This window comes from Triticum aestivum, chromosome 4D (assembly GCF_018294505.1).
Source record: "Triticum aestivum cultivar Chinese Spring chromosome 4D, IWGSC CS RefSeq v2.1, whole genome shotgun sequence".
In the NCBI taxonomy this organism is placed as follows: Eukaryota; Viridiplantae; Streptophyta; class Magnoliopsida; order Poales; family Poaceae; genus Triticum; species Triticum aestivum.
The window spans coordinates 463,550,348-463,622,436 of record NC_057805.1 but is presented as its reverse complement, the minus strand read 5'-3'; the positions used below and the strand labels follow the sequence as shown (position 1 = coordinate 463,622,436).

Genomic DNA, 72,089 nt, shown 5'->3' with positions numbered 1-72,089 from the left:
AAGAGAATGAAAGTCATTCCCTATGCCTTGGCCATAGGTTCTATAAAGTATGCCATGCTGTGTACCAGATCTATTGTATACCCTACACTGATTTTTGCTAGGGAGTACAATAGTGATCTAGGAGTAGATCACTGGACAACGGTCAAAATTATCCTTAGTGGAATAAGGATATGCTTCTCGATTATGGAGGTGACAAAAAGGTTCGTCGTAAAGGGTTACGTCGATGCAAATTTTGACACTGATCCAGATGACTCTAAGTCTCAATCTGGATACATATTGATAGTGGGAGCAATTAGCTAGAGTAGCTCCGTGCAGAGCATTGTTGACATAGAAATTTGCAAAATACATACGGATCTGAATGTGGCAGACCCGTTGACTAAACTTCTCTCACAAGCAAAACATGATCACACCTTAGTACTCTTTGGGTGTTAATCACATAGCGATGTGAACTAGATTATTGACTCTAGTAAACCCTTTGGGTGTTGGTCACATGACGATGTGAACTGTGGGTGTTAATCACATGGTGATGTGAACTATTGGTATTAAATCATATGGTGATGTGAACTAGATTATTGACTCTAGTGCAAGTGGGAGACTGAAGGAAATATGCCCTAGAGGCAATAATAAAGTTATTATTTATTTCCTTATATCATGATAAATGTTTATTATTCATGCTAGAATTGTATTAACCGGAAACATAATACTTGTGTGAATACATAGACAAACAGAGTGTCACTAGTATGCCTCTACTTGACTAGCTCGTTAATCAAAGATGGTTATGTTTCCTAGCCATTGACATGAGTTGTCATTTGATTAACGGGATCACATCATTAGGAGAATGATGTGATTGACTTGACCCATTCCGTTAGCTTAGCACTCGATCGTTTAGTATGTTGCTATTGCTTTCTTCATGACTTATACATGTTCCTATGACTATGAGATTATGCAACTCCCGTTTACCGGAGGAACACTTTGTGTGCTACCAAACGTCACAACGTAACTGGGTGATTATAAAGGTGCTCTACAGGTGTCTCCGAAGGTACTTGTTGGGTTGGCGTATTTCGAGATTAGGATTTGTCACTCCGATTGTCGGAGAGGTATCTCTGGGCCCTCTCGGTAATGCACATCACTTAAGCCTTGCAAGCATTGCAACTAATGAGTTAGTTGTGGGATGATGTATTACGGAACGAGTAAAGAGACTTGCCGGTAACGAGATTGAACTAGGTATTGAGATACCGACGATCGAATCTCGGGCAAGTAACATACCGATGACAAAGGGAACAACGTATGTTGTTATGCGGTCTGACCGATAAAGATCTTCGTAGAATATGTGGGAGCCAATATGAGCATCCAGGTTCCGCTATTGGTTATTGACCGGAGACGTGTCTTGGTCATGTCTACATAGTTCTCGAACCCGTAGGGTCCGCATGCTTAACGTTTCGATGACAGTTATATTATGAGTTTATATGTTTTGATGTACCGAAGGTTGTTCGGAGTCCCGGATGTGATCACGGACATGACGAGGAGTCTCGAAATGGTCGAGACATGAAGATTGATATATTGGAAGCCTATATTTGGATATCGGAAGTGTTCCGGGTGAAATCGAGATTTTACCGGAGTACCGAGGGGTTACTGGAACCCCCCGGGGGCTTAATGGGCCATAGTGGGCCTTTGTGGAGAAGAGGAGAGGCGGACAGGGCAGGGCCGCGCGCCCCTCCCCCCTAGTCCGAATAGGACAAGGAGAGGGGGGCGGCGGCCCCCTTTCCTTCCTCTCTCCCTCCTCTTTCCCCCTCCACTCCTAATCCAACTAGGAAAAGGGAGGGAGTCCTACTCCCGGTGGGAGTAGGACTCCACCTGGCGCGCCCCTCCTGGCCGGCCACACCTCCCCCCTTGCTCCTTTATATACGGGGGCAGGGGCACCCTAGAGACAACAATTGATCGCTTGATCTTTTAGCCGTGTGCGGTGCCCCCTCCACCATAGTCCACCTCGATAATACTGTAGCGGTGCTTAGGCAAAGCCCTGCATCGGTAGAACATCATCATCGTCACCACGCCATCATGCTGACGAAACTCTCCCTCAACACTCGGCTGGATCGGAGTTCGAGCGACGTCATCGGGCTGAACGTGTGCTGAACTCGGAGGTGCCGTGCGTTCGGTACTTGATCGGTCGGATCGTGAAGACGTACGACTACATCAACCGCGTTGTGCTAACGCTTCCGCTTTCGGTCTACGAGGGTACGTGGACAACACTCTCCCCTCTCGTTGCTATGCATCACCATGATCTTGCGTGTGCATAGGAATTTTTTTGAAATTACTACGTTCCCCAACAAGTTCCGTCAGCACGGTGGCGTGGTGACGGTGTTGGTGATGTGATCCGCGCAGGGCTTCGCCTAAGCACTATGACTCTATGACCGGAGGCGTAAACTGTGGAGGGGGAACCGCACGCGGCTAAGAGAAATCTTGGTGTGCCTTTGGGGTGCCCCCTGCCCCGTATATAAAGGAGGGGGGAGGAGGCCGGCGGCCAGGAGGGGCGCGCCAAGGGGGGAGTCCTACTTGGACTCCTAGTCCAAGTAGGATTCGCCCCTCCCCCTTTCCTTTCTCCACCGGAGGGAATAGGAAGGAGAGGGAGAGGGAAAGGGAAGGGGGGGCGCCGCCCCCTCCTCCTTTTCCTATTCGGACTCCCTAGGAGGGGCGCGCGGCCACCCCCCGCGGGCTTCCCTCTCTCTCCCTTAGGCCCATGTTGGCCCAACACTTCCTCGGGGGGGGGGGGGTTCCGGTAACCTCTCGGTACTCCAGAAAAATATCCGGATCACTCGGAACCATTCCGATGTCCGAATACAACCTTCCAATATATGAATCTTTACCTCTCGACTATTTCGAGACTCCTCGTCATGTCTGTGATCTCATCTGGGACTTCGAACAACCTCCAGTCACCAAAACACATAACTCATAGTACAAATCGTCATCGAACGTTAAGCGTGCGGACCCTACGGGTTCGAGAACTATGTAGACATGACCGAGACACATCTCCGGTCAATAACCAATAGCGGAACCTGGATGCTCATATTGGCTCCTACATATTCTACGAAGATCTTTATCGGTTAAAATGCATAACAACATACGTTGTTCCCTTTGTCATCGGTATGTTACTTGCCCGAGATTCTATCGTCGGTATCATCATACCTAGTTCAATCTCGTTACCGGCAAGTCTCTTTACTCGTTCTGTAATGCATCATCCTGCAACTAACTCATTAGTCACATTGCTTGCAAGGCTTATAGTGATGTGCATTACCGAGAGGGCCCAGAGATACCTCTCCGATACACGGAGTGACAAATCCTAATATTGATCTATGCCAACCCAACAAACACCTTCGGAGACACCTGTAGAGCATCTTTATAATCACCCAGTTACGTTTTGACGTTTGATAGCACACAAGGTGTTCCTCCGGTATTCGGGAGTTGCATAATCTCATAGTCAGAGGAACATTTATAAGTCATGAAGATGGTAATAGCAATAAAACTAAACGATCATAATGCTAAGCTAACGGATGGGTCTTGTCCACATCATTCTCTAATGATGAGATTCCGTTCATCAAATGACAACACATGTCTATGGTCAGGAAACATAACCATTTTTATCAACGAGCTAGTCAAGTAGAGGCATACTAGGGACACTCTGTTTTGTATATGTATTCACACATGTTCTAAGTTTCCGGTTAATACAATTCTAACATGAATAATAAACATTTATCATGAAATAAGGAAATATAAATAAAAACTTTATTATTGGCTCTAGGGCATATTTCCTTCAGGAGATACCTGTAGAGCACCTTTATAGTCATCCAGTTACGTTGCGACGTTTGGTACACACAAGGCACTCCTCCGGTGTCAGTGAGTTGCATGATCTCATGGTCATAGGAACATATACTTGACATGCAAAAAATGATAGCAATAAACTTAACACGATCATATGCTACGTTCATATTTTGGGTCTTGTCCATCACATCATTCTCCTAATGATGTGATCCCATTATCAAATGACAACTCATGTCCATCGCTATAGGTAGAGGCTCACTAGGGACATGTTGTTGTCTATGTATCCACACATGTATTTGAGTTTCCGGTCAATACAATTATAGCATGGATAATAAATGATTATCACGAACAAGGAAATATAATAATAACCACTTTATTATTGCCTCCAGGGCATATTTCCAACAGTTTCCCACTTGCACTAGAGTCAATAATCTAGCATTACATGGTAATGAATCTTACACCCATAGAGTTCTGGTGTTGATCATGCTTTGCCCGTGGAAGAGGTTTAGTCAACGGATCTGCAATATTCAGGTCCGTATGCACTTTGCAAATGTTTATGTCTTCCTCCTTGATGTAATCGCGGATGGAATTGAAGCGTTGCTTTATGTGTCTGGTCCTCTTGTGAAACCTTGGTCCTTGGCTAGAGCAATGGCACCAGTGTTGTCACAGAACAGAGTCATCGGGTCCAGTGCACTGGGCACAACTCCAATATCTGTCATGAACTGCTTCATCCAGACACCTTCCTTTGCTGCCTCCGAGGCAGCTATGTACTCCGCTTCGCATGTAGAATCAGCTACCACGCTTTTCTTGGAACTGCACCAGCTTACCTCTCCCCCATTTAGAATATATATGTATCTGGTTTGAGACTTAGAGTCATCTGGATCAGTGTGGCTTGCATCGACGTAACCCTTTACGACGAGCTCTTGATCACCTCCATAAACGAGAAACATTTCCTTAGTCCTTTTCAGGTACTTAAGGATATTCTTCACCACTGTCCAGTGATCCACTCCTGGATTACTTTGAAACCTTCTGGCCATACTTATGGCAAGGCTGACATCTGGTCTTGTGCACAGCATCGCATACATGATAGAGCCTATGGCAGAGGCATAGGGGATGACACTCATCTTTTCTCTATCCTCTGTAGTCGTTGGGCATGGAGTCTGACTCAACTTCACACCTTGCAAAACAGGCAAGAACCCCTTCTTGGACTGATCCATTTTGAACTTCTTCAAAATCTTATCAAGGTATGTGCTTTGTGAAAGTCCTATCAAGCGTCTTGATCTATCTCTATAGATCTTGATGCCTAATATGAAAGCAGCTTCTCCTAGGTCCTTCATTAAAAAACTCTTGTTCAAATATTCCTTCACGTTTTCCAAAAGTTCTATATTGTTTCCAATCAGCAATATGTCATCCACATATAATACTAGAAACGCTATAGAGCTCCCACTCACTTTCTTGTAAATACAAGCTTCTCCATAAACTTGTATAAACCCAAACGCCTTGATCACCTCATCAAAGCGAATATTTTAACTCTAAGATGCTTGCACCAGCCCATAAATGGATCGCTGGAGCTTGCACACTTTGTCAGCATTCTCTGGATCGGCAAAACCTTCCGGTTGCATCATATACAACTCTTCCTTAAGGAAACCATTAAGGAACGGTGTTTTGACATCCATCTGCCAGATTTCATAATCGAAAAATGCAGCTATTGCCAACATAATTCTAACGGACTTAAGCATCGCTACGGGTGAGAAAGTCTCATCATAGTCAACTCCTTGAACTTGTGAAAACCACCCCTTTGCCACAAGTCGAGATTTATAGATGGTGATATTACCGTCCGCGTCCATCTTCTTCTTGAAGATCCATTTATTCTGAATGGCCTTTCACCCTTCAGGTAATACTTCCAAAGTCCATACTTTGTTTTCATACATGGATCCCATCTCGGATTTCATGGCCTCTAACCATTTGTCAGAATCCGGGCCCACCATCGCTTCTCCATAGCTCGTAGGTTCATCGTTGTTGTTGTCCAATAACATGACCTCCAAGTACCATACCACTCGGGAGCGGTACATATCCTTGTCGACCTACGAGGTTCGATAGTAACTTGATCTGAAGCTTCATGATCATCATCATTTGCTTCCTCTTCAACTGACGTAGGTGCCACAGAAACATCTTTCTGTGCTGTGCTACTTTCTTGTTGAAGTAAAGGTTCAACAACCTCATTAAGTTATATCTTCCTCCCACTCAATTCTTTCGAGAGAAACTCTTTCTCAAGAAAGGACCCATTCTTAGCGACAAACACTTTGCCTTCGGATCTGAGATAGAAGGTATACCCAAACGTCTCTTTTTGGGTATCCTATGAAGACGCATTTGACCGCTTTGGGTTCGAGCTTTTCCGGCTGAAGCCTTTTGACATAAGCATCGCAACCCCAAACCTTAAGAAATGACAACTTAGGTTTTTTGCCAAACCACAGTTCATACGGTGTCGTCTCTACGAACTTAGATGGTGCCCTATTTAAAGTGAATGCAGCTGTCTCTAATACATAACCCCAAAACGAGAGTGGCAGATCGGAAAGAGACATCATAGAACGCACCATATCCAATAAGGTACGATTACGACGTCAATTGTGAAACGATTCCACATTGTCTTAAGTGATTGCCAGACTCATAACTCAGATATTCTCCCCCTCGATCGGATCATAGGAATTTAATCTTCTTGTTACAGTGATTCTCAACTTCACTCTGAAATTGCTTGAAATTTTCAAACGTTTTAGACTTATGCTTCATCAAGTAGACATACCCATATCTACTCAAATCATCGGTGAAAGTGAGAAAGTAACGATATCCACCGTGCGCCGCAACGCTCATCGGACCGCACACATCAGTATGTATGATTTCGAACAAGTTACTTGCCCGTTCCATTGTTCCGGAAAACGGGGTTTTAGTCATCTTGCCCATGAGGCATGGTTCGCATGTGTCAAGTGATTCAAAATCAAGTGACTCCAAAAGTCCATCAGCATGGAGTTTCTTCATGCGATTTACACTAATATGGCCTAAGCGGCAGTGCCACAAGAAAGTGGTACTATCATTATCAACTCTACATCTTTTGGCATCAATGTTATGAACATGTGTATCATCACTGTCGAGATTCAATAAGTATAAACCCCTCACAATGGGTGCATGACCATAAAAGATATTACCCATATAAATAGAACAACCATTATTCTCTGATTTAAATGAGTAACCGTTTTGCATTAAACAAGATCCAGATATAATTTTCATGCTCAACGCAGGCACTAAATAATAATTATTTAGGTTCACCACTAATCCCGATGGTAATCGAAGAGCGAGCGTGCCGACGGCGGTCACATCAACCTTGGAACCATTTCCCACGCGCATCGTCACTTCGTCCTTCGCCAGCCTCCGTCTATTCCGTAGTTCCTGCTTTGAGTTGCAAATGTGAGCAACCGAACCGATATCAAATACCCAGGCACTACAACGAGAGTTGGTAAGGTACACATCAATAACATGTATATCATATATACCTTTGTTGACGTTGGCCCCCTTTTTGTCGGCCAAATACTTGGGGCAGTTCCGCTTCCAGTGGCCAGTTCCCTTGCAATAGAAGCACTCAGTCTCCGGCTTGGGTTCAGCCTTGGGTTTCTTCACGGGAGGAGCAACCGCTTTGCCACCTTTCTTGAAGTTTCCCTTCTTTCCCTTGCCTTTCTTGATGTCTGACTCAGCGACTTTCAACATCGCGAACAGCTCGGAGACTGACTTGTTCATCCCTTGCATGTTATAGTTCAACATAAAGCTCTTGTAGCTAGGTGGTGGCGATTGAAGAACTCTGTCAGTGACAGCCTCTAGCGGGAGCTCAATTCCCAACTCAGCCAGACGATTGTAGTACCCACACATTCTGAGTATGTGCTCACTGACAGACCCGTTCTCCTCCATCTTGCAGGCATAGAACTTATCGGAGGTCTCATACCTCTCGATCTGGGCATTCTTCTCAAAGATAAACTTCAACTCCTGGAACATCTCATATGCTCCATGACGTTCAAAATGCCTTTGAAGTCCCGGATCTAAGCCATACAGCATGGCGCACTGAACTATTGAGTAGTCATCAACACCCGACTGCCAGGCGTTCACAACGTCCACAGCCACTGGAGGGGGTGGCGCACCAAGCGGTGCATCAAGGACATAAGACTTATGGGAAGCCGTGAGGATAATCCTCAGATTACGGGCCCAGTCCACAAAGTTACTTCCATCATCTTTTAGCTTAGCTTTCTCTAGGAACGCATTTAAATTCAGGGGAGCTACTGCGCGAGCCATTGATCTACAATATAAATTTGCAAAGGCAACTTTAGACTATTGTTCATGACAATGAGTTCAATTAATCATATTACCTAAGAACTCCCACTCAAATCAACATCCCTCCGGTTGTCCGAGTGTAACACGATCCAAATTCACCAACCCAAGTCCGATCATCACGTGAGATGAGGTGGTTTCAATGGTGAACATCTCCATGTTGATCATATCTACTATATGACTCGTGTTCGACCTTTCGGTCTCTTGTGTTCCGAGGCCATGTCTGTACATGCTAGGCTCGTCAAGTTTAACCCAAGTGTCCCGCATGTGCAACACTGGCTTGCACCCGTTGTATGTGAACGTAGTCTATCACACCCGATCATCACGTGGTGCTTCGAAATGATGAACTTTCGCAACGGTGCACACTTGGGGAGAACACAATTTTATCTTGGGGTGCACACTTGGGGATCACCTTATAATGCTACCGTCATCCTAAGCAAAATAAGATGCATAAAAGGATTAACATCACATGCAAATCATAAGTGACATGATATGGCCATCAACTCGTGCTTTTGATCTCCATCTCCAAAGCACCGGCATGATCTCCATCATCATCGGCATGACACCATGATCTCCATCATCGTGTTGCCATCGGGGTTGTCACACCAACCATGCTTCTACTACTATTGCTACCGCTTAGCGATAAAGTAAAGCATTACATAGCGCTTAATGATTGACACGCAGGTCATACAATAATTAAAGACAACCCTATGGCTCTTGCCGGTTGCCGTATGCATCGACATGCAAGTTGATATAAACTATTACAAACATGATCATCTCATACATCAAATATATTTCATCATGTCTTTGGCCATATCATATCACAACATACCCTGCAAAAACAAGTTAGACGTCCTCTAATTGTTGTTGCATGTTTTACGTGGCTGCTATGGGTATCTAGCAAGAACGATTCTTACCTACGCAAAACCACAACGGTGATATGCAAGTTGCTATTGGTATCTAGCAAGGACCGCCTTTGTCGAACCCGATTCAACTAAGGTGGGAGAGATAGACACCCTCCAGCCATCTTTATGCAACAAAGTCACATGTCTGTCGATGGAACCGCTCTCATGTACGTGGACATGTAAAGTTGGTCCGGCCGCTTCATCCCACAATACCGCCGAATCAAGAAAAGACTGAGGAAGGAAGCAATCTGAATATCAACGCCCACAAACTCCTTTGTGTTCTACTCGTCATGCCATCTACGCATAGACCTAGCTCATGATGCCACTGTTGGGGAATGTTGCATGGAAAACAAAAAATTTCCTACACTCACCAAGATCCAATCTAGGAGATGACCATCTACGAGAGGAGATATTGGATCTACATACCCTTGTAGATCGCTAAGCGGAAGTGTTAAGAAACACGATTGATGTAGTCGAACGTCTTAGCGATCCAATCACGATCCGTCCCACGAACTCCCAATCTAGTGCCGAACGGACGACACCTCCACGTTCAACACACGTACGGCTTGATGACGCCTTCACCTCCTCGATCCAGTGAGCGATGATGAAGTAGTAGCTCGAGTCCTCCGGCAGCACGACGGCGTGGTGGCGGTGGTGGTGGCGGAATCTCGGCAGAGCTTCGCTAAGCACTACGAAGAGGAAGAGGGATGCGAGGGAGAGGAGAGGCAGCGTCGTGGCATGGAGATGTGCTCAAGGGTGCGACTGCCCTCTCTCTACCTCTCTATATATAGGGAAAGGGAGGAGGGGTGGCTCCCCTAGGGTTTCCCCTAGGGGGCGGCCAGGGCAGATGGGATCTTCCCTAGGGTGACTTGCCCCCCAAGCCGGGAGGTGGGAAGCCCTAGGGGGCGCCCCAACCCTCCTAGTTACGTGAGATAGGGTGAGGGGGGGCGCTCAGCCCCTTAGAGCATCTCCAGCCGTTCGGCCCCCCAGGACGCCAAAAAAGAGCTGCCTAGGGGTGAACCGGCACTTGCTTGGCGCGTGGGGGCGATTGCGTGCCCACTCGATGCCCCCAGGTCGCCGCCAAAATCATGCGAGCTCGGCGATATTTCATACAAAATTTGTACAACCTCGGCGATCTGGCACAAACTCGGCGAAACTTCATTGAAATTTGTACAAAAAACAGATAAAACATGCAAACTACGCCTAGCCCTGCTACGCTGCGGCCACCGTACTCCATCTACATGCCGAGAAGCCTGTAGAAATGGGTGTAGTCGTCGTCGTCGTTATCGCGCACCTCGCCGGAGCCGCCGCCGTCCCTGCTGCACCCCTGGCCAGGGTCGCCGACGCGCGGAGGGGCGTTGGACGGCCCGGCCTCGGCCTCCTCGTCGCTGTCGAGGATGATGATGCCGCCCTCTTCGCGCCCGCGGTGCCGGGCCTGATGCTCCGCGTATGCCTGGTGCTGGCGGCACACCTGCTCGCGGACGTAGTCCTCCTCGCCCACTTGAGGGCGGCCTCGTCGTCAGGGGCCACCATGTCCGCGTGCTCTGGCTTCACGGGGAGCAGCCCTGGCTCGGGCTTCGGCCGGACCAGGCGGAGGGAGCGCGGGGAGGGCGGGCACCCTCGTTGATGACGAGGGCGCCGCTGCGGGTGCGGCGCCGGAGCGGCGTCTCCTCCGGCTCTGGCTTGACGGGGCGGAGCACCGGCGAGCCGGAGGAGAGAGAGCCAGAGCCTGACAACGAGGACGTCCCCGGCTCCATTCGCCGCGGCGTCCAGGAGCTGCCACGGCGGCCAGAGAAGGATGGCCGCGGCAGGTACTCGAGGCGCGGCGTGTTGCCGGTCTCGATGTAGTCGAGGACGGCCTCGAGGGTGCGGCCTAGCACGCCCCACCACTCGCGCCGCCCATCGGTGTTGAGGCGGCCGCAAGGGCTGATGCCATTGGCGGAGGCGATCTGCTCTTCGCGGCGGCGCTCGAAGTACATCATACACAGCGTGTCGCTGTCGGCGGCGTACCTCGGCTCGTTCCGCTACTCCTCCATCAGCGACGAGCGGATGCGGGCGATCTCGGCCCGCCGTGCCCCCCTTCGGGCACTGGTGGCACCGGGACGCCGCCGACGCTTAGCCTCCACGCCCCCGGCACACGCATGTCCAGGGGCACCAGTTACTCGACCTCGTAGAGGAGGCGCGCCTCTGACTCTTGGAGATGGCGGCGGCCGAAGCCGTTCGCCACCGCGCCGTCGCTTGGGAACCTCTCAGCCATTTGCTCATCGGCGGGGAAGGGGGGAGTGTGCTGCTTTGTGTGGCGATGCGAGGTGAAGTGTGGCAGTTGTGGCGTTCACCAGCGGGGGATCGGCTTTTATAGCCGTAGCCGGGTGGCGAGAGCCTGCATGCCGGGTGACGCGTGGCGGGAGCGGGTGGGACGCGCGTCGGTGGCGCCTTCACTGCACTGCCCGTGAGGCATCAATGGAGGCTGACCGGCGCGGCAGCCTTCGCATTGATTCCCGCGGGAACCGAGGCGATGAGGACGACAAAGCGGCGTCTCGCTGACGCGGCGGGCCCATCCCCGTTCACGCCAAAAACACGTTCCCCGGCGCCCCCAGCGCGCCGGGTTCGGCCTGGGTCCGCCGGCGCCAGTTTCGGCCCAAACCGGTGAAAAACGGGCTCCTAGGGGCACGACTGGGCCGATTTTCGGCCGCCGGCAACAAAAAAAGGCCTGGGGGGCTGTTGGGGGTAAGGATGGCAATTTTACCCATGGGTACGGGTACCCGCGGGTACCGTACCCGCATGGGCAGGGTATGGGCATAATTTTATACACATGGTTAGTACCCATACCCTACCCGTTAAGTCATGGGTAGGGCACGGGTATAGCCTTGTACCCATGGATATACCCATAACGTACCCATTTATGCTGATATGTGGACCTTACACATTATGTGTGTCGTGAGCTTGTGAACTTATGTTAAAGTTTTTACCAATTGTCAATTGAATTGAGATGATTGTCATGTAATCATTTATCTGTTATTGAGTTGAGATAAATATTTTTTTGTGAAATGTGATATCGATGGATATAAAATTATGAATAACTTGTGTACTGTTTGATCTACCCGTTGGGTACCCAATGTGTATGGGTGCCCATCGGGTATGGGTAAAGGTTCATACCCGTGGGTACGGGTGGGTAGAATTTTGTACCCATTAAGTACATTGGTATGGGTATGGTATTGCTCTACCCGCCCCATACCCTACCCATTGCCATCCTTAGTTGGGGGCGCGGCTGGAGATGCTCTTAGTGGGCTGGTTTGCCCCCTCCCCTTGGCCCATGCCCCCCAACACTTGCCGCCTCCACCCCCCCCCCCCAAAACCCCTTTCGGTGACGCTGGTCATCACCCGGTACCCCCGGAACAATTCCAGACTCCAATACCCTTCGTCCAATATCAATCTTCACCTCCGGACCATTCTGGAGGTCCTCGTCATGTCCGGGATCTCATCCGGGACTACGAACAACCTTCGGTAACCACCATAATGACTCAACTATACTTATATCGTTACCAAACGTTAAGTGTGTAGACCCTGCGGGTTCGAGAATTATGCAAACATGACCGAGACACCTCTACGATCAATAACCAATAGCAGGACCTAGATGCCCATATTGGTTCCTACATATTCTATGAAGATCTTATCGGTCAAACCTCGATGTCAAGATTCAGCTAATCCCGTATGCAGATCCCTTTATCTATCGGTATGTTACTTGCTCGAGATTCGATCGTCGGTATCTCCATACCTAGTTCAATCTCGTTACCGACAAGTCTCTTTACTCGTTCCGTAATACAAGATCCCGTGACTAACTCATTGGTCACATTGCTTGCAAGCTTATTGTGATGTTGTATTACCGAGTGGGCCCTGAGATACCTCTCCGTCATACGGAGTGACAAATCCCAGTCTTGATGCATGCCAACTCAACAGACACCTTCAGAGATACCCGTAGAGCACCTTTATAGTCACCCAGTTAGGTTGCAACGTTTGGTACACACAAGGCACTCCTCCGGTATCAGTGAGTTGCATGATCTCATGGTCATAGGAACATATACTTGACATGCAGAAAACGATAGCAATAAACTTAACACGATCATATGCTACGTTCATAGTTTGGATATTGCCCATCACATCATTCTCCTAATGATGTGATACCATTATCAAATGACAACTCATGTCCATGGCTAGGAAACCATAGCCATCTTTGATCAACGAGCTAGTCCGGTAGAGGCTCACTGATGAGGACATCCCAACCATGGGCACCACACGACCAATCATCAACGGTCCAATCACAAGAAGTCGCACAATGCAAATACATGATGAGGTGAACGCTAACTTAAGTATATCATTTGACCTTGAAAACATGGTTGTGCCTTCACCTCCTTTGTTATTTGTTGAACTCAGGTGTGATATCGAAGAAGGCCAAACACATTTCAGTCCGTGCAAAACAATGTTTTATGGCGAAGAAACAAAGTTAGGGATTCATCAAGAGTGAGTTGTCTGCTGAAGAAACATTGTTCCGATTCTGAAGAAACAATGTTTTGCACGAGTTTGGATATTCCAACTTGCGAAAGGTTCCCAGAACTCGAGTTTGCTGCTGAAGGAAACATTGTTCGACTCTAGTGAACAATGTTTGGTCGGGAACTGCCAACCACCTCCAACGAGAGTATTCCAGAAGCTACCTCATTAAGTCTTGAAGCCATTAGTCAAACAAAGCTGGTTCACTTTCACACCTAAGCTGGTTCCAGAAGCTAGTTCTCTTTCACACCTATCCAGTGGGTTGTCACGACTATAAATAGGCTAGTTCTTCCCTTCGTTGGGGACTTTTGCCATTTCTATCAAAAACCAAAGACATAGACTCCTCCTGAGATTGGAGAGCTCTTGTTATCCTTATTCTCGTGATTCCTTGAGAAATTGCTCCTAATTCGTGCTCCACGACTAGATTGTTGGGGAACGTAGCAGAAATTCAAAATTTTCTACGCATCACCAAGATCAATCTATGGAGTTTACTAGCAACGAGAGGGAAGGAGTGCATCTACATACCCTTGTAGATCGCGAGCGGAAGCGTTCAAGAGAACGGGGTTGATGGAGTCGTACTCGTCGTGATCCAAATCACCGATGATCCTAGCGCCGAACGGACGGCACCTCCGCGTTCAACACACATACGGAGCAGCGACGTCTCCTCCTTCTTGATCCAGCAAGGGGGGAGGAGAGGTTGATGGAGATCCAGCAGCACGACGGCGTGGTGGTGGAAGTAGCGGGATTCCAACAGGGCTTCGCCGAGCGCTGCGGGAGGAGGGAGATGTGTCACGGGAGGGAGAGGGAGGCGCCAGGGCTTAGGTATTGCTGCCCTCCCTCACCCCCACTATATATAGGGCCAAGGGAGAGGGGGGCGCAGCCTTGGCCCTTCCTCCAAGGAAGGGTGCGGCCAGGGAGGAGTCCATCCTCCCCAAGGCACCTCGGAGGTGCCTTCCCCCTTTAGGACTCTCCCTTTATCTTATCTCTTGGCGCATGGGCCTCTTGGGGCTGGTTCCCTTGGCCCATATAGGCCAAGGCGCACACCGCACAGCCCATGTGGCCCCCCCGGGGCATGTGGACCCCTTGGTGGACCCCCGGACCCCTTTCGGCACTCCCGGTACAATACCGATAATGCGCGAAACTTTTCCGGCGACCAAAACAAGACTTCCCACATATAAATCTTTACCTCCGGACCATTCTGGAACTCCTCGTGACGTCCGGGATCTCATCCGGGACTCTGAACAACTTTCGGGTTACCGCATACTAATATCTCTACAACCCTAGCGTCCCCGAACCTTAAGTGTGTAGACCCTACGGGTTCGGGAGACAAGCAGACATGACCGAGACGACTCTCCGGTCAATAACCAACAGCGGGATCTGGATACCCATGTTGGCTCCCACATGCTCCTCGATGATCTCATCGGATGAACCACGATGTCGAGGATTCAATCAATCCCGTATACAATTCCCTTTGTCAATCGGTATGTTACTTGCCCGAGATTCGATCGTCGGTATCCCGATACCTTGTTCAATCTCGTTACCGGCAAGTCTCTTTACTCGTTCCGTAACACATCATCCCGTGATCAACTCCTTGGTCACATTGTGCACATTATGATGATGTCCTACCGAGTGGGCCCAGAGATACCTCTCCGTTTACACGGAGTGACAAATCCCAGTCTCGATTCGTGCCAACCCAACAGACACTTTCGGAGATACCTGTAGTGCACCTTTATAGCCACCCAGTTACGTTGTGACGTTTGGTACACCCAAAGCATTCCTACGGTATCCGGGAGTTGCACAATCTCATGGTCTAAGGAAATGATACTTGACATTAGAAAAGCTCTTAGCAAACGAACTACACGATCTTGTGCTAGGCTTAGGATTGGGTCTTGTCCATCACATCATTCTCCTAATGATGTGATCCCGTTATCAACGACATCCAATGTCCATGGTCAGGAAACCGTAACCATCTATTGATCAACGAGCTAGTCAACTAGAGGCTTACTAGGGACATGGTGTTGTCTATGTATCCACACATGTATCTGAGTTTCCTATCAATACAATTCTAGCATGGATAATAAACGATTATCATGAACAAGGAAATATAATAATAACCAATTTATTATTGCCTCTAGGGCATATTTCCAACAGTCTCCCACTTGCACTAGAGTCAATAATCTAGTTCACATCACCATGTGATTAACACTCACAGGTCACATCACCATGTGACCAACATCCAAAGAGTTTACTAGAGTCAACAATCTAGTTCACATCACTATGTGATTAACACTCAATGAGTTCTGGTTTGATCATGTTATGCTTGTGAGAGAGGTTATTAGTCAACGGGTCTGAACCTTTCAGATCCGTGTGTGCTTTACGAATATCTATGTCATCTTGTGGATGCTACCACGCGCTACTTGGAGCCATTTCAAATAACTGCTCTACTATACGAATCTGGTTTACTACTCAGAGTCATCCGGATTAGTGTCAAAGTTCGCATCGACGTAACCCTTTACGACGAACTCCTTTTCACCTCCATAATCGAGAAAATTCCTTAGTCCACTAGATACTAAGGATAAGTTTGACCGTTGTCATGCGATCCATTCCCGGATCACTATTGTACCCCTTGACCAACTCATGGCAAGGCACACTTCATGTGCGGTACACAGCATAGCATATGTAGAGCCTACGTCTAAAGCATAGGGGACGACCTTCGTCCTTTCTCTCTCTTCTGCTGTGGTCAGGTCTTGAGTCTTACTCAATACTCACACCTTGTAACACAGCCAAGAACTCCTTCTTTGCTGATCTATTTTGAACTCTTTCAAAATCATGTCAAGGTGTGCGTTCTTTGAAAGTATCATCAGGCGTCTTGATCTATCTCTATAGATCTTGATGCCCAATATGTAAGCAGCTTTATCCAGGTCTTCCTTTGAAAAACTCCTTTCAAACAACCCTTTATGCTTTCCAGAAATTTTACATCATTTCGGATCAACAATATGTCATTCACATATACTTATCAGAAATGTTGTAGCGCTCCCACTCACTTTATTGTAAATACAAGTTTCTAACAAACTTTGTATAAACCCAAAAACTTTGATCACTCCATCAAAGCGTATATTCTGACTCCGAGATGCTTGCTCTAATCCATGGAAGGATCGCTGGAGCTAGCATACCTTTTAGCATCCTTAGGATCGACAAAACCTTTCTGATTGTATCACATACAACCTTTCCTTACGAAAACTGGTAAGGAAACTTGTTTTGACATCCATCTGCCAGATTTCATAAATGCAGCTAATGCTAACATGATTCCGACGGACTTCAGCATCGCTACGGATGAGAAAAATCTCATCGTAGTCAACTCCTTGAACTTGTGAAAATACTCTTTGCCACAAGTCGAGCTTCATAGACGGTAACCTTACCGTCCACGTCCGTCTTCTTCTTAAAGATCCATTTATCTCAATGGCTTTCCGATCATCGGGCAAGTTCACCAAAGTCCATGCTTTGTTCTGATACATGGATCCTATCTCGGATTTCATGGATTCTAACCATTTGTCGGAATATGGGCCCACCATCGCTTCTCCATAGCTCGTAGGTCAAGTATTGTCTAACAACATGATATCTAAGACAGGATCACGTACCACTCTGAAGTAGTACGCATCCTCGTCGTCCTACGAGGTTTGGTAGTGACTTGATCCGAAGTTTCATGATCACTATCATAAGCTTCCACTTCAATTGGTGTAGGTGCCACAGGAACAACTTCTTGTGCCCTGCTACACACTAGTTGAAGTGACGGTTCAATAACCTCATCAAGTCTCTACCATCCTCCCACTCAATTCTTTCGAGAGAAACTTTCCCTCGAGAAAGGACCTGTTTCTAGAAGCAATTACTTTTGCTTCCAGATCTGAAATAGGAGGTATACCCAACTGTTTTGGGTATTCTATGAAGATGCATTTATCCGCTTTGGGTTCGAGCTTATCAGCCTGAAACTTTTTCACATAAGCATCGCAGCCCCAAACTTTTAAGAAACGACAATTTAGGTTTCTCTAAACGGTGTCGTCTCAACGGAATTGCGTGGTGCCCTATTTAAAGTGAATGTAGTTGTCTCCAATGCCTAACCCATAAACGATAGTGGTAAAGAGACATCATGGTATGCACCATATCCAATAGGGTGCAGTTATGATGTTCGGACACACCATCACATTGTGGTGTTCCAGGCGGTATTAATTGTGAAACAATTTCCACAGTTTCTTAATTGTGTGCCAAACTCGTAACTCAGATACTCATCTCTATGATCATATCACAGACATTTTATCCTCTTGTCACGACGATCTTCAACTTCACTCTGAAATTACTTGAACCTTTCAATAATTTAGACTTGTGTTTCATCAAGTAAATACACTCAGCATCTACTCAAATCATCTGTGAAGTAAGAACATAACGATATCCACTGCATGCCTCAGCACTCATTGGACTGCATACATCAAAATGTATTACTTCCAATAAGTTGCTCTCTTGTTCCATCTTACTGAAAACGAGGCCTTTCAGTCATCTTGCCCATGTGGTATGATTTGCATGTCTCAAGTGATTCAAAAACAAGTGAGTCCAAACGATCCATCTGCATGGAGTTTCTTCATGCATATATACCAATAGACATGGTTCGCATGTCTCAATCTTTTCAAAAACGAGTGAGTCCAAAGATCCATCTACATGGAGCTTCTTCATGCGTTCTATACCAATATGACTCAAATGGCAGTGCCACAAGTATGTGGTACTATCATTACTATCGTATATCTTTTGGCATGAACATGTGTATCACTAAGATCGAGATTCATTTTAGGTGCAAGACCATTGAAGGTATTATTCAAATAAACAGAGTAACCATTATTCTCCTTAAATGAATAACCGTATTGCGATAAACACAATCCAATCATGTTTATGCTCAACACCAAATAATTATTATTTAGGTTTAACACCAATCTCGATGGTAGAGGGAGCATGCGATGCTTGATCACATCAACCTTGGAAACACTTCCAACACATATCGTCATCTCACCTTTAGCTAGCCTCCGTTTATTCCGCAGCTTTTATTTCGAGTTACTAACACTTAGCAACCGAACCGGTATCTAATACCCTGGTGCTGCTAGGAGTACTAGTAAAGTACACATTCATATAATGTATATCCAATATACTTCTGTCGACCTTGCCTGCCTTCTCATCTACCAAGTATCTAGGGCAGTTCTGCTTCAGTGACTGTTCCCCTCATTACAGAAGCACTTAGTCTCGGGTTTGGGTTCAACCTTGGGATTTTTCACTAGAGCAGCAAATGATTTGCTGTTTCATGAAGTATCCCTTTTGCCCTTGCCCTTCTTGAAACTAGTGGTTTTACTAACCATCAACAATTGATGCTCCTATTTGATTTCTACTTTCGCGGTGTCAAACATCGCGAGTTGCTCAAGGATCATCATATCTATCCCTGATATGTTATAGTTCATCACGAAGCTCTAATAGCTTGGTGGCAGTGACTATGGAGAACCATCACTATCTTATCTGGAAGATTAACTCCCACTCGATTCAAGCGATTGTAGTACTCAGACAATCTGAGCACATGCTCAACGATTGAGCTTTTCTCCCTCAGTTTGCAGGCTTAAGAAACCTGTCAGAGGTCTCATACCTCTTGACGTGGGCACTAGTCTGAAATCCAATTTCAGTCTTCGGAACATCTCATATGTTCTGTGACGTTTCAAAACGTCTTTGGTGCCACAATTCTAAACCGTTAGCATTACGCACTGAACTATCACGTAGTCATCAAAACGTGTATGCCAGATGTTTCGCAACATCTACAGACGACGCTGAGGTTCAGCACACCGAGTGGTGCATTAAGGACATAAGCCTTCTGTGCAGCAATGAGGACAATCCTCAGTTTACGGACCCAGTCCGCATAATTGCTACTATCAACTTTCAACTAAATTTTCTCTAGGAACATATCTTAAACAGTAGAACTAAAGCGCGATCTATGACATAATTTGCAAAGACCTTTTGGCTATGTTCATGATAATGAAGTTCATCTGATTATTTAATGAACTCCCACTCAGATAGACATCCCTCTAGTCATCTAAGTGATACATGATCCGAGTCAAACTAGGCCGTGTCCGATCATCACGTGAGACGGACTAGTCATCATCGGTGAACATCTCCATGTTGATCGTATCTACTATACGACTCATGTTCGACCTTTCGATCTCTTGTGTTCCGAGGCCATGTCTGTACATGCTAGGCTCGTCAAGTCAACCTAAGTGTTTCGCATGTGTTCCGAGGCCATGTATGTACATGCCAGGCTCGTCAACACCCGTTGTATTCGAACGTTAGAATCTACCACACCCGATCATCACGTGGTGCTTCGAAACAACGAACCTTCGCAATGGTGCACAGTTAGGGGGAACACGTCTCTTGAAATTTTAGTGAGGGATCATCTTATTTATGCTACCGTCGTTCTAAGCAAATAAGATGTAAACATGACAAACATCACATGCAAATCATAAGGTGACATGATATGGCCAATATCATCTTGCGCCTTTTGATCTCCATCTTCGAGGCGCGGCATGATCACCTTCGTCACCGGCATGACACCATGATCTCCATCATCATGATCTCCATCATCGTGTCTTCATGAAGTTGTCTCGCCAACTATTACTTCTACTACTATGGCTAACGGTTAGCAATAAAGTAAAGTAATTACATGGCGTTTTCATTGACACGCAGGTCATACAATAAATTAAGACAACTCCTATGGCTCCTGCCGGTTGTCATACTCATCGACATGCAAGTCGTGATTCCTATTACAAGAACATGATCAATCTCATACATCACATATATCATTCATCACATCCTTTTGGCCATATCACATCACATAGCATACCCTGCAAAAACAAGTTAGACGTCCTCTAATTGTTGTTGCATGTTTTACGTGGCTGCTATGGGATTCTAGCAAGAACGTTTCTTACCTACGCAAAAGCCACAACGTGATATGCCAATTTCTATTTACCCTTCATAAGGACCCTTTTCATCGAATCCGATCCGACTAAAGTGGGAGAGACAGACACCCGCTAGCCACCTTATGCAACTAGTGCATGTCAGTCGGTGGAACCTGTCTCACGTAAGAGTACGTGTAAGGTCGGTCCGGGCCGCTTCATCCCACGATGCCGCCGAATCAAGATAAGACTAGTAACGGCAAGTAAATTGACAAAATCGACGCCCACAACTACTTTGTGTTCTACTCGTGCATAGAAACTACGCATAGACCTAGCTCATGATGCCACTGTTGGGGAACGTAGCAGAAATTCAAAATTTTCTACGCATCACCAAGATCAATCTATGGAGTTTACTAGCAACGAGAGGGAAGGAGTGCATCTACATACCCTTGTAGATCACGAGCGGAAGCGTTCAAGAGAACGGGGTTGATGGAGTCGTACTCGTCGTGATCCAAATCACCGATGATCCTAGCGCCGAACGGACGGCACCTCCGCGTTCAACACACGTACGGAGCAGCGACGTCTCCTCCTTCTTGATCCAGCAAGGGGGGAGGAGAGGTTGATGGAGATCCAGCAGCACGACGGCGTGGTGGTGGAAGTAGCAGGATTCCAACAGGGCTTCGCCGAGCGCTGCGGGAGGAGGGAGATGTGTCACAGGAGGGAGAGGGAGGCGCCAGGGCTTAGGTATTGCTGCCCTCCCTCCCCCCACTATATATAGGGCCAAGGGAGAGGGGGGCGCAGCCTTGGCCCTTCCTCCAAGGAAGGGTGCGGCCAGGGAGGAGTCCATCCTCCCCAAGGCACCTCGGAGGTGCCTTCCCCCTTTAGGACTCTCCCTTTATCTTATCTCTTGGCGCATGGGCCTCTTGGGGCTGGTTCCCTTGTCCCATATAGGCCAAGGCTGACACCCCACAGCCCATGTGGCCCCCCCGGGGCATGTGGACCCCTTGGTGGACCCCCGGACCCCTTTCGGCACTCCCGGTACAATACCGATAATGCGCGAAACTTTTCCGGCGACCAAAACAAGACTTCCCACATATAAATCTTTACCTCCGGACCATTCCGGAACTCCTCGTGACGTCCGGGATCTCATCCGGGACTCCGAACAACTTTCGGGTTACCGCATACTAATATCTCTACAACCCTAGCGTCACCGAACCTTAAGTGTGTAGACCCTACGGGTTCGGGAGACAAGCAGACATGACCGAGACGACTCTCCGGTCAATAACCAACAGCGGGATCTGGATACCCATGTTGGCTCCCACATGCTCCTCGATGATCTCATCGGATGAACCACGATGTTGAGGATTCAATCAATCCCGTATACAATTCCCTTTGTCAATCGGTATGTTACTTGCCCGAGATTCGATCGTCGGTATCCCGATACCTTGTTCAATCTCGTTACCGGCAAGTCTCTTTACTCGTTCCGTAACACATCATCCCGTGATCAACTCCTTGGTCACATTGTGCACATTATGATGATGTCCTACCGAGTGGGCCTAGAGATACCTCCCCGTTTACACGGAGTGACAAATCCCAGTCTCGATTCGTGCCAACCCAACAGACACTTTCGGAGATACCTGTAGTGCACCTTTATAGCCACCCAGTTACGTTGTGACGTTTGGTACACCCAAAGCATTCCTACGGTATCCGGGAGTTGCACAATCTCATGGTCTAAGGAAATGATACTTGACATTAGAAAAGCTCTTAGCAAACGAACTACACGATCTTGTGCTAGGCTTAGGATTGGGTCTTGTCCATCACATCATTCTCCTAATGATGTGATCCCGTTATCAACGACATCCAATGTCCATGGTCAGGAAACCGTAACCATCTATTGATCAACGAGCTAGTCAACTAGAGGCTTACTAGGGACATGGTGTTGTCTATGTATCCACACATGTATCTGAGTTTCCTATCAATACAATTCTAGCATGGATAATAAACGATTATCATGAACAAGGAAATATAATAATAACCAATTTATTATTGCCTCTAGGGCATATTTCCAACATAGATCGTGTTGTGTGGGTTAGAGTTCGTGGTTTTCCTTGCGGATTGCACCTATCCCGTGCTCCACGACTTGAGCGTGGTTGTGTGGGGTAGTATTGCAGGTTTTGGATCGGCGAATGTTCTGATTGCAAGCCTTGGTGAGCATCCTCCTCGTCGGGTCATAATCTCTTATTTTCCATTTCCCGGCTGCTTGCAGCTAGTTATCCCCATCCATTTATCGATCCTACGCCGTGAAGATCGGACCTCCCCTTGTACTCCCTCTTCTCCGAAGACGGGCTCGCATCATCTGGTATTCAGAGCAAGGTTTACACGGTAGGATCTGTATCTTTGTTGCTAGATCTATCCTTTTTAGTTTGGTTTTCCCCATCCTAATGTCCAAAGCCAAAAAGCCACAAAAAAATCCAAGCCTTTGTTGCTGAGATCTAGTTGTTTGCTTTCCTCTTTGTGTTTGCACCAATTTCTATCCAAAGTTGCTGCTGTTTTTCATCGAGTCTTGTTGTTGGATCTATTGTGTTGCAAAAGAGAGAGAGAAAAAGCGAGTAAAAAAAAGAGAGAGAGGAAAAAAGAGTGAAAAAAAGAGCAAAAAAAGAGAGAAGAGAAAATGTGAGCAAGTGCGCAATCATATTCAGTTTGGTGAGAAATTTCAGAAGTTGAAGTGGCAAGTGTTGCAGCTCAAACGTGGTGCAAGGATCTACAAATTTTTCTTGTTCTTTTGGTTTGCATCAATTGGATCTCAGCACTAGCCCTCCCTTTTTACCCCACCCAGATCCACCTAGAAACCGTTAGCTTCCTTCCTTTCATTCGCCCGTCCACTCCTGATTTGCTACTTCCGCACAGCTGTCAAGGAATCATTAGAATTTGGGTAAGCAAGAAGGTGAGCTGAGTGTTTTCCACATATATTTTTCTTTCGTCCACTTGTTTGCAAGAGTTAACATGACAGGATCCAACTCGAGTGTACATGGACATCAACATGTGGAAGATGATCTCCCAAAAACTCGCGCAGCACTTGGTGATATGATTGAGGAGAGTATAGTTGTAGCTATGCGAAGGATGTTCGGTGGTCGTCTTCCTATCGCGGGTAAAAGGGATCAACATCAACACAGCCCCACTGCCTCGATGGCCGCCGACAACCGGCAACGTCAAGAACACAACGATCACCATGTTGGTCATGGAAGAGCGGCAGGAGCTGCTGCCCACGGCGCCCCTGCTGTTGGTGCTGAACGGAGCCGTGGTGACGTTGCTGCCCCCCGTGAGGGTGGGCTGCATGGAGGAGAAGCTCGCGGGCGAGGCCATGACCCCCGCGGGTTTGCTGCTGATCACCGGCGACGAGCGGCACATGATGGTGATGGCATCTTCCTTGAAGATCTCTCCGAGCATGGTGACGAAGATGAAGGCATGGGAGACTATGAACCCTACTCCCCGCCTCGCCGTGGTGCTATTTTTGGTTGCAATGGTCATCATTATGACCGTCGTGATTAGGATGACCGTGACAACCAAGCGGGAGTGAAGCTACATGTGCCATCATTCACGGGAAAAGAGGATTCGGATGCATATATTGAGTGGGAAGAGAAGTGTGATAAAATCTTTCGCATCCATGGTTTTTCAGAAGCCAAGAGAGTTGATCTTGCTGTTATGGAGTTCTCTGGTTATGCTCTTACATGGTGGAATCAGTTGCAAGACGATCGGTTGTTGTCAGGCAATAATCATATCCGCAGCTGGAATTTGATGAAGGAAGTCATGAGGCGCCGTTTTGTTCCATCATACTATGAGAGGCAATTGTACAAGCGGTTCCAGGGGCTCACTCAAGGTTCCCGCACTGTTGAGGAGTACTATAAAGAGATGGAGGTGCTGCTAATTCGGACAAGAACCCGTGAAAGTGATGAGGCGAAGATGGCAAGATTTTTACATGGGCTGAATGATGAAATATCAGATTTTGTGGAGATGTTTCCTTATGATACATTACAAGATGTGGTACATCAAGCTATAAGAGTTGAGAAGAAGAATATGCGTAATGGTCGTACTCGTGCTTTCCAAGGCCGCACCACCACGCGCTCATGGCAGCGAACACAACAGCCATATGGTTCTCAGTTTGAGGGTGCACCACCTAGGCACCCACATGCCTCGACGGCTTCCTCACCTGCTATTCGCAATCAAGATAAGAGGCCATCAGCTACAGCAGGAGTATCCTCTGCTCCACCTCCAGAAAAGAGTTCTACACGCAGCAGCGACATTCAATGCCACAAGTGCAAAGGAAGAGGTCATATTTCTTCGGAATGTCCAAGCAAACGAACTATGATCATCAATGAACGAGGTGAATGGGAGTCTGAAAGTGACCCTGAAGGTGGCAATGATGAAGTGGAAGAGGAGCAAGGTTGGGAAGTAGGAGGAACTATTTTATCTCATGAGGAACTTGATGGAGAAGCTTTGGTTGTATGTCGTTCACTTAACGCCCAGGTTGTGGAGGAGGAAAAGGGGCAGCGGCATAATCTTTTCCACACCCGTTGCCTTGTCAACTCAAAGATATGTCGAGTGATTGTTGATAGTGGCAGCTGCAACAATATTGCAAGCACGGAGATGGTCGAGAAGCTTCAATTGCAAACAAAACGTCACCCACACCCATACCGCATGCAATGGTTGAATGATTGTGGCGCAATTAAGGTGATTAGCAGCGTGCAAATACCAATTTCAGTTGGGACATATCAAGATGATGTTGAGTGTGATGTGGTGCCAATGCACGCTTGTCACTTGCTTCTTGGACGACCGTGGTTGCATGACCGTGATGTGCAAATCAGCGGGCGTGCGAATCGCTTATGTTTTGTCCATAAAGGAGAAAAGTTCACTTGGCTGCCCATGACACCCGAGGAAGTCTATCTTGATGAGATGAAAAGAAAAGGAAAGAAAAAGGGAGAGAGTGATCATACACAACGAGTGAGCCACCAACATAGTGAGGGAGTGTTTCCACAGCCAAAAGCTCCACAGCCAAATATGACCAAACCCCGGGAAAAACAAGGATTAGTTATAATGGCTAGGAAAAGGGATATGCGGGAATTGAGAGAACCTAATACTCCATTCTTTGTACTCATGTACAAGGAAACTTTATTGGCTGCTAACGATTTACCCTCAACCCTTCCTAGTGTTGTTTTTGATCTTTTGCAGGAGTATAAGGATGTGTTTCCCAAGGAGGTACCACCTGGTTTGCCACCGAAGCGGGGCATTGAGCACCAAATCGACTTGGTTCCGGGTGCCCCACTACCAAACCGACCACCGTACCGAGCAAACCCAGAGGAGACGAAGGAAATTCAGAGGCAAGTAGAAGATCTTCTTAACAGAGGGTATGTAAGGGAAAGTCTTTCTCCTTGTGTTGTTCCTATACTTTTAGTTCCAAAGAAAGATGGTACCATGCGCATGTGCACTGATTGTAGATCTATTAACAATATAACTGTGAGATATCGGCACCCTATTCCTAGGCTCGATGACATGCTTGATGAACTTTGTGGCTCCACCATATTTTCCAAAATTGATTTGCGAAGTGGTTACCACCAAATAAGAATGAAAGAGGGTGACGAATGGAAAACTGCATTTAAGACAAAATTTGGCTTGTATGAATGGTTGGTTATGCCTTTTGGATTAACGAATGCACCTAGTACTTTCATGAGATTGATGAATCATGTGCTTAGATCCTTCATTGGCAAATTTGTAGTGGTTTACTTTGATGACATATTGATTTATAGCAAAACTTTGGAGGATCATGTTGGACATATAAAATGTGTGCTTGCTGTCCTACGGGAGGAAAAGTTGTATGCTAACGTGGAAAAGTGCACATTTTGCACAAACAAGGTTGTGTTTCTTGGCTTTGTTGTTTCAGCAAAAGGTGTGGAGGTCGATGAAGAGAAGATCAAGGCTATTCGTGAGTGGATGGCTCCACAAACTGTGAGCCAAGTACGTAGCTTCCTCGGACTTGCAGGTTTCTACCGCCGGTTCGTGAAGGATTTCAGCACCATTGCTGCACCCATGAATGAGTTACTGAAGAAAGACACTCCATTCCAATGGGGTGATGCCCAAGACAAGTCCTTCCAAGAACTGAAGATGAGATTGACATCAGCCCCATTGCTTTCACTTCCTGACTTTGGTAAGACATTTGAGATTGAATGTGATGCAAGTGGTGTTGGCATTGGTGGAGTTCTAATGCAAGAAGGTAAACCCATTGCCTACTTTAGTGAGAAGCTTAATGGTCCAACTCTTAATTATTCCGTCTATGATAAAGAATTATATGCACTTGTTCGATCTTTGGAAACATGGCAGCATTACTTATGGCCAAAAGAGTTTGTAATACATTCTGACCATGAATCTTTAAAACATCTAAAGGGCCAACTCAACCTGAACCGTAGACATGCAAAATGGAGTGAGTTCATAGAGTCTTTTCCTTATATTGTCAAGTACAAGAAAGGGAAGGATAACGTTGTTGCCGACGCATTATCTAGGCGTCACATTTTACTTTCCCAACTTGATGTTAAAATCCTTGGTTTAGAAAGCATCAAAGAATTGTATGCTCACGACTCATACTTTTCTGAACCATTTTCAAAGTGCAACAAGGGAAAGGGATGGGAGAAGTTTCACTTGCATGATGGATTTCTATTTCGAGCTAACAAATTGTGCATCCCAGATTGTTCTGTTCGTTTGTTGCTCTTGCAGGAGGCTCACGCTGGTGGTCTCATGGGACATTTTGGAGCCAAGAAAACTGAAAGTGTGCTCGTTGATCACTTCTTTTGGCCGCGAATGAGACGTGACGTGGAGCGCTACGTGATGAGATGCGAGATTTGTCACAAAGCTAAGTCCCGCTTGAACCCTCATGGTTTATATACTCCTCTATCTATTTCGAATACTCCGTGGGAAGACATTTCTATGGATTTTGTTCTTGGTTTACCACGGACTAAGAGGGGGAGTGACTCGGTGTTTGTGGTAGTTGATCGTTTTAGCAAAATGGCACATTTTATCCCATGTCATAAGAGCGATGATGCTTCACACATTGCTGATCTGTTTTTCAGGGAAGTTGTGCGGCTACATGGAGTGCCACGCACGATTGTGTCAGACCGTGACACCAAATTTCTGAGCTACTTTTGGAAGACCTTGTGGGGAAAACTTGGCACCAAGCTCCTATTTTCCACGACATGCCACCCACAAACTGATGGACAGACTGAAGTTGTCAACCGGACGTTGTCCATGATGCTGCGAGCAGTCCTCAAGAAGAATTTGAAGATGTGGGAAGAGTGTCTACCTCATGTGGAGTTCGCGTATAACAGGGCGGTACATTCGACCACTAAATTTTGCCCATTTGAACTTGTTTATGGCTTCAAACCTATTGCTCCCATCGATCTTTTGCCTTTGCCACTGCAGGAACGAACCAGCCTTGATGCAAGTAAGCGTGCTGATTTCGTCAAGAAACTTCATGCCCAGGCAAAGGAGAACATTGAGAAAATGACTGGACAATATACGAAGCGGGTAAACAAGACCAGGAAGAAGCTGGTGTTCGAGCAAGGCGATTTGGTATGGGTACACCTTCGGAATGACCGTTTTCCTGAGCAACGCAAGTGCAAGTTGCAGCCACGCGGTGATGGACCATTTACGGTGCTCGAAAGGATCAACGACAATGCTTACAAGATCGATCTTCCAGAAGAATACGGTGTTAGCCCAACCTTCAATGTCTCCGATCTTTCCCCATACTTTGGGCCTTTAGAGTCGAGGACGACTCCTTCTCAAGAGGGGGAGGATAATGAGGACATCCCAACCATGGGCACCACACCACCAATCATCAACGGTCCAATCACAAGAAGTCGCGCAATGCAAATACATGATCAGGTGAACGCTAACTTAAGTATATCATTTGACCTTGAAAACATGGTTGTGCCTTCACCTCCTTTGTTGTTGGTTGAACTCAGGTACGATATCGAAGAAGGCCAAACACATTTCAGTCCGTGCAAAACAATGTTTTATGGCGAAGAAACAAAGTTAGGGATTCATCAAGAGTGAGTTGTCTGCTGAAGAAACATTGTTCCGATTCTGAAGAAACAATGTTTTGCATGAGTTTGGATATTCCAACTTGCGAAAGGTTCCCAGAACTCGAGTTTGCTGCTGAAGGAAACATTGTTCGACTCTAGTGAACAATGTTTGGTCGGGAACTGCCAACCACCTCCAACGAGAGTATTCCAGAAGCTACCTCATTAAGTCTTGAAGCCATTAGTCAAACAAAGCTGGTTCACTTTCACACCTAAGCTGGTTCCAGAAGCTATTTCTCTTTCACACCTATCCAGGGGAGTTGTCCCGACTATAAATAGGCTAGTTCTTCCCTTCATTGGGGACTTTTGCCATTTCTATCAAAAACCAAAGACATAGACTCCTCTTGATATTGGAGAGCTCTTGTTATCCTTATTCTCGTGATTCCTTGAGAAATTGCTCCTAATTCATGCTCCACGACTAGATCATGTTGTGTGGGTTAGAGTTCGTGGTTTTCCTTGCGGATTGCACCTATCCCGTGCTCCACGACTTGAGCGTGGTTGTGTGGGGTAGTATTGCGGGTTGTGGATCCGGAATGTTCGGATTGCAAGCCCCGATGAGCATCCTCCTCGTCGGGTCATAATCTCTTATTTTTTGATTTTTCGGCTGCTTGCAGCTAGTTATCCTCATCCATTTATCGATCCTATGCCGTGAAGATCGGACCTCCCCTTGTACTCCCTCTTCTCCGAAGACGGGGTCGCATCACTCACTAGGGACATGTTGTTGTCTATGTATCCACACATGTATTTGAGTTTTCGGTCAATACAATTATAGCATGGATAATAAACGATTATCATGAACAAGGAAATATAATAATAATCACTTTATTATTGCCTCTAGGGCATATTTCCAACACCTTTTTCCTGGAAGCATTAGTGGCGTGGGCATTAACAAAGTTCGTCGCTATAGCACGAACCCCCATAGACGTCAGGTCAACATCTTGAGACTTTTCTTCATAGACCAATTTACGTCTCTCCCATCATAAATACCAAGCTGTGATGGCAATCGCTTCATGAGCATTGTGAGTCCTGGGATAAAAAGACCCTGATCTGACAAAAGAAGCAGAAATTCAAGTACTGCCTCTCCCGCATGATCAATAGCACAAGCTCTATTAATCACCTCATACAATCCCAGCTTATTCCAAAACTCCCTTGCTTTCTGGCATAGGAACAACACATGCTTTGTGTCTTCTGGCCCGTTTGAACACTATGGGCAAAAGGGCGTAACTTTCATGTGTCTGTTAGCAAGCGTAATACGACACGGTAGAGTTTCATGCAATGTACGCCACACAAAGATTTTTTACTTTTGTCGGACATGATAATTTCTATATTCTTCCCCAAATGGGTTTAACATTAATTCGTCCCATCCCATTAGTATATTGCAGTTTCATCCCGTGTTGAAAATTCCATGCACCAAATAAGCTGATCGAATAGTGAACAACCCATTTTTCGTATGGCTCCACACAGTAAAATCTGACATGTTATGCATAGAAAGGGGTATCGCGAGAACTCGTTGCGGATCAATTGGCCACATTGTTTGACTCACCAGGTCTTCATCCCACAAATTCCTTATAGGGTCAATAAGATGAGTAGGGCATTTTGGAGACCGAGCTCCATGGAGCCCTTTATTTGAAAAAAATCAAAATTCATAAATTTCAGTTTCAAAAAATTCTGGAAAAAATACACATGTATGCAAGGATGTAAAGTGCACGTGTGAAAATTTTCAGGATGAAATACCTTGAATTGTGTGCTGCACAAAAAAATAAAATCATGGACTTTAAAGATGAACAATACATGTGCTAAAAAGCCCTAGATTTTTCTTTTTTGTGAGCTCACATTTAATTGTATTTTGACATGAAGATTTGCACACATATACATTATGTATCTAGGTATAGGTGTATTTATTTTTAGATTTTTTTGAAACTGAAAAGTTTGAATTTTGAAGTTTCTAAATAAAGACCTCCATGGAGTTCGGTCTCCGTTTGGCATTTCCGCAATAAGATCGGAAACCTTTGGCAAGAGGTTCTCTCCCCTCCGGATAATGATTTTCCTATCTGCACAGTTCAAGTAATTATACTATATCCTCTGTTTGTAAATGTAACACGTTTTGGCAGTTCAGTTATATTTAGGAACAGAGGTACTCCCAGTTTAATAAAGATACGATAATTAATTTGGATTGGAGGGAGCAGTACATAATTTGACAAAAAAACACAGTTTTGCTAAAGTACATCTAGATGTGCAATAAGTATTGCACATCTAAGAGCATCTCTAGCAGACCCCTTAAATCGCGGAACTGAAAACATGATTTACGGTTCGCGAAAAACGCGTTTTAAGGGTCGGTTTGAGACCGCGTGCATCTAAAGCGCCCTTTACTAAAATCAATGTAGTTGTATGCAAACCTAGAGCAATAGCATGATGAACCAAGAAATTCCCAGGTCCGCGGCCGAACAGACCCCTTAAACTTAAACTGTAAAACCGAACATTCGCATATTTTTCCCTCGTCTTCTTCTTTCCTCTTGCTCGTGTCCACGATCTGCTAGCTTACTCCTACGAAACCAGCGGACAACGCACGAAGCGGCCAAATACGAAGCCACCGACGTCCAGCTAGCTCAAAGCGACCAAATACGAAGCCGCCGGCGACCAAATACAGCGGGCAAAGCCGATCGTGCCGAATCAATCGATTGATTCAGCTAGAGCTAGCTCCTTCGTCCGCCGATTCGAGCTCATAGCTAGCTAGCTCCTTCGTTGGGCGGACGGTCGCCGGGCGGCCGGCGCCCGGGGATGGGTAGACGGGAGTGATTTATGGAGGTTCCGATGGTAGTTAGATTCTCGCCAACGGGCTTTCGCGTATACAGGGCCTCCTCGGGTTGCCTCCAAAATCCTTATTTTCAAGGGTTTGACGGTGATGTTTTTCGCGCCCCTTAAATTTTTTACGGGTCCGACGCGTTTGCAGGGTCTGATCGGGCAGCATTTTTTGTGCGGACCCGTATTTTGACGGTTATTTTACGTGTGGGGGCATTATACGGGTATGCTAGAGATGCTCTAAGTGATGTATCATTGATCATACCTGAATCGTGTGGGTATTTTCTTTTCCCTTTTTCTTTTCTTTTTGTGCTTTATTAAGTCACTTAGATGTGCAATAATTATGACATATCTAAATGTGACCTAGGCAACCCAAAAAATTAATATATTTTTTTGAAACTCCCAAAAAATTAATTTACAACAGCGCTTTTGTGACCACTACGAACGGATATACCACGTCCAGTGAATACTCCGGGAAACAGCACCCACCGGCGGCAGGGGTCCTCCGTTCTTCCTCCGGGAAACAGCACCCACCGCGTTTTCCACGGCGAAAGAAGCCTTCGAGGACCCCATGGATCGCCGTCCAGAAAATCAAAATCCATCCAGGATGGCAGATTACCGATCTCCTCTCCTCCGAGCAGTCCACGTCGCCATCCCTCTCCACTTCACCACGGCCACTCTTCCGTAACTCCATTTCCCATCCACCACCTACTCGTCGTCGACTCGGCCCGTTCCTCCATGGCCACCACCGCCTCCTCCTCCTCCCCTCTCCTCCTCCACGGCTCAAAACCCTAGGCGAGGCGGCTGGGCACCCGAGGCTCTCATCCGGGCGAGACCTCCGGACGGCCGCCATGGCCACCGCTCCCGCCTCTCCACTCCTCCACGTGCGCGCTCAAATTCCCAGCGCCAATCCCCTTCTCTTCGCGCGGCGCCTCCGCCTGCCGCGCAGCCGCCGCTCGGCTGCCGCCTCCCAGCAACGCCTCCGCCTCATCCCGCGCGAGCTATCAGCGGGCTCGCCCCGTGCCGCGGCCGACCCCTCCGCCTCGACCGCCGTCGACGTCCCCCCCGCGGCGGAGGAGGGCGCCAGCGCGACCGTGCTGCTCGACGTCAGCGGCATGATGTGCGGCGGCTGCGCGGCGCGGGTGCGGTCGATCCTCGCCGCGGACGCGCGGGTGGAGAACGCGGCGGTCAACCTCCTCGCCGAGTCGGCCGCGGTGCGGCTGCGGTCCCCGGCGCCGGGCGCTGGGGAGGAGCTGGCGGAGAGGCTGACGGTGTGCGGGTTCCCGTCCGCGGCGCGGCGAGGGGGCGCGGCCGCGGGGGCCGCGGAGAGCGCGCTCAAGTGGAGGGAGATGGCCGCCCGGAAGTCGGAGCTCCTCACCCGAAGCCGAGGCCGCGTCGCCTTCGCGTGGACGCTCGTGGCGCTCTGCTGCGGCTCGCACGCGTCCCATCTCCTCCACTCACTCGGCATCCACATCGGCCATGGTGAGTTTAAATTTAAACCACGGGAGCATGATCTCAAGTTGTGAACGGGAAAAAACCAAGTTCAGTTGGCTGCTTATTTTATTGAGACTAGATTGGCCACTGATGCTCACCCTATCGAATTCTTATTATATGACCGGTTTGTGCACTACGCAGGAACATTTTTGGATGTGTTGCATAACTCGTATGTGAAATGTGGCATTGCTGTGGTGGCGCTGTTTGGGCCTGGAAGAGGTATACTTGGCTCCAATATCATCTTCGAAATCTTATGCATTAATTAGTGTACTTGTTGTTTATTAGCTATGTTTCCACAAGGACAGTGATTGGTACGTGCATTACAACATATAAAATCAGTTCAAAGGAATGATAGAAAACTCAGTATTCACCAGGTAGGTGTATCGACACAAGATGTTTCGAACTTTGGCTCTACATTTAGTCATCATTAGTATATTGGTTTTTGATTCATGAGCTTTTGCTTGATATGGCGGTCTCTTAAGAGACATTTGTTAAATGCCACCTGCGAAACAGAGACATAATGACAGAGTCAGAGGGATTGTGCATTCTTTATTCTAGAGTTAAGAAAACTGCATTTTAAAAACAAATTGCAAGTTCGAACTGAAACCGTTTTCCAGCATGGTCTTGCACTGTGTTTTTCAGGTATTTTATTAATTCTTTCTCACTCTGTGGTAAATGTAACTCTTGCTCAGATATACTTTTTGATGGTCTAAGAGCGTTCAAGCAAGGCTCCCCCAACATGAATTCTCTTGTAGGATTCGGGTCTGCAGCTGCATTTGCTATAAGTGCAGTAAGTCAACTTATAGGGGATTTTTTTTTCAGACACAAGAATACTAATAGTCTAATAGAGATTTTCTTGTATGAAGGTTTCCTTGCTGAACCCTGAATTGGCATGGAATTCAACCTTCTTCGATGAACCGGTGAGCAATCTTTCATGCATGAAAATAGCAAAGAAAAATACTTCCTCCGTTCCTAAATATATGTCTTTGTAGAGATTCTACTATGAACCACATACGGATGTATATAGATGCATTTTAAGTGTAGATTCATTCATTTTGCTCCGTATGTAGTTCATTTAGTGAAACCCTCTACAAAGACTTATATTTAGAAACGGAGGGAGTATATTAATAAACTTGGAACTCCTATGTATTTGCTGCCACTGCTCTTGTGCCCTGGCACTGTATTATTGTCAATTAATAAAATTGCTCTGCTTTTAAGTCTTTTAACAAAATCAGTGTCAATGTCCAACATTTATTTGTTGGGCATATTTATTAACAAGCCAGCCACTGTATAATCGAATCATTCAACTCACAAATCCTATTTCTGTCTTCCATATTACTTCATTTGATTTGGCAGTTGATCAAACAACAGTTGAACTGTTTTAAGAAAGTTTCGTTGAAGAAATTCATCTTGTAGCATGCAGGTCATGCTTCTTGGATTTGTACTTCTGGGACGATCTCTTGAGGAAAGTGCTAGGCTTAAGGCATCTAGCGATATGAATGAGCTAATTGTAAGTACATATCTGTATAAACACATGCAACATTTCCTTTTTGCATTACTAGAAGCTAAAATAAGAAGGCTGATACTTTTATTAGTAAATCTGTATAAACTATTGAAAACATATTGATGGTTACTGAAGTAACGTACACCTGTCTATAATTTCTTGACCAATATAACTAATAAATTTACAACTCATTATGTCTCATATTATATGGCAGTCGCTCTTATCTCCTCAGTCGAGGCTAGTCGTTACATCCTCAAGTGAGGACCTCCCTTCAGATGGCATTTTGAATTCGGATGCAATAACAGTTGAAGTTCCTGTTGATGATGTCCGTGTTGGAGACTCAGTATTGGTTCTTCCAGGAGAAACTATCCCTGTAGATGTAAGGAGCCATGGTTTATTTTTTGTATTTTCTAGTATCTTACAATTACAGTGCAGTGATGCACCATTTGTGTGATTAAACATAAATGAAGTCTAAATTGGATGAACCCCTGTATGGCCATTAATTCCTTGTGGTAAGGCATCTTACAGAGTGATATAAATGTGCTAAAAGACATTTGGAGGTGGCTCCTTTTCCCTTTTCTGTATTAATTCTTCAGACTTCTAAGAGACATATTTTGATCGGTATTGATTTGCTAACTAAAATGATGTTTCATGTATTGCTTACTCACATACTTTGATATCCTTACTCTCTGTGAATTTCTATGCTGTCTCTAATGAATGGTTTTGAGCGAAATTGTCAATTAAAATATTTATTAGTATATATTCTAGGACGAGTCAAAATGTTTGAAGTTTTTTTTTGCGAGGGAACTAATGGTCGTTAATATGGACATGATTGTCATCATTCTGTTGCACTTTCTGTACATCAGCTTGTGCTTGCATAGAATTCTGATAGATCTACTGCTCCATTGGCACCAATTCATACAGGGAAATGTCACTGGAGGATCAAGTTTTGTGGATGAATCAATGCTTACTGGAGAATCCTTGCCGGTAGCGAAAGAAAAAGGATGCCCTGTATTTTCTGGAACTGTTAACTGGGTATGTACATGCACATAATAATTTCTGCCAGAAAGTGTGGTTTTTTTGCCCCGTTTTTTATCTTCACTCCCACTACATTGTGTTAATCAATTTTGATTTTATTACAACATTGATGATCTATGTATCGTGTATATTTCCCTCATAGTCAATGCAGAGGTTAATTGGGAATCGTAACTAACATTTCAATAAGCTCTTCACTCACAAATATACAAAGGTGAACATGGTTCCATACGCACCCGCGTGAAGAGTAAATTCGAAAAAGTTAGGAAAATTTTAAAAATTCTAAAATTTTGGGGTATCAAACTTGGTCGACCATTCTGCTCACGTGTGAAGTTTCGTGAAGTCTCTCTCTCTCTCTCATGAAGTGCATATGCTCCTTTCAAACTAACCTAAATTAATTTACCAATTCATTCTTTTGGTTTTTCTACAGGATGGACCTTTAAGGATCAAAGCCACAACCACTGGACCGTCGTCAACAATTGCTAAGATAATCCGCATGGTTGGTATACACTGCATAACTATTTTATTATTTTATACTAAAAGGGAATATGTTTGTAATTATATTCATACTGCCCTTGAACAGGTTGAAGATGCACAAGCACATGAAGCTCCTGTTCAAAGGCTTGCGGATGCGATTGCAGGGCCATTTGTGTATACTGTTATGACGTTGTCTGCTGCAACCTTTTCTTTCTGGTATGCTCCGTTGCTCCTTCTCTTTTCTTTCTCAGGGAAAAGCATACAAAAAACTGCTGCAGCTATATAAATATTGTTTTAAACTTTTTCTTTGTATATCCCAAGGTACTTATTGGGCACACACCTATTTCCGGAGGTCCTTTTAAATGATATTTCTGGTCCTGATGGGGACTCGTTGCTTTTGAGCTTGAAGCTTGCTGTGGATGTACTAGTAAGTAACCGTGCTATTGTTTTCCTAAAGCTCACCCTTCCAAATCATGGACCAATTTTACATGGCCAGACTACAGTAACTCACTGATTATTCTTCATATCTATTGTGGCTCATTGCACATGCAAAACATCCTGAAATCTCGACGTTGTTGTCCTGTTTGGAGGTGGTTGACCATTGAGCAGCTGTTTCACGTAGCTTACACTTAAGAACTGCCTCTTTTAATGCTTGTTTGCGATAATTTTCATAATTTCATCCTGCAGGTTGTTTCCTGTCCGTGTGCACTTGGATTAGCTACGCCTACAGCTATCTTAATAGGAACTTCCATGGGTAACTTGTCCAACTTTTTTTCTCAATGTTTGATGACACAATGAATCATACAATTTACACTGCATGAATGCAATTTAAGGTTCTTTTGCATTGATGCCATTGACTAAACATTCCTCAATTCAGTACTTATTTGTAGCAACTCTTATCGTACTTTATGTCTTTTATGAGTTTACAACGCCTTGTGATTTTTTCTTTAATCTGAAAGCAGGCGCTAAAAGAGGGCTACTTATTAGAGGAGGTGATGTTTTGGAGCGTTTGGCTGGGATAGATGCAATTGTTCTGGATAAGGTATATGACATCATTTATCATCTTTCTTCGAGCAGAATTTCTGTATCTGTATTATAAGTAGTGTCTATATTGTGATTCTTAGACAGGGACACTTACGAAAGGAAAACCAGTTGTTACTTCTATTGCTTCTTTAGCATATGATGGGATGGAGATTCTTCGTCTTGCTGCTGCAGTGGAGAAAACAGCATTGCATCCTATTGCGAATGCTATAACGAAGGAGGCTGAACTGTGCAAACTGGATATTCCAACGACAAGTGGGCAGCTTACACAGCCTGGTTTTGGCTGTTTGGCTGAAGTAGATGGGCGTTTGGTTGCAGTGGGTAATTTGGACTGGGTCCACAATCGTTTTGAAACCAAGGCATCGCCGACTGAACTGAGTGATCTTGGAAAGCGCCTAGAGTTTGTGCCTTCTAGTGAAGCATCATCTTCGAATCAGTCAAAATCAATCGCTTATATTGGTCGTGAAGGAGAAGGAATAATAGGTGCTATTGCTATCTCAGATGTTCTACGTGATGATGCAAAATCAACTGTGGACAGGTATTTACTGGAGGCATCTTTTGCATTGTAAATGTATTTTGCATGCGATATTAGTGCAAATATAACTCTCCTAACTGCCAGGAACATGTTCAGAAGTTATCATGTTGCCCCACTTGTCAAAATGTGCTAAACTTGAAAACCCATTTGATCTCTAATGTTATAAAATGGTTTCATCTCGCCAGAACCTCAAATGTTGCGGATGCTACTATTTTGTTGTCATGCAAGTGATGTGTCTCTTGCAGTTATATCCCTATAATTCAAGCAGTGTGTAACAGTCATTCCTTTTCTGGTTAATCTACAGGCTAAAGCAGGAAGGAATCGCAACCTATATATTGTCAGGAGACAGGAAAGAGGCAGTGGAAGGCATTGGGGAAACTGTTGGAATCAGGAGTGAAAACAGAAGGTCATCCCTCACCCCACAGGAAAAGGCAGGCATTATATCAACCTTGCAAGGGGAGGGGCATAGAGTTGCCATGGTAATTTATTGTGGTTTTTTATATTTGATCTACTATCAACAAAAACACACCTAAGTTTTGTGCACAGCTTAAAAATTAGAGCTTGACAAAATTCATCATTTGCATAGGTTGGCGATGGAATAAACGATGCACCCTCTTTGGCAGCTGCTGATGTTGGAATAGCTATGCGAACTCACTCGAAAGAGAATGCCGCCTCTGACGCAGCTTCAGTAGTTCTACTAGGGAACCGACTTTCTCAGGTAGAATTCTTTGCACTCTGATTTCTACAAGACTAATTCAAGTTGCATGATGCATTGATAGATGACGATCATCTCTCTGGCACAGGTTGTGGATGCCCTATCCCTGTCTAAAGCAACCATGGCGAAAGTTCACCAGAACTTGGCCTGGGCGGTGGCATACAACATAGTGGCCATCCCCATCGCGGCTGGAGCGCTACTGCCTCAGTTTGATTTCGCCATGACACCCTCTCTTTCAGGTAATGTTTATCTGGTGAAGACAGTTGCCATGGTTGTTTATGTCTCCTCAGTCACATTTGTATAAGTAATAACTTTGATAATGTAACATCTGGTGATGTGGGTGTGGTGCAGGAGGACTGATGGCCCTGAGCTCCATCTTTGTCGTCAGCAATTCTTTGCTCCTGCAGTTGCATGGATCGTTTCAGAAGGCAGAAAAGACCCGGACCGGATGACCTGAAGTCTAGACCAAAGTCCCAGATATTATAGGGTAGATACTATTATTTGCCGAGACACACGTTTGTACAGGATCATAGAGCGTGCCTCGACTGAACTGCTACTAGTTTTCCACCACCGACCCGACACATACGGGTCGATTCTGCAACGGATGTTGTACAGCCCGACACATGTGTCCCTGATATGAAAACACTGTTGGCAACACGTAACAAAAGATCATCCATGCATTGCCTCGTCACCTTCTCGCCCACCGCGAGGAACCAAAATGTCTGATTTTTTTTATTTAAGAAGAAAAAATAACGAATCTCTCTAAAAAAACTTATGCTTTTTTAGAAGAAAATAAATAATGTATGCGTTTTTTAGCAATAACAGTAATGTACGCGTGAAAACAAAAGAGATGTTTTTTTTTTGAGAAATGAAAACACAGAGATGTGTAGTTGCACTGTCAGGCCATGTTACGGGAATCAGCAGCCCATCTGCGCTCGGCCTTATTCAACAACGGCCCAAGCAAACGGACCAGCGCCTCGCCTCCGAGAAAACGACCGAGCGGAGCGCCTCTGCTGTGCTGGTGCAGCGCTTTCGTTTAGTCCCACCTCGCGCAGCCAGAGCGGAAGGGAGGGGAAGACACGCTATATAAGCAGACCCAGGGCCACGGAGAGAAGCATACCTTTCTCGGCCTTTTGGCTAAGATCAAGTGTAGTATCTGTTCTTATCAGTTTAATATCTGATATGTGGGCCATGTGCCCACAACGATATTAAATTTATTTTTTATGGGGGAGGGCCCACCACAGTAGCTTGCTGCTGGGGTCCTCGCGTGTCGCCCAGGCGTTGCACTGCTGCCTGGGCCGGCGCACCCCACCATAACAAGTGGAATATTTGTTCTTCCTGATGGCTTTGGTTTTCTTTTTTAGAACAAAATGAAAACTGAGCTTGGTTTCTGTATTCAACAGTAGAACTTGAACCAAATTACTGTACTGTATTTGTGAGAGCTGTTCAGACAATATGCAAAGAAAGCGACCGACAGCTCTATTTAAACACACGGCACATCTTCGTTCAGCACTCGTCGGCGTTTCCCGTGAGCACCACCTTGCCGCTCGCCCCCTTCTCGTCCACGGGCGTCACGCCGGCCCGCACGCGCGCCATCTTCCTCGCCGCGGCGGCCTTCTCGGCCTCGGCCGCCTCGTGCTCCCTCGCCCACCGCCGGCCCACGGCGCAGGCCGCCGCCAGCGCCACGGCCTGCACGAGGAACATGGCCAGCAGCAGCGCCGCCTCCAGGAGCACCAGCGCGACCTGCTCCCTCCGGTCCCTGGCCGACGCGAGCAGAGCGAGGCTGCGGTCGCGGCGGAGGAGCAGGGCGTAGGAGGCGAGCGCGTGGCTGCAGAGCGCGGTGACCGCGAGGGCCGCGTGAGCGTGGCAGCAGAGGCGGCGGCGGGCGAGGTGCGTGTACATGGACGCGAGGGCGGAGAGTAGAGTGGCGGCGTGCACGGAGACGAGCGCCCAGCCGAAGGGCGTCGGGCGGGGCCGGAGCAGCAGCGCCGGGCCGAGCGCGGACGCCGCGAGGGCGAGCAGGGAGAGGTTGAGGAGCCACAGCAGCAGGTTGGGGAAGGAGCAGGAGCTCCTCAGGCTGGAGCTGGAGCTGGGGCTCGACGCCATTGCACTTGCACCGAGCAGAGCTGGAGCTGTCTGTCGTGTGCTTAGCTGGTGTTGCGACGTTGTTACTTGTTTGTTCTTTGACAAGGGGTGTGCCCTGTGCCGGGGTAGGCTTAAATACTGAGCGCGCGGGACTGCGAGGTGACCGTTGTCCGTTGGGCGAGCCGAGCAACGGCTAAGTTGGCGCCGGGAAGCGGGAGCTCATGGCCATGGCCATGATTGCTGCGCAACATCACAAAAGGATAGTCGCATCCGTCCAGAAAGAAACGTGAATGGACAAGAAAGGTGACTGGCCGAGGGGAAAACACATTCACATAACGGACGGGCGTATGATACCCCACCCCACCCGTCTGTCACATTTCACATTACACACTATCCCACGACCATCCAAGAAGGCAAAAATAAACTAATCAATGTTGCTTTTAAAAACCGAGCTAATACAAAAACCATGAATGCGGGAGTTCGTACACTTGACGGACACGTCCACTTACATCCCTAGGCGTACCCATGCAACACCAACAAAAAACTTGGCAATCCTTAAATTCCGGGCCAAAGTTCATGGGGTCATCTAAGATCATACATAATCCCATATTCACAGGCTAAACTAGCAAGTACTGATAATCTAGTTTCTGAGGGTTAGCAGTCCTATATTCACATACTTTCAGGGTAGCAGTAACCTTCCCCGCAAAAAAAATAAAAAAAGCAGTAACCTAAACTAGGAACGAAAAATGGAGAGCACCCAGGACAGGAGGATGGACAGTTGGAGCCGCCACTTTGCCGCTGCTTGGGCCATGTCAGCAAGGAGCCTGCGATAAGATTAAACAAGGTCAAATCTCTTTTCCAGAACTTCAGTGATAGCTTGAATTGGTTAGGTGCATTTTAAATGAGTGGCAGAATATGTTGTGCCTACACCGCTAGTGATTCCGATGTCGAATCTGCTAACAGTTTCTGCCAGTCAATGCAAACAAATTCAATTTTACAAAATAGCACATGTCTACAGGCTCTCCACCGATTCTATATAAAGACCAAATCAGGAGTCATCTCACAAAGATTCAGTATTTTACATGTCGAAAACCAGAAAAGACATCAGTAAAGATTTTCAGTCGTGCTATAATTGAAATAACACGCCACAGCTATAACCAGGAAAGTATAGTGGGCACTAAGAATAAAGGTTTTCAATTACCTCAAGAGTCATAAACCCTAAGCATGTAATGGATGTCAAAGGAATCAAATTCAGAAAGAAAGAGCACATGTCTACAGGCTCTCCAACCATCTAGACAAAGACCAATCAGAGTTGTCTGACCAAAATCAAGTTGTTGGGTTGATATAGCAAATTTACAGACAGAAAACCAGAAAAGACATAGCTAGAGATTTCCAATTGCTATAATCCAAGTAACATGCCACAGCCCACAGGTCAGAAAAAATATAGTGAGTTCGTGAGTCAACCCTCCAGAAGAATAAAGTTATTCAATTACCTTAAGAGTCATAAACCCTGAGCATGTATTGGATGTCTTGCCTACACACAGGGCACAATGGTTCATCCATGAGTTCCACCCTTTTCGCGCAGTTGCAACAGCACACAAGATGACCACAAGGAACAAAAGCTGCCCGCCTTCTTTTCCTTAAGCATATGACACATAGCTGCCCGTCTCCCATTTCACCAGGCTCGTCGTCGCTACCATTTTCTCCAGCATCATCTTCATTGTCAGCCTCGTGAAATCTTTCTTGAGCTTCTCTTGCCTCTCTGTGCCGTTTAACTCTCTCCCATAACCTGCATCATTACAAAAATCAAATTATCCGCAAAAACATGACTACAAAAAAGAAAATGGAACAGCTCCAAAAGAACCATATCAGACTAATGTGAAGTATCTAGTTGTAATTATCCCCATCTATACCAATATAAAAAGACCCAAAGGGGCAGATCCAATTAATCTCGGCCATCAAATCATGTCAATCCAACGACCTACACTGCTTCAATGTCGAGCGCTCAACACGTTTAGCATGCAGTTAATTTCATGCCAAATATAGTGCTAATCACATAATAACACGCAAATAATATCCTACTTAATATCCGCATGTGTTAATATACTTCCAAATTAATGTGCATTGCACGTACATATTGACTAGTAATAATCAAGGTTCAGCAAATAAAGCCTTTAGCAATGGTGAAAACGCCACATTTGATAGTTCACAGTAAGAAATATTCACCCAAATATTTTGTTCACCACCCTGTTCCATAAGTTACAAATGGTACCTGTAAATGGCATGGCCTAGTAAGCCAACTGACACGGTTCCAAGAGCAACAGTAACCCAGAAGAAGAATCTAGCACGTGAGGACATCTCGGCTTCCATCTCACCCTTGGTCAGATCAGACCTGAATCAAGGCAAAGTGTTACAGAAAGCCACGGAACAAAATAAGACCTTAGCATGCATAATAAACTGCGGATGTTCTAGAATTATGATGGCTGGCACCAATAAGAATATGAAACCTATGGCTAAATAGCATCCTTACAAGAAATATGGAAGCTCTGGGCACGAGCTGATCTCAACACTTCGATTCTTTAATCGACATAAGCCTATTGCTGTAATCTCCTTTCCGATAGGAAGAATCTTTTCCTCATCCAATAACGCAATCTGTCATATAAATAAGCAAATAGCTATAAAAAGAAATCCACAAGGTGATTACTGCCTAGGAAAACATCTGTTTCAGCACACAAGTACAATAGCTTACCGGATAGCCATTGCCAACAATAGTCTGAAACAATGTGTAAGAATTTTGCTCAACTGGGATAAGCTTGTGATACACAGTTGTAAGAGGTAATGACTGATGAACAGCCCCATCAAACTTCACATGTACCATTTCCCCTGATTTCTCGGAAGCAGGATCCACAAGACCAAACGAAACCTTTCAAAAGGAAAAGTACAGTAAAATTAGAGGTAAAAATGATTACGGAAGCAGCAAGTGTATCAACTATCAAGTGTAGATAGCATACCCATCGAGATGATGTTATAATTTGCTCTTTCAATGATTTAAAAAAGAGAGCATGTAGGTCAAAAGTCCATCCAAAGATGCCTCTCCATTCGCCGAACAAGCACTACAAAAGTATATAGAAGATCACATTACACCAGTTAGACATCTCTACAAGGAGAGCATAGTGGGTACACGACGGTGCGTTTAAAGAGCAATGCAAAACCATAAGAAAAGTTTGGGGCACACAAGTGCTATTTTACTTTTCACTCATAGGGATATATCATGATAACAAATAAAATAAAATACATGGGAACTAGAAAACTTCAAGATCCAGACCCTTGTGTGAATAACAACTAAAATGTATCGAGGCGAAACTTCACACAATAGTCAAAAGGCATTGGGATATTCTAGAACTTGCATCTAAATCAGCCACTGGCAGGAGCCAACACTTCATTCCAAGACACTGTTTATACAAAGACCCATAAGAAATTCAGCAGTCAGCACACAATCCTATTGGATGGAACTGCATTTAAGCAAAGCTAAAAAGTCTATCAAGTTCATTGACCCAGGATGCAGTTTCCTAAGTTCATTTCAGACTCTAGAACAATTTCCTATCATCCAATGATTACGACATCATGATGCCCTCTGTCACTTGCTAACTTCAAACCTCCATATTGGTTGCATCACACCACATCGCATGCCACATTTCCTGATCTTTTACAATGGTGCTCTCCTGGAGGAAAAAACCCATGAAAGCATAACAGGGTTAAAGCCGCTTTTGAAGCTCGAAGACCTTGTTACCACCGCTGGGTGTTGCATCGCTAATTAGATAGAGGTATGAAGTCAATCATTTAATTCCTGATGCAACAGAAGCTCAAACTGCAAGTGTTAATTCTCTACTTCTCCAAACTATCCTCTTGAGAAGGGAACCACAGAAGTTGATAAATTTTCCATCCTACTCCTAGAAATAAATTACAAGGAAAAGTATCCATAGATAATTGCAAGTATCAAAATCCTCCCAGGAAAAATAGGAGCACGGTAGCACTTAAAACTAGGGTTAAAGCGAAACAAAAAAATTCACAGGCATCCCAATGTCCAAACCTGCCTATATCTTGTGCGTAATCGAAACCTTAAAACAGTCACATATATCCTAGTCACCGATGAGAAATTTAAGTACCACATAAACCTAAGCTGTCTGTATCTTCTGCTCAATCGGAGCCTCAAAACATTGCCTCGAGGGTGTACATAAGATTAAAATCGACATCCTTGCCTAAGCAGCCTCGTCCGTAAAAAGCCCTAGCACGTAACCTTGCTGCTCGTAGGGAGTCGACACGAGAGAGGAATCGGGGAACTCACCGTCTGGGTGTGCCTGGTGACGACGCAGTGCTCGCGGGAGCCAGGGGGGATGAGGAACGTGCCCCCGGGCGGGGAGCGGACGAGGCCCCGCACGGCGGCGAGGCGCGACTCGCCGTCGCCGAGCCCCGCGAGGAGGGAGTAGCGGAGGTCCGGGATCGCGACGGCCGGCGCCTCGGCGATGAGGCGGAGCGCACCGGATGCGGCGAGGTACTTGGCCAGGGACGCGGCCGCGAGCGCCGCCGTGCCGAGGCCGAGCACCGCCCCGTCCAGCGCGGCCGCGACGCGCGCGAGCGCCTCGATCGTCTCCCGGTCCCGCGCTGACATGGTGGCCGCCGGCGGTGCGCGAGACGACCTTGCTGGCTTGTGCGTGCGGCGAGGGGGGCGAGTCGGGGTTGGGTACGGTCCGGATCGGAGATAGCTACAGTGCTTTTTTTTCTTTCTTTCCGGTGTTTTTTTACACAAGGCCTGGTATATGGATTTGCCTCCTCCCAAGTCAAAAAAGTTGTGGAGTAGGACATAGGCAAAAAAAAAACATATTTGACAGGTTGGCGAAATCAATTCACGATCTGAACTGTCCTTGAAAAATTCATAAACTGACCGTTTTGTGTGGCGCCTGACAGCTAGGCGCCACACTATACTGTGCAGCGTCTGGCTCTTAGGCGTCACACGCCGAGCCAGGCGCGGCCCACATCCAGTCGTGCAACGCCTAAGGGATAGGCGCCACACATGTAATGTGCAGCATTGGCGCCTATCCCTTAGGCGCTGTACTGTCTGTGTGTCACTTAGGCTGCCCCAACCCCCACCCCACCCACCCCACTCCACACACCCCCACCCTACCCACACCCGAAGCTAAGCGCCCCCTCCCTCTCAAATCCTTCTCAAATTTTGCAAATCCGGAGTATTTGTCCGTGGATTTCGAAGCCAACCCCTCCCTTAAGGTAATCTCCTCCGATCCCCTCGTTTTCATCCATAAGAATTGTCACGTTTGCTCATATCTTGTTAGTTTGGGGAAACCCTAGTTTTGGCTTGGATTTGAAAATTTGTGTTGAAACATGTTATGTTTCTTTGCCAATTTGCTAGGGTTAGGCTTCCTACTATGCTAGGGTTAGGGTTATGTGTGTTGTTATGTTGGGGTTAGGGTTAGGGTTATGTGTGTTATTATGTTGGGGTTAGGGTTAGGGTTATGTGTGTTATTATGTTGGGGTTAGGGTTAGGGTTATGCTATGGTTAGGGTTGTGGTTACTGTTAAGTGGGGGTTAGGGTTATTGTTTCATATCTATGTCAGGGCTTATGTATTTTGTGCAAACATTCGGTTAAGTACTTATTGGATATATGTGTGTTTTTGATTATTTTAGGGATGGGAAGAACATGTGTTTATGTTCATCATGTGGATAAAGAGGCCTTTTGAAAGGCAATATTGAGCCGGACCCGGATGAGCTTGACATGGTGTTTGAGAGTAGTCCTAGCTATGCGGATGTCTTGGAACAAGTGAGGAAGAATTTGAATTGGATGGACCCAAGTGATGTTGTTGAGCTGGAGGGAAGGCATAATGTTGGTTTTGGAATGCACAACCGTTGTAAGACAATACGTGTGAACTCCGAGCAACGTTGGGTTGCATACAAGGAGACGGTTGCCGAATCTCTAGACAAGGCTCTTGAGTTATTTGCCTCCAAGAAGGTTGACTCTAGTTTGCATTTGGACTTGAACCGGAACCCCTCCCCGTTGGTTGCTAGTACTCCCCACCCACAAACCAAGATTAAATGAGTGAACCTCATTTGACGCAACAAGTTTGGCCAACATTGATCCCGATTTCAAACAACTAAAATGAAGTTTTTCAAGAGGAGAATGATGAGTACGAGGAGGATGACAACGAAGTTGATCTCCATGACAACAATGTGGGTGATCTCGACAAATATCATGTGCAAGAGAGAATGGACCAATCCATCCCTTTTTCCCGTTCATATGCATCGGACTCGGATGACGATGGTCCCGATGAAGAAGTTGATGAGGAGGGGTTCGCGGCGAAGGAGGCCGAAGCATTTAAGAAGGTATTCCAGCGGGATTACAAGACACCATTGTTCAAGGATTTTAGTCTCGCGGATGAAGCCGTTGTAGATGGTGGCAAATGTATATCTCTTGGAGTTAGGCCAAGTTCTCACTGCGATTTGGAAGACGGCAAGAACGGGATATATCCCGGTTGTGAGTTTGGATCCTTCTTGGAATTGAAGATGTGGCTCGACAACTATTCGGTTACGCATTATCATCCATATAGAGTGGCCAACTCGGACGTTAATGTGTGTTACACGGTTAAATGCGAAGTGCCAAGATGTCTATGGATTATGCGTGCAAGGCCATGGAAAGGAGATCCCACTTGGCGCATAGTGAGTTGTGTACCGAGTCACATGTGCCGACACAAGAATGCGGATGGCAAGCTTGTGTCCCAAAAACACAGACAACTCATGTCCGAGTTCATCGCTTACAGGTTTTCAAACCAAATATCCACACTTCCAACAATGAGCATTAAGAGTGTCATTGACCTTGTGAAAGCCATCTTTCATTACAAGGTGAAGTATGTGATACCTCTCCAACGTATATATAATTTTTAATTGTTACATGTTATTATATTATCCATCTTGAATGTTTTATATGCATTTATATGTTAGTTTATATTAGTTTTGGGACTAACCTATTAACTTAGAACCCAGTGCCAGTTTCTGTTTTTTTCTTGTTTTTGAGTTTTACAAAAAAAGGAATATCAAACGGAGTCCAAATGAGCTGAAAATTTACAGTGATTTTTTATGGACTAGAAGAAGCCCCCGAAGCAAAAGAGTTGGGCCAGAAGAGTCCCGAGGCAACGACAAGGGTGGAGGGCGCGCCCCCCTACCTTGTCGCTGCCCCGTGGACCCCCTGACATGAAATAGACGGCAAAAATTCCTATAAATCATGAAACCCTAGAAATTTCTATAAATCGCGCACACAACACACTTAAACGCAACACTTTCGCAAGTCGTCGGGCTACTTAGATGACACGAGGTCGAGGAGCGACGTGTATTGTCGCAGTTCTTCGTCGGCGTCGCCATCCTTCTGGTGGTGCACGTCCTCGGCGTCGTCGCCATCGTGGGTATCGTGTACGTGTCGTCGTGGCAGGGCGAACGCTGCGGCCTGCGGGGCAAGGCCTAGATGTCCTGTACGGTTCAGTACAACGAGTACTTGCACGTGTCCGTATGTATAGGTTTCTACTAGCACAAATGCCCGTGCGTTGCCACGGGTTAAAAACTTAACGTGATCCTGGTGAACAACCCTTTATATTGGACATGCATTCGGACCTGCTAATTGCGCTCATGAAATTTGCTAAGTGCATAAAAAGCAAAACAAACAATATAACTTTGTAAAATCTAGCTTACAAATTCTGTCCAATATATGTGTGATTTCTTGATCTTTTGTTTTTTTAATCACACTAACTTTATAAATAATTAGTTAAGGTTTGAGAAGAACTTTCTGCATTAGTAATATCACATACTCGTCATAGTAGAAATAATCGAAGCATTATGAATAAGACATATATAATTCAAAGAACATGGTAGATATCATGCACAAAGCAAAATTAATGAGTAGAGGAAGCACCGAGACGGAGTTAGACGTGGCTACCATGTTTGTGCTGCTGGAACTCACCACATGTAGTACTCCAACATCATCTGTTCACCGCCCCTCCATATTTTTGTCTCTTCAGGCAGCCGGTGCTCTTGGTAGAAAGAAAAGTCTCGTGAAGACAGTCACCATGGGGCTGCTCATGTGACAGGCCAGCACCTCTACACGTCGCCATTGAATCAGGACATGCATGTCCTCCTGCTTCAGGAAGAATGTCTGCCATGGCCCGGAGGCAACCATCATGATGTCGTTGACGTTGTATAGACAGATGAGTCCCAGGACCAGAGCATGTTGGAACAGTGCTGAAGGTTGTCTCGTGGAACTCCTTATTTTGAAAATTTTGAAAACCACATTCCAAAGATTCTTTTTTTTGTAAAAAAATCACACACGTTCATACGGATGTCTACTACATATGTGTAAATTTTGAAGATGGCACGCATTACAATGAGAACTATAAGAAAGATGAAATCATGATTTTAAAAACGATGAACAATATATATACTGTTTAGTATGGAAAATGCATGAATTTGTCTCGTGGAAGTAATAATTTGTCTACTACATTAGTATGAACATAATGTATATCATCGTCAAACTTTATAACTCACTTTTTTTGTGATGATTTGGCTCACATTGCAAACAAAGGTCCTCATGCGCGTTTTCCCGTTTACAGCAACCAATTTATTCCTCTGTGAGGAACCGTTTCATTTTAAGAGTCCCACCACACACAACATATATAGCCTCTTCCTTCCTTATTAATTTAGTCCATATATTAGCCTCTCCCTTTCCTTTCTTATTTTTGTCACCGTCTCTTTGACTTCCTTCCTTATTAGTAAGCCGACAAGTTTGCCTCTCTATTTTTCTTCCTTATTACTTCCACGTCTCGTTTAATTTCCTTCCTTTTTAGTATAGCCCACAAATTAGCCTCTCTCTTTTCCTTTCTTATTTCTGCCAAAGCCCCGTTTGATTCGTGAGACGGCTTCGTGATACCTAGGAATTTAAAGACGTATATAAATTGGTTAGATATGGTCTAAAATAGCGAGGTGGGACTAAGTTGACATCTGTATCAACGTTAACAGGAGTACACAACAGGATCTAGGTGGTTGGCTGTGTTATGATATAATCAACAGGAGGTCTTGAGATCGATTGCATTGACCAGCAATTATTTTTGCCTTATACTGCCGGGGCGCAAGAAACCTTAGTTGGGCCGATTTGTGGGCCAACAATTCGCCTTGGCTTATTACAGGCATTTAAGGTAATGATAAGCCAGAATGATGGCAGTTTAGATGGCACAGACGTGCAACATTTATCCATAGGGCTCAAGTTCGGTCCCAGCATGAAATTCTTTATTTTTTTTGACGTCGTGGCCTAGGCGAGAAGCTTAGAATACAACGCTCGGTTTGACTTTTTTTTACCGGATAAAGATATAGATGACTCTCAAAGATTAGGTAAAGAAACGCATCGTTGAAGAAATAGATAGTACCACCTCGGATATTAAGAAGAATATCGAAATAAAAAAAACGGACAGGAAGAAGTGTATTATGACATAGGAAGAAAGCGCATTGTGATGATGAACCCACGGAATCAATCTGTGCTTTATTATTAGAGAGAGAAATCATCATCGTGTGTAGGGAAGTAGTACTAGTTGTCTTAGCAGTATATATACTCCTATATCCCCTTGTAAAAACTTGCAGCAAGACGTGAAGCAAATAAAGATAAACAGGAACGACACATACGCGTGTTTTTTTGGTATTGCTTGTGAAACGATTGATCGGGAGCACACTAGCTAGTGTTACGATGATCTCCACCGTGTCGGCCCACCGGGCCCTTAGATCTATGTTTTGATCGGGGGCACTCAACCCACTATGGTTAACGGGCCCCTGTCACCTGCACTATATAAAGAGGTGGGGCCGCGGCTCGCAATACGAGGTTCGTCATGATGTCGTACACCCCACCTACATCCCCTACCGATTTAGGGTTAGTGCAGTGCTGACAGGAAGCACCGCCACCGCTACTCTTTGCTATCATCGGCCACCATCACCATGGCCGGCACCGGGACCTCCTCGAGCCACAAGGAGAAGGTAAGAACTACCGAAGTCTCTAGCCTACCCCGATCTAGAGGTTCTAACAATGATATCAGGCCATGCTAGGCTAAGATTTTTCGGTACAAAGAATTACAGAGAAAGAAAGATCCCTCCCTCGCCCCCAAGAACCCTGGACAGGGCAAAGTACATCACCGGAGAAGGGCCTCAGGCCTCACCGGAAAAGTTGCACCGCCGTTATGGACGCGCCGTTCCTCTCGATTCGGACGCGCATCGGTAAGCCGAGGCGTCCGGAAGAAGAACCACCAGAGCTAGCAATTGCTCGCCGGAAAAGAAAGGAAAAGGGGGCATGAAAGGTGGAAAGAAAAGGGGGGAGGAAGCAGAGCCTTGCGCCGTGCGGTGGCCTTTCAACCCCGTCACCGGCGGCCGGACAAAGTCTCCCCGGTGGCAGGGCGTTGCCTTTGAGGGAGAGGAGCAGATGATGGCTCCACCGCGCCGCGCTCTCTCTCTGTCAAAGAAGAGGGAAGGGAAGAAAAGGAGCTGCGGCCCGGCGCGGTGGTCGCCGCCGGCGACCGGCGCGACCGGACCGGCAGGTAGAGCCGCCGCTGCGGAGCGACAAGAAGAGCGGGGGCGCGCGAGGGGAAAGTGGCTAGGGTTTTCGGTCGGGGGGGGTCGATTGTTCGGGCGAAAACGGCGGTCAGCCGTCAGATCGTGCTGAACGGCCGCGATTAACCCTAGCGCGCCAGAGCGGGCCGCTGGCCTAGAAAGGGAGCAGGCCGCTGGGCCGAAAGGGCAAGGCCGCAGCCATGGACTGGGTGAGGCCGCAGCCGCGGGCTGGGCCGAAATGCAGAGCGGCTGAGCCGACGTTTTTTTGTTTTCTAGACAAAAAGATAGAATAGAAAAGTAAATAGAAAAAGTTTCTGAAAATGAAAATAGAAAATTTTCAAATAAAGAAATGTTCATGAATTTTATAAACAAAATAATAAAGTTCATGAATTTTTTATTTAGTCAAATAAAAGTTTCTGTAAAAAGAAAAAAAAGTCATGAATTTTTATTCATGTTTTTCCGCTGCATAAATAATTAATAGTGTTCTTTTACAAAGAAAGTAAAAAATTTATTCTCCAATTAAATTGGAACCAACGGGAAAATTTAATTGGAAGAATTGTTTTTAGCAATGTTTTCCCCTGTAGGTGAAATCAGATTTAGATAGTTTCCGCTATGACAAAAGAAAGATGTTTGTTTTAAAGTTAAAATATGGTATTGTTATTTTCTGACCAACGTTGATGATAACAGTACTATAATTCTATGAGTCTTATGTTCAAAGCTTAAATCTTTGATAAATTTTGTATCAAAATGACCAATTTTCAGAGAATCGATAAAGATCAAGAAATGCTCTTGAACTCGAGAAATGTATATTTCTTGTTCCCGCTACAATAAAGTTGTTGATGATTATTTCTTAGCAAAGTTGTTTAATAGACATACTATCATCGCATTGTTTATGAGTTATACGCATTATTTCCATTTCCGCCCAACGGTGATATGGAATTAATGTAGAAGGATGATGTTTTATTCTAATTCTGCCACAACGTGATTTAGAATATAAAAAGAAAGTTTTAAAAAGTTTAATGTGCATATTTTTAACCAAACCAACGTAGGGTTATTTTTTATGCTCATTATTGTTGATTATTGGGCTAAGTTTTCTCAGGCTGAAAGTTTTCCATGCTTTCATTCATGAAAGCGAATGGATGGGTACTTGTGACCCGAAAGATGACCAAGAAAGGTCATAGCGTGAGGGAGTATGTTCTCTCTAAAGAATGGATTCAAAAGAAAAGAATTCTTGGATATTAATCCAAGAAAAGAAAAGAGATAGATCATTGAGAGTCTTGGTTGACGAATGTCTTTCATGTACTCTCTATGAAGAAGATTTTCCAGTCAACATGATTTGAGATGAAACAAGCAACATGCATGTTTAATTTGACCAACGTTGGATCAAGCACGTGTGTCAAAGAGCATTCGGATTTATTTCTGTTTTTGATGATTGAATATGCAGGCAAAAGAGCCAATTCTGGCATTTATATCCCTTATAGGGAATTACCCGCATAGCGGGAAAAGATGATTATAATAAAACCCGCATGGCGGGGAAAAGTCTGGGAAAATACTTGCGTAACTGGGTAAAGAGAAATTTTGGCAAAGGACTTATCATGTATGACAAGAGAAAGATACGATGACTCATGTGCGTTTAATGTGTCCCACTCCGGGAGAAAAGTATGGAGTAGCTATTATGCTTTTCTAGTATCGACCGTACACCTTATGTGCAACGGTCATTAAGCACTCAATAAATCCAAAGAGAATAAAAGTTACAGACGGACCTAAAGATAAGGATGATATGCAAGTGTGACTTGCAAAAGTACTAATGATAAAGAACTTTGTTGAGTTTCTGAAATGGAATGAGGAAAAAGTACTCCCATACCAGTTAACAGATAACTTCATTTCGTATGAAGTAATCAGATAAATGAAGTAGATAATCGAAGTTTCCTCAATTCACAAGAATTATGAATGGTTTTTTGAAATTGTGGCAGAAACGTTCCTTGCCACATTTCGAGGGGGAGAAAGAAATATGAGATAAATTAAGAATGATGAAACTCCCCTATACTTTAGATAATGTGATGCATATTATGCATCTAAAGTGATCCATTAATGAATAATGTGATCGTCTGGGGGAGTGCGATGGTCATAATAATACTCCTAAAGAAAAGAAATAGTTGTATTTCTGGATCTTTTACATTTCCGAAAGCAGACTAAGGAATACTAAGACAGTGCTTAAAGTGCCATAAAGAAGAAAGTTTTTAACAGAATAAACCCAAACAATAAAGTTTAAAGATACGCCATTTTTAGTGAAGATGGAGTAATCTGGGGGAGCGTGTTGTATGACCTATACAACACCTGTTGTTAGCTCTATAAAGGAGGAATGAGTAAACATGGATCTTGTGATAAAGGTCCCTATAAAACCTATTGCCTCTTGGAAATGAAAGACTATACAATTAATTTGCCTCTTGGCAATGACAGAGCAACAACAGCCCCATATGAAAGAAGTGCCAGTACCTGAAACACAGATGGTCTCCAGGAATGAGAAAATCAGATACTTCTAACTAATATAAAGTCTATGTTAGTGAAATTCAAATGGAGGTTGATCCCACCTCATTTAAAGCGCTCAATCGAGCTTTGAGAAGTGTTTGTTTTGTCTAAATGATAAGAGACTATATGAGATGAAATAAGATTGGTGAATCCCGACGATGTTTGGGACTCATAAGTAATTTCCAATGGAGCCAAAACAGTAGGCTGTAAAGGGTCTACAAGGTCAATGTGACTCCAAAGGAAATATGTAAAGGTGTAAAGCGCGACTTAAATCGAAAGATTTTGTGCAAAGAGAATGAATAGATTACAATGAGTGTTAGTGTCACATCATGATCGACATCATGGTCTGAGTTACATCAGATGAAAGTAAAGAACGCAAGGGATACTACTTCAAGAAGTCTTTTATGGACTAGAGCAAGTCTCTAGACAGTGGCATTTAAAGTTAGAAGAATCAAATGTTATTTTGGGTTAAAGAAAATGAGAGGACAATTGTATTCATGCAAAGTTATAGAATGTGAAATTCATTTCCTAATCCTGTTCATGTGGATGACGTCCTACTTGCTAGTGGTCATGTCAATCTACTGCAGGAGAAGAAAAGAAGTTCTTGTTCTCAAAGTTCAAAAGAATGTTCTCGATAGAGTGTCTCTCGTTATAATTATCAAGATTCACCAAGAAAAGAATAAAAGGGGTATTAGAAATGTCGCATGAGCATGCTAAGAAAGGTCTCTAAAGTATGCATGCGAGAAAACCTACGCCTGTTCTTATAGTCAAGGGTAATGGAACTGGAAACTATGGTGTTCCAAAAGTTGATGAGAAAAGATTGAAAATGGATATGGTGCCATATGCTTCAGCTGTTGGAAGCTCAATATATTACCCAGACACAGTCCACGTATCCAGGTTGTTTTGGCAATGTCCAGTCCATATATAGACCACTGGAATAGAGTCAAAGATATCGGCCTCATGCTGAAAGAAATAAGTGCTCTCAAAAGATTGTGAGTACAAAGACATGACTTGTGTAATGTATAGCGAAATCCACAATTATCGCCAACTTTCACACTTGGAGTTTTTGTGTGGAAAAGCTTCAAAGAATGAAACAATTATCATCAATGTGATGCAAAGATATGTTATAGCTTGATATGAGGCTGAGGGACAGGCAAAATGGTTAAGGAGACCTGTACCGGGAGTTGATATATAATGATTGACAACAGCGATAACCATTTTAAGTTTTTCACTCCTATGACAACGAGTCAAGTGTTGATGCCAAACACACTGACATAGAGTTATGCGTTGTAAAGGAGAAAGTCCGAAATTATGTATAAATGTTTGAAGCATAAAAGCAACAGACAAGTGTTTGCAGATCTGCTTATTAAAGGCTTACCGCCCAGTGTGTTCGGAGAACACACAGTCGACATGGGTTTTATGGTATAGTCTAAGATTTCCGGTCAATAAAGGGCCCAAGGTTAAAGAATTTGTTTCAAAACAGAAAGGTACGTTGTGGCTGTCTGATTCTATCGGCAATTGAGCTGTGACGATGAAACATGTTCTATGTATTGATCTGTTATGAAACGAGTAAAGTAAAAGTATAAGGTCAAAAGTAAAAGTTGAGATCAAAGGGGAGAATGTTAGGATGATCTCCACCGTGTGGGCCCAACGGCCCATCGGGCCCTTAGATCCGCGCCCTGGTCGGGGGCGCTCAACCCACTATGGTTGACGGGCCCCTGTCACCTGCACTATATAAAGAGGTGGGGGCCGCGGCTCGCAATACGAGGTTCGTCATGACGCCGTACACCCCACCTACATCCCCTACCGATCTAGGGTTAGTGCAGTGCTGACGGGAAGCACCGCCACCGCTGCTCTCTGCTATCTCCGGCCACCGTCACCATGGCCGGCATTGGGACCTCCTCGAGCCACAAGGAGAAGGTAAGAACTACCGAAGTCTCTAACCTACCCCGATCCAAAGGATCTAACAGCTAGTACAAGCGCTTTGCATACTACGCTACCTCTCGACGTAGAAGAACTTCACCGGGATCGTCAGCGTCGTTCAGTCACGTGTCGTCGAAAAGTGCTGGCGATACGGACTGGGCCAACAGCAGCTCCACGCTGGAAGCAGGTACTAGTATCCTCTTCTTCACTTCTTGAGCTCCACGCGCAGGCCTATACACGCACCATCAGCAAGGAATAGCGTGTTCTCTGTTGGAATGCCCGTAGAAGACCGGCTGCACCAGCGTGAGATTCATTCACGTAGCTCTCTCCCTATAATCACTAGACCTTTTTTAGAGAAATGTAACAACTAGACCTAGTCTAACGTACTACATGATTGCATGAGCTTATCTAGGTGAGTCAAATCCGCACCTACGTGCTCATCATCCCCGTACATTCTCCCTCGTGCCACGATGGTGAATAAAGTTGAGCCGGCCCCGTGAATGAATACAGTTGAATATAGTTGCAGTCTCTCTCGTGCTATCTCGTCTTGCATTCTGGACCAGCGTCTCGAACAGAAGGAAGACCCGTCCCGTCCGCACACGATAGCATGCACACACGCGGCGGCTACCACACTAACAATTTGTGCACACTTTGATCCTGCGGTGCTGCGGCTGATCCTTGGTTCGATTCCCCTTCGAAGCATAGTGTTTTATTTCTTTTTTCCATTGAAAGGTGGGACCCACGTAAAAGGTAGAGAGAGGGTTATGTGGCGTTTGACTGGTCAATAAGTAAAATACGGAGCTATACATGAGGCAGTGACCGTAGAATCACCTCAAGTCGTATATAGTGACCGTACTGACCATATTCTTAGGTACGGTGACCAAAGTGAGCTTTTGATACAAGTTCAGAAACCATGAATGCATTTTACTCTTCTCTCCCATTTAATTCCCCAGTTTTATTCCTACGAAGAGACCGATCCACCCATCATTTTATAGGCTGGTTATTGATACTCCCTCCATTTTTATATATAAGGCCACAAACTCAGATTGCAGGTACCAATGTAAAATTTAATGCCTAGCTTTGCAAGTCATTTTTTCTTTTTGTTTATTCGGATCATTAATACATCGCATGCATGCAAGAAAACTGAGTGAAGAGAGTAGCTGACTGTCATTATAACTAGATGCATGCGAGTATTAAACATGTTGTAGTACGAGAAAATATTGTTAATTTTATCTCGATTCCTGTTGGTGGCCTTGTATAGATGCAAAACGTATATTTCATAGTGGCCTTGTATAAGTAAACAAAGGGAGTATAAATTGCTAGACGTATATAAGTTGGTGAGATTTTATATAAGGGAGCGAGGTGGGACAATGTAAAATATACGCACTTAATTTCTTTACACAATCTCCGGTGTGGTGAGTTGAACGTGTCCTTGAAAATTGAATGTGAGGTCGTGTGTTCGACTCCCAGTACCTACTTTTCTCTCTCCTTCAGTTTGCCTGGGCCATCATGTGGGTGGGCTGAGGCCCATATGGCCAATGGGTCAAAAATCTGAAATTCGTATGTATGGTTGGATGAATTATTTTTTGGAAACATACGGACGGACGAAAATTCGAAAGAAAGAAGCAATAGCCGCTTTATTATTATTACTAGCAGATATGCCATGCATTGCAACGGGGAGAAAAGTAAAGTGTTCAGCAAAACACCCATCAACGCAGGGGCGGATGTATAGGGTGGCCAGGGTGGGCCGATGCCCACCCTTGAATTTTGGATCTGCTTATATACCAGTTATCACTAATTGGTCCAAAGAGAAAAAAAGACCCACTAACATATCCAAGGACGAACGCAGCCACGGCATGTCCAGTGTCCACCTTGAGCACGAGCAGAACCCTCTTCCCCCTAGCACAACAACCCCTTAGCTGTTCTAAAAAAAGCAACTCCTCTGCTTGCCCGACCCCGACACCCAGCCGTCCAGCCGTCGCGGTGTCGCCGGCCAGAGCCCGGAGCCCAGTGAAACACAGAGTTGAAGGAGGTCCGAACAATCCCTAGACTAAATTTTGCTCTTGGACAGTGGCAGAGCTAGCAGAGAACAACAGGGGGGCAGAGCAGGAAATATGGCTGTTTGGGGGGGGGGGCTAATGACTACTTTTTTTCTTTAATCTTAGCCCCTAGAAAAAAAACTTCTGTGTTCTCAATAATGTTGGGGTGGGGGGCACAAGCAGCCCCCCCCCCCCCCCGAAGTGCACATAGCTCCGCCATTGAATAAATTTTTGTAGGTCTTAGTGTCACCTCATGATACTATCCATGCATTCCATCTTCAAGAAGTCATCCATGAAACTTAATCATTTGTTTGATTCATTTAACTTCATTGTCATCCGTAGCAACGCACGTGCACATTTACTAGTACCCAAATGCCTCTTTCAGACTTAGGGTTTGCTTTTTTGCCCCCAATTTCGTGTACATGAACACATACATATTTTTACACAAGTCATATTGCTTATCAATTTTTTTGGAGGGCGGACCACCCTGTTGTCAAATGCTAGGTCCGCCACTGCATCAACGCATCATGACGGGGCAGGGATGCACGTCCCGAATTATATAAGAATTTCATATCATGCTTCAATATCTATTATTGCAGTGCATGCATGTGTGGCCACTGAATAAATAAAAAATGTATCAGGGATTAAACCTCGTGTTCGGCGCTTCATTGTCTCTTAAAGGCGAAATGTTCTTTTAGTTGGATGCGTCATTCTCGTCCATAGCGAGACGCTTGTGATGACTTCATCGATTTCAAAACTCGTCGGTGCAGTCACTCGGAGGAGCTCATAGAGGTAGGATGAGAGAAAAATCGTCACGTTTTCCTAGTAACTCATTTGTGTTGTCACTTTTCATGTTCGCCACCGTCGTTGACGATGGTAGGATTTTGGTGTCCGCAATTTTAAAAGTTATGAGCACCACAAGATTGAACCCACTACAAAGCACCTCTCCCTTTGCAAAAAAAAATCAATCTAGTTGGCCAAACGAAACCAATAGATCAGAGAGAAATACAAAGCTATCTTAATCATGCATAAAAGAGTTCAGAGAAGACTCAAATAATATTCATAAATAATCTGATCATAAATCCACAATTCATCAGATCTCAACAAACACACCACAAAAGAAGATTACATCGAATAAATCTCCAAGAATATCAAGGAGAACATTGTATTGAAGATCAAAGAGAGAAAAAAGCCATCTAGATACTAGCTATGGACCCGTAAGTCTGTGATAAACTACTCACGCATCATCGGAAGGGCAGCAAAGTTGATGTAGAAGCCCTCCGTGATCGAAACCCTCTCCGGCGGAGTGCTGGAAAAGGCCCCAAGATGAGATCTCACAAGAACAGAAGCTTGCGACGGCGGAAAAGTATTTTTGATGGGCCCTCTGGTATACTGGGAATATTTGGGTATTTACAGAGCAAAGATTAGGGTTAGGAGAGCCACGAGGGGCCCACAAGCTTGCAGGGCGCCCCCGCCTAGGGCGCGCCCTGTGAGCTTGTCGCCAATCTGTGCCCCCTGACCTCCTCCCGAAGGTTCCTGGGTGTCTTCTGGTCTAAGAAAAATCCTCAAAAACTTTTGTTCGTTAGTCCCCAAAAATGATATAAATAGAATAATAATGCATATAAAACATCCAAGATGAATAATATAATAGCATGGACCAATCAAAATGAAGGAAATATGCCCTAGAGGCAATAATAAAGTTGTTATTTATATTTCCTTATATCATGATAAATGTTTATTATTCATGCTAGAATTGTATTAACCGGAAACTTAGTACATGTGTGAATACATAGACAAACAGAGTGTCACTAGTATGCCTCTACTTAACTAGCTCGTTGAATCAAAGATGGTTAAGTTTCCTAGACATGGACATGAGTTGTCATTTGATTAACGGGATCACATCATTAGAGAATGATGTGATTGACTTGACCCATTCCGTTAGCCTAGCACTTGATCGTTTAGTTTATTTGCTATTGCTTTCTTCATGACTTATACATGTTCCTATGACTATGAGATTATGCAACTCCCGAATACCGAAGGAACACTTAGTGTGCTACCAAACGTCACAACATAACTGGGTGATTATAAAGGTGCTCTACAGGTGTCTCCGATGGTGTTTGTTGAGTTGGCATAGATCGATATTAGGATTTGTCACTCCGATTGTCGGAGAGGTATCTCTAGGCCCTCTCGGTAATGCACATCAATATAAGCCTTGCAAGCAATGTGACTAATGAGTTAGTTGTAGGATGATGCATTACGGAACGAGTAAAGAGACTTGCCGGTAACGAGATTGAACTAGGTATTGAGATACCGACGATCGAATATCGGGCAAGTAACATACCGATGACAAAGGGAACAACGTATGTTGTTATGCAGTTTGACCGATAAAGATCTTCGTACAATATGTGGGAGCCAATATGAACATCCAGGTTCCACTATTGGTTATTGACCGAAGACATGTCTTGGTCATGTCTACATAGTTCTCAAACCCGTAGGGTCCGCACGCTTAACATTCGGTGACGATCGGTATTACGAGTTTATGTGTTTTGATGTACCGAAGGTAGTTTGGAGTCCCGGATATGATCACGGACATGACGAGGAGTCTCGAAATGGTCGAGACATAAAGATTGATATATTGGACGGCTATATTCGGACACCAGAAGTGTTCTGGGTGATTTCAGAGAAAACCGGAGTGCCGGAGGGTTACCGGAACCCCCCCGGGAAACTAGTGGGCCTAGATGGGCCTTAGTGGAGAGAGAGAGGGTCAGTGATAACCCACAAGTATAGGGGATCGCAACAGTTTTCGAGGGTAGAGTATTCAACCCAAATTTATTGATTCGACACAAGGGGAGCCAAAGAATATTCTCAAGTATTAGCAGTTGAGTTGTCAATTCAACCACACCTGGATAACTTAGTATCTGCAACAAAGTATTTAGTAGCAAAGTAGTATGGAATTAACGGTAACGGTAGCAAAAGTAACAGTAGCAAAAGTAATATTTTTGGCGTTTTGTAGTGATTGTAACAGTAGCAACAGAAAAGTAAATAAGCGAAGAACAATATGTGAAAAGCTCGTAGGCATTGGATCAGTGATGGAGAATTATGCCGGATGCGGTTCATCATGTAACAGTCATAACATAGGGTGACACAGAACTAGCTCCAATTCATCAATGTAATGTAGGCATGTATTCCGAATATAGTCATACGTGCTTATGGAAAAGAACTTGCATGGCATCTTTTGTCCTACCCTCCCGTGGCAGCGGGGTCCTAGCGAAAACTAAGGGATATTAAGGCCTCCTTTTAATAGAGTACCGGACCAAAGCATTAACACATAGTGAATACATGAACTCCTCAAACTATGGTCATCACCGGGAGTGGTCTCGATTATTGTCACTTCGGGGTTGCCGGATCATAACACATAGTAGGTGACTATAGACTTGCAAGATATGATCAAGAACTCACATATATTCATGAAAACATAATAGGTTCAGATCTGAAATCATGGCACTCGGGCCCTAGTGACAAGCATTAAGCATAGCAAAGTCATAGCAACATCAATCTCAGAACATAATGGATTCTAGGGATCAAACCCTAACAAAACTAACTGGATTACATGATAAATCTCATCCAACCCATCACCTTCCAGCAAGCCTATGATGGAATTACTCACGCACGGCGGTGAGCATCATGAAATTGGTGATGGAGGATGGTTGATGATGACGACGGCGACGGATTCCCCTCTCCGGAGCCCCGAACGGACTCCAGATCAGCCCTCCCGAGAGGTTTTAGGGCTTGGCGGCGGCTCCGTATCGTAAAACGCGATGAATCCTTCTCTCTGATTTTTTTCTCCCCGAACACGAATATATGGAGTTGGAGTTGAGGTTGGTGGAGCGCCAGGGGGCCCACGAGGCAGGGGGCGCGCCCAGGGGGGCAGGCGTGCCCCCCACCCTCGTGGACAGGTGGAGGCCCCCCTGACGTGGATTCTTCTTCCAATATTTTTAATATTTTCCACAAATAAGTTCCGTTGAGTTTCAGGTCATTCCGAGAACTTTTGTTTCTGCATATAAATAACACCATGGCAATTCTGCTGAAAACAGCGTCAGTCCGGGTTAGTTCCATTCAAATCAGGCAAGTTAGAGTCCAAAACAAGGGCAAAAGTGTTTGGAAAAGTAGATACGACGGAGACGTATCAACTCCCCCAAGCTTAAACCTTTGCTTGTCCTCAAGCAATTCAGTTGACAAACTGAAAGTGATAAAGAAAAACTTTTACAAACTATGTTTGCTCTTGTTGTTGTAAATATGTAAAGCCAACATTCAAGTTTTCAGCAAAGATGATGACGAACCATATTCACAATAACATTAGGTATTATGTTTACTCATGTCAATGGCATAATCAACTAGCGAGCAATAATAATAAATCTTGGATGACAACACTTTCTCAAAACAATCATAATATGATATAACTGTTGGGGAACGTAGTAATTTCAAAAATTTCTTACGCACACGCAAGATCATGGTGATGCATAGCAACGAGAGGGGAGAGTGTGTCCACGTACCCTCGTAGACCGAAAGCGGAAGCGTTAGCACAACGCGGTTGATGTAGTCGTACGTCTTCACGATCCGACTGATCAAGTACCGAACGCACGGGACCTCCGAGTTCAGCATACGTTCAGCCCGATGACGTCCCTCGAACTCCGATCCAGCCGAGTGCTGAGGGAAAGTTTCGTCAGTACGACGCCGTGGTGACGATGATGATGTTCTACCGACGCAGGGCTTCGCCTAAGCACCGCTACAGTATTATCGAGGTGGACTATGGTGGAGGGGGGCACCGCACACGGCTAAAAGATCAAGCGATCAATTGTTGTGTCTCTAGGGTGCCCCCTGCCCCCGTATATAAAGGAGCAAGGGGGGAGGTGTGGCCGGCCAGGAGGGGCGCGCCAGGTGGAGTCCTACTCCCACCGGGAGTAGAACTCCCTCCCTTTTCCTAGTTGGATTAGGAGTGGAGGGGGAAAGAGGAGGGAGAGAGGAAGGAAAGGGGGGCGCCGCCCCCCTCTCCTTGTCCTATTCGGACTAGGGGGGAGGGTTGCGTGGCCCTGCCCTGGCCGCCTCTCCTCTTCTCCACAAAGGCCCACTATGGCCCATTAAGCCCCCGGGGGGTTCCGGTAACCCCTCGGTACTCCGGTAAAATCCTGATTTCACCCGGAACACTTCCGATATCCAAATATAGGCTTCCAATATATCAATCTTCATGTCTCGACCATTTCGAGACTCCTCGTCATGTCCGTGATCACATCCGGGACTCCGAACAACCTTCGGTACATCAAAACATATAAACTCATAATATAACTGTCATCGAAACGTTAAGCGTGCGGACCCTACGGGTTCGAGAACTATGTAGACATGACTGAGACACGTCTCCGGTCAATAACCAATAGCGGAACCTGGATGCTCATATTGGCTCCCACATATTCTACGAAGATCTTTATCGGTCAGACCGCACAACAACATACGTTGTTCCCTTTGTCATCGGTATGTTACTTGCCCGAGATTCGATCGTCGGTATCTCAATACCTAGTTCAATCTCGTTACCGGCAAGTCTCTTTACTCGTTCCGTAATACATCATCCCACAACTAACTCATTAGTTGCAATGCTTGCAAGGCTTAAGTGATGTGCATTACCGAGAGGGTCCAGAGATACCTCTCCGACAATCGGAGTGACAAACCCTAATCTCGAAATACGCCAACCCAACAAGTACCTTCGGAGACACCTGTAGAGCACCTTTATAATCACCCAGTTACGTTGTGACGTTTGGTGGCACACAAAGTGTTCCTCCGGTAAATGGGAGTTGCATAATCTCATAGTCATAGGAACATGTATAAGTCATGAAGAAAGCAATAGCAACTAACTAAACGATCAAGTGCTAAGCTAACGGAATGGGTCAAGTCAATCACATCATTCTCCTAATGATGTGATCCCGTTAATCAAATGACAACTCATGTCTATGGTTAGGAAACATAACAATCTTTGATCAACAAGCTAGTCAAGTAGAGGCATACTAGTGACACTCTGTTTGTCTATGTATTCACACATGTCTTATGTTTCCGGTTAATACAATTCTAGCATGAATAATAAACATTTATCATGATATAAGGAAATAAATAATAACTTTATTATTGCCTCTAGGGCATATTTCCTTCAGTCTCCCACTTGCACTAGAGTCAATAATCTAGTTCACATCGCCATGTGATTTAATACCAATAGTTCACATCACCATGTGATTAACACCCATAGTTCACATCGACATGTGACCAACACCCAAAGGGTTTACTAGAGTCAATAATCTAGTTCACATCGCTATGTGATTAACACCCAAAGAGTACTAAGGTGTGATCATGTTTTGCTTGTGAGAGAAGTTTAGTCAACGGGTCTGCCACATTCAGATCCGTAAGTATTTTGCAAATTTCTATGTCAACAATGCTCTGCACGGAGCTACTCTAGCTAATTGCTCCCACTTTCAATATGTATCCAGATTGAGACTTAGAGTCATCTGGATCAGTGTCAAAATTTGCATCGACGCAACCCTTTACGACGAACCTTTTTGTCACCTCCATAATCGAGAAACATATCCTTATTCCACTAAGGATAATTTTGACCGCTGTCCAGTGATCTACTCCTAGATCACTATTGTACTCCCTTGCTAAAATCAGTGTAGGGTATACAATAGATCTGGTACACAGCATGGCATATTTTATAGAACCTATGGCCAAGGCATAGGGAATGACTTTCATTCTCTTTCTATCTTTTGCCGTGGTCGGGCTTTGAGTCTTACTCAGTTTCACACCTTGTAACACAGGAAAGAACTCTTTCTTTGACTGTTCCATTTTGAACTACTTCAAAATCTTGTCAAGGTATGTACTCATTGAAAAACTTATCAAGCGTCTTGATCTATCTCTATAGATCTTGATGCTCAATATGTAAGCAGCTTCACCAAGGTATTTCTTTGAAAAACTCCATTCAAACACTCCTTTATGCTTTGCAGAATAATTCTACATTATTTCTGATCGACAATATGTCATTCACATATACTTATCAGAAATGTTGTAGTGCTCCCACTCACTTTCTTGTAAATACAGGCTTCACCGCAAGTCTGTATAAAACTATATGCTTTGATCAACTTTTCAAAGCGTATATTCCAACTCCGAGATGCTTGCACCAGTCCATAGATGGATCGCTGGAGCTTGCATATTTTGTTAGCACCTTTAGGATTGACAAAACCTTTTGGTTCATCACATACAACTCTTCTTTAATAAATCCATTAAAGAATGCGGTTTTGTTTATCCATTTGCCAGATTTCATAAAATGCGGCAATTGCTAACATGATTCGGACAGACTTAAGCATAGATACGAGTGAGAAACTCTCATCGTAGTCAACACCTTGAACTTGTCGAAAACCTTTTGCGACAATTCTAGCTTTGTAGATAGTAATGCTACTATCAGCGTCCGTCTTCCTCTTGAAGATCCATTTAATCTCAATGGCTCGCCGATCATTGGGCAAGTCAATCAAAGTCCATACTTTGTTCTCATACATGGATCCCATCTCAGATTTCATGGCCTCAAGCCATTTTTGCAGAATCTGGGAACATCATCGCTTCCTCATAGTTCGTAGGTTCGTCATGGTCAAGTAACATGACCTCCAGAACAGGATTACCGTACCACTCTGGTGCGGATCTCACTCTGGTTTACCTACGAGGTTCGGTAGTAACTTGATCTGAAGTTACATGATCATCATCATTAGCTTCCTCACTAATTGGTGTAGTAGTCACAGGAACAGATTTCTGTGATGAACTACTTTCCAATAAGGGAGCAGGTACAGTTACCTCATCAAGTTCTACTTTCCTCCCACTCACTTCTTTCGAGAGAAATTCCTTCTCTAGAAAGGATCCATTCTCAGCAATGAATATCTTGCCTTTGGATCTGTGATAGAAGGTGTACCCACCATTTTCTTTTGGTATCCTATGAAGACGCACTTCTCTGATTTGGGTTTGAGCCTATCAGGTTAAAACTTTTTCACATAAGCATTGCAACCTCAAACTTTAAGAAACGACAGCTTAGGTTTCTTGCCAAACCATAGTTCATACGGTGTCGTCTCAACGGATTTAGATGCTGCCCTATTTAACGTGAATGTAGCTGTCTCTAATGCATAACCCCAAAACGATAGTGGTAAATCGGTAAGAGACATCATAGATCGCACCATATCTAATAAAGTACGGTTACGACGTTCGGACACACCATTACACTGTGGTGTTCCAGGTGGCGTGAGTAGTGAAACTATTTCACATTGTTTTAACTGAAGGCCAAACTCGTAACTCAAATATTTTACTTCTGCGATCATATCGTAGAAACTTTTATTTTTGTTACGATGATTCTCCACTTCACTCTGAAATTCTTTGAACTTTTCAAATGTTTCAGACTTGTGTTTCATCAAGTAGATATACTCATATCTGCTCAAATCATCTGTGAAGATCAGAAAATAATGATACCTGCCGCGAGCCTCAATATTCATCGGACCACATACATCAGTATGTATGATTTCCAACAAATCTGTTGCTCGCTCCATTGTTCCGGAGAACGGAGTCTTAGTCATCTTGCCCATGAGGCATGGTTCGCAAGCATCAACTGATTCATAATCAAGTGATTCCAAAAGCCCATCATCATGGATTTTCTTCATGCGCTTTACACCAATATGACCTAAACGGCAGTGCCACAAATAAGTTGCACTATCATTATTAACTTTGCATCTTTTGGCTTCAATATTATGAAAATGTGTATCACCACGATCGAGATCCAACAAACCATTTTCATTGGGTGTATGACCATAGAAGGTTTTATTCATGTAAACAGAACAACAATTATTCTCTAACTTACATGAATAACCGTATTGCAATAAACATGATCCAATCATATTCATGCTCAACGCAAACACTAAATAACATTTATTTTAGGTTTAACACTAATCCCGAAAGTATAGGGAGTGTGTGATGATGATCATATCAATATTGGAACCATTTCCAATACACATCGTCACTTCACCCTTAACTAGTCTCTGTTCATTCTGCAACTCCCGTTTCGAGTTACTATTCTTAGCAACTGAACTAGTATCAAATACTGAGGGGTTGCTATAAACACTAGTAAAGTACACATCAATAACATGTATATCAAATATACCTATGTTCACTTTGCCATCCTTCTTATCCGCCAATTACTTGGGGTAGTTCCGCTTCCAGTGACCAGTCCCTTTGCAGTAGAAGCACTCAGTTTCAGGCTTAGGTCCAGACTTGGGGTTTTTTTTTCACTTGAGCAGCAACTTGCTTGCCATTCTTCTTGAAGTTCCCCTTTCTTCCCTTTGTCCCTTTACTTGAAACTAGTGGTTTTGTCTACCATCAACACTTGATGCTTTTCTTGATTTCTACCTTCATCGATTTCAGCATCACGAAGAGCTTGGGAATCGTTTCCGTTATCCCTTGCATATTATAGTTCATCACGAAGTTCTACTAACTTGGTGATGGTGACTAGAGAATTCTGTCAATCACTATTTTATCTGGAAGATTAACTCCCACTTGATTCAAGCGATTGTAGTACCCAGACAATCTGAGCACATGCTCACTGCTTGAGCTATTCTCCTCCATCTTTTAGCTATAGAACTTGTTGGAGACTTCATATCTCTCAACTTGGGTATTTGCTTGAAATATTAACTTCAACTCCCGAAACATCTCATATGGTACATGACGTTCAAAACGTCTTTGAAGTCCCGATTCTAAGCCGTTTAAGCATGGTGCACTAAACTATCAAGTAGTCATCATATTGAGCTAGCCAAACGTTCATAACATCTGCATCTGCTCCTGCAATAGGTTTGTCACCTAGCAGTGCATCAAGGACATAATTCTTCTGCGCAGCAATGAGGATAAACCTCAGATCATGGATCCAATCCGCATCATTGCTACTAACATCTTTCAACTTAGTTTTCTCTAGGAACATATCAAAAATAAAACAAGGGAGCTAAACGTGAGCTAATGATCTACAACATAGATATGCTAATACTACTAGGACTAAGTTCATGATAAATTTAAGTTCAATTAATCATATTACTTAAGAACTCCCACTTAGATAGACATCCCTCTAATCCTCTAAGTATCACGTGATCCATATCAACTAAACCATGTCCGATCATCACGTGAGATGGAGTAGTTTCAATGGTGAACATCACTATGTTGATCATATCTACTATATGATTCATGCTCGACCTTTCGGTCTCAGTGTTCTGAGACCATATCTGTTATATGCTAGGCTCGTCAAGTTTAACCTGAGTATTCCGCGTGTGCAACTGTTTTGCACCCGTTGTATTTGAACGTAGAGCCTATCACACCCGATCATCGCGTGGTGTCTCAGCACGAAGAAATTTCGCAACGGTGCATACTCGGGGAGAACACTTGTACCTTGATAATTAGTGAGAGATCATCTTATAAAGCTACCGTCGAACTAAGCAAAATAAGATGTATAAAAGATAAACATCACACGCAATCAAAATATGTGACATGATATGGCCATCATCATCTTGTGCCTTTGATCTCCATCTCCAAAGCATCGTCATGATTTCCATCGTCACCGGCATGACACCATGATCTCCATCATCTTGATCTATATCAATGTGTCGTCACATGGTCGTCTCGCCAACTATTGCTCTTGCAACTATTGCTATCGCATAGCGATAAAGTAAAGCAATTATTTGGCGCTTGCATCTTATGCAATAAAGAGACAACCATAAGGCTTCTGCCAGTTGCCGATAACTTCAACAAAACATGATCATCTTATACAACAACTTATATCTCATCACGTCTTGACCATATCACATCACAACATGCCCTGCAAAAACAAGTTAGACGTCCTCTACTTTGTTGTTGCAAGTTTTACGTGGCTGCTATGGGCTGAGCAAGAACCGTTCTTACCTACGCATCAAAACCACAATGATAGTTTGTCAAGTTAGTGCTGTTTTAACCTTCTCAAGGACCGGGCGTAGCCACACTCGGTTCAACTAAAGTTGGAGAAACTGACACCCGCCAGCCACCTGTGTGCAAAGCACGTCGGTAGAACCAGTCTCACATAAGCGTACGCGTAATGTAGGTCTGGTCCGCTTCATCCAACAATACCGCCGAACCAAAGTATGACATGCTGGTAAGCAGTATGACTTATATCGCCCACAACTCACTTGTGTTCTACTCGTGCATATAACATCAACGCATAAAACCTGGCTCTGATACCACTGTTGGGGAACGTAGTAATTTCAAAAAATTCATACGCACACGCAAGATCATGGTGGTGCATAGCAACGAGAGGGGAGAGTGTGTCCATGTACCCTCGTAGACCGAAAGCAGAAGCGTTAGCACAATGCGGTTGATGTAGTCGTACGTCTTCACGATCCGATTGATCAAGTACCGAACGCACGACACCTCCGAGTTCAGCACACGTTCAGCCTGATGACGTCCCTCGAACTCCGATCCAGCCGAGTGTTGAGGGAGAGTTTTGTCAGCACGACGGCATGGTGACGATGATGATGTTCTACCGACGCAGGGCTTCGCCTAAGCACCGCTACAGTATTATCGAGGTGGACTATGGTGGAGGGGGGCACCGCACACGGCTAAAAGATCAAGCGATCAATTGTTGTGTCTCTAGGGTGCCCCCTGCCCCCGTATATAAAGGAGCAAGGGGGGAGGTGCGGCCGGCCAGGAGGGGCGCGCCAGGTGGAGTCGTACTCCCACCGGGAGTAGGACTCCCTCCCTTTTCCTAGTTGGATTAGGAGTGGAGGGGGGGAAAGAGGAGGGAGAGAGGAAGGAAAGGAGGGGGGGCGACGTCCCCCTCTCCTTGTCCTATTCGGACTAGGGGGGAGGGGTGCGCGGCCCTGCCCTGGACGCCTCTCCTCTTCTCCACAAAGGCCCACTATGGCCCATTAAGCCCCCGAGGGGTTCCGGTAACCCCTCGGTACTCCGGTAAAATCCCAATTTCACCCGGAACACTTCCGATATCCAAATATAGGCTTCCAATATATCAATCTTCATGTCTCGACCATTTCGAGACTCCTCGTCATGTCCGTGATCACATCCGGGACTCCGAACAACCTTCGGTACATCAAAACATATAAACTCATAATATAACTGTCATCGAAACGTTAAGCATGCGGACCCTACGGGTTCGAGAACTATGTAGACATGACCGAGACACGTCTCCGGTCAATAACCAATAGCGGAACCTGGATGCTCATATTGGCTCCCACATATTTTACGAAGATCTTTGTCGGTCAGACCGCATAACAACATACGTTGTTCCCTTTGTCATCGGTATGTTACTTGCCCGAGATTCGATCGTTGGTATCTCAATACCTAGTTCAATCTCGTTACCGGCAAGTCTCTTTACTCATTCCGTAATACATCATCCCACAACTAACTCATTAGTTGCAATGCTTGCAAGGCTTAAGTGATGTGCATTACCGAGAGGGCCTAGAGATACCTCTCCGACAATCGGAGTGACAAATCCTAATCTCGAAATACGCCAACCCAACAAGTACCTTTGGAGACACCTGTAGAGCACCTTTATAATCACCCAGTTACGTTGTGACGTTTGGTGGCACACAAAGTGTTCCTCCGGTAAACGGGAGTTGCATAATCTCATAGTCATAGGAACATGTATAAGTCATGAAGAAAGCAATAGCAACAAACTAAACGATCAAATGCTAAGCTAATGGAATGGGTCAAGTCAATCACATCATTCTCCTAATGATGTGATCCCGTTAATCAAATGACAACTCATGTCTATGGTTAGGAAACATAACCATCTTTGATCAACAAGCTAGTCAAGTAGAGGCATACTAGTGACACTCTGTTTGTCTATGTATTCACACATGTATTATGTTTCCGGTTAATACAATTCTAGCATGAATAATAAACATTTATCATGATATAAGGAATAAATAATAACTTTATTATTGCCTCTAAGGCATATTTCCTTCAATAACAAGATGGTATCTCGCATGCCCTTTCTGAGACCGCAAAACATAAATGCAGAGCACCTTTAAAGATCAAGGACTGACTAAACATTGTAATTCACGGTAAAAGAGATCCAGTCATACCCAATATAAATTAATAGTAATGGATGCAAATGACAGCAGTGCTCTCCAGCTGGTACTTATGATAAGAGGGTGATGACTTAACATGAAAGTAAATAGATAGGCCCTTCGCGGAGGGGAGCAGGGATTTGTAGAGGTGCCAGAGCTCGATTTTAAAGTAGAGATAAATAATATTTTAAGCGGCATACTTTCATTGTCAACATAACAACCAAGAGATGGCGATATCTTCCATGCTACACACATTATAGGCGGTTCCCAAACAGAATGGTAAAGTTTATACTCCCCCTCCACCAACAAGCATCAATCCATGGCTTGCTCGAAACAACGAGTGCCTCCAACTAACAACAGTCCCGGGGGAGTTTTGTTTGCAATTATTTTGATTTAGTTTGCATAAAGCATGGGACTGGGCATCCCGGTGACCAGCCATTTTCTCGTGAGTGAGGAGCGGAGTCCACTCCTCTTGAGAATAACCCGCCTAACATGGAAGATAAGGACAGCCCTAGTTGATACATGAGCTATTTGAGCATACAAAACAGAATTTCATTTGAAGGTTTAGAGTTTGGCACATACAAATTTACTTGGAACGGCAGGTAGATACCGCATATAGGAAGGTATGGTGGACTCATGTGGAATAAATTTGGGGTTTAAGGGATTGGATGCACAAGCAGTATTCCCGCTTAGTACAAGTGAAGGCTAGCAAAAGACTGGGAAGCGACCAACTAGAGAGCAACAACAGTCATGAACATGCATTAAAATTAATAAACATTGAGTAAAAACATGAGTAGGATATAATCCACCATGAACATAAATATCGTGAAGGCTATGTTGATTTTGTTTCAACTACATGCGTGAACATGTGCCAAGTGAAGTCACTTAAATCATTCAAAGGAGATACCACCCCATCATACCACATCACAACCATTTTAATAGCACGCAAGGTAAACCATTATAACTCATAGCTAATCAAGCATGGCATGAGCAACTATAATCTCTAATTGTCATTGCAAACATGTTTATTCATAATAGGCTGAATCAGGAACGATGAACTAATCATATTTACAAAAACAAGAGAGGTCGAGTTCATACCAGCTTCTCTCATCTCAACCAGTCCATCATATATCGTCATAATTGCCTTTCACTTGCACGACCGAACGATGTGAATAATAATAATAGTGCACGTGCATTGGACTAAGCTAGAATCTGCGAGCATTCAATAAACAGGAGAAGACAAGGCAATATGAGCTCTTGGTTAAATCAACAATAATGCATATAAGAGCCACTTCAACAAAATAATCATGGTCTTCTCCTATCAACCCCCAAAGAAAAAGAAAAGAAATAAAACTATTTACACGGGAAAGCTCCCAACAAGCAAAAGAAG

At 44.8% G+C, this 72,089-nt stretch overlaps 4 protein-coding genes and 1 non-coding gene across 5 annotated transcripts; 3 read left to right on the top strand and 2 right to left on the bottom strand.

Moving 5' to 3' along the window:
• The first annotated feature begins 23,831 nt into the window (after positions 1–23,831).
• Positions 23,832–29,377, top strand: LOC123097075 (uncharacterized). Its single transcript, XM_044518844.1, has 8 exons — positions 23,832–24,104; positions 24,152–24,818; positions 24,876–25,453; positions 25,829–26,090; positions 26,538–27,156; positions 27,292–28,059; positions 28,213–28,352; positions 29,340–29,377. The coding sequence occupies exons 1-8, from the start codon at positions 23,832–23,834 to the stop codon at positions 29,375–29,377; spliced, it is 3,345 nt and encodes a 1,114-aa protein (XP_044374779.1).
• A 2,656-nt stretch (positions 29,378–32,033) lies between these two features.
• On the top strand, positions 32,034–39,003 carry LOC123098640 (copper-transporting ATPase PAA2, chloroplastic). The gene is made up of 17 exons (XM_044520688.1): positions 32,034–33,006; positions 33,160–33,237; positions 33,711–33,808; positions 33,885–33,938; positions 34,442–34,528; positions 34,737–34,901; positions 35,447–35,557; positions 35,988–36,056; positions 36,141–36,250; positions 36,356–36,461; positions 36,722–36,788; positions 36,997–37,076; positions 37,159–37,613; positions 37,915–38,089; positions 38,197–38,328; positions 38,414–38,564; positions 38,677–39,003. Exons 1-17 carry the CDS (start codon positions 32,376–32,378, stop codon positions 38,775–38,777), a joined length of 2,670 nt encoding a protein of 889 aa, XP_044376623.1. The 5' UTR covers positions 32,034–32,375; the 3' UTR covers positions 38,778–39,003.
• A 438-nt stretch (positions 39,004–39,441) lies between these two features.
• LOC123100962 (U2 spliceosomal RNA) lies at positions 39,442–39,637 on the top strand. The gene has a single exon (XR_006448568.1). It is a non-coding gene; the product is annotated as a U2 spliceosomal RNA (small nuclear RNA).
• Positions 39,638–39,703: 66 nt separating this feature from the next.
• Positions 39,704–40,702, bottom strand: LOC123098639 (uncharacterized). The gene has a single exon (XM_044520686.1). It carries the CDS (start codon positions 40,429–40,431, stop codon positions 39,832–39,834), a length of 600 nt encoding a protein of 199 aa, XP_044376621.1. The 5' UTR covers positions 40,432–40,702; the 3' UTR covers positions 39,704–39,831.
• A 128-nt stretch (positions 40,703–40,830) lies between these two features.
• On the bottom strand, positions 40,831–45,182 carry LOC123098638 (E3 ubiquitin-protein ligase SPL2). Its single transcript, XM_044520685.1, has 7 exons — positions 44,756–45,182; positions 43,422–43,523; positions 43,160–43,333; positions 42,941–43,062; positions 42,683–42,802; positions 41,904–42,199; positions 40,831–41,234 (listed from the first exon to the last, which is right to left on the bottom strand). The coding sequence occupies exons 1-6, from the start codon at positions 45,077–45,079 to the stop codon at positions 41,905–41,907; spliced, it is 1,137 nt and encodes a 378-aa protein (XP_044376620.1). The 5' UTR covers positions 45,080–45,182; the 3' UTR covers positions 40,831–41,234; position 41,904.
• Between the last annotated feature and the right edge of the window lie 26,907 nt (positions 45,183–72,089).

Coding starts and splice junctions, on each gene's coding strand:
- LOC123098639 (XM_044520686.1), bottom strand. CDS start 40,431: ATGGCGTCGAGCCCCAGCTCCAGCTCCAGCCTGAGGAGCTCCTGCTCC.
- LOC123098638 (XM_044520685.1), bottom strand. CDS start 45,079: ATGTCAGCGCGGGACCGGGAGACGATCGAGGCGCTCGCGCGCGTCGCG. Junction 43,524..44,755: donor TCACCAGGCACACCCAGACG/GTGAGTTCCCCG, acceptor ATACTTTTGTAG/TGCTTGTTCGGCGAATGGAG. Junction 43,334..43,421: donor TTATAACATCATCTCGATGG/GTATGCTATCTA, acceptor TCCTTTTGAAAG/GTTTCGTTTGGTCTTGTGGA.
- LOC123098640 (XM_044520688.1), top strand. CDS start 32,376: ATGGCCACCGCTCCCGCCTCTCCACTCCTCCACGTGCGCGCTCAAATT. Junction 36,462..36,721: donor AGCTTGCTGTGGATGTACTA/GTAAGTAACCGT, acceptor TTCATCCTGCAG/GTTGTTTCCTGTCCGTGTGC. Junction 38,090..38,196: donor AGGGGCATAGAGTTGCCATG/GTAATTTATTGT, acceptor TCATTTGCATAG/GTTGGCGATGGAATAAACGA.
- LOC123097075 (XM_044518844.1), top strand. CDS start 23,832: ATGTTGGTCATGGAAGAGCGGCAGGAGCTGCTGCCCACGGCGCCCCTG. Junction 24,819..24,875: donor GGCTTCCTCACCTGCTATTC/GCAATCAAGATA, acceptor CTCCACCTCCAG/AAAAGAGTTCTACACGCAGC. Junction 25,454..25,828: donor CGTGGTTGCATGACCGTGAT/GTGCAAATCAGC, acceptor GATCTTTTGCAG/GAGTATAAGGATGTGTTTCC.